A 72,089-nucleotide genomic window follows, 5' to 3' on the forward strand; every position below is an offset into this window, starting at 1 on the left:
GGGTTGCTTGAGTGAGCTAGCTTGATTATTTTCACCATTGGAGCTCTGGTGTCCTGTCCCCAGCTGGCTAGAGCTGTTATCAGGTATATTAGTCTAGGAGTCCATTCAGTTTTCTTGTATGAATTCAGCTCAGGTTTCCAGGTAGCTGATATCAAGTGTGTGGTACAGGCTCTGTCCTACAGTCTTAGAGGGGCAGGGGTGATTGGCGTATATACCCATATCTGATTGCAGTAGGGGGTCATGCTCTGAACAAGGCAGGGGGCTGAGAACTGACCCCCAAGTGTCTCTAAGGAAAATGTATCTCTGTTCCCCAGAGCGTGCTGGTGGGTGGGCTCTGCAGAGGGACCATGGGCATCCAAAGATTTTGTTGTTAGGACTGGGAGGTACCAGTTTTCCTTGGTCCCCTGTTGCGGGTGGCTGGGCGACCCAAGAGAAGCCACCAGTCGTTAGGTCCCTCTTGTGGGTAGGTGAGGACCTTGTTTAATAGGCAAAGCAATGTCAAATGTCAAACACCCACCTCTCCACCACTCCGCTGAAATGGTTAGAGTTTGCCAACAAGGGCCTATTCTCCTGAAATAGGTCCACACAGGTCCATGCAGAAGGGAAAGGTGCTCAAGGTTCATGGATGGTTTATGCCTAGACAGGAGCCGCTTCTGTCCTGAGCTCCCCCAGTTAATGGAGCTAGTAAATTATCTTTCCCCCCAGTTGGAAATTTTTTTCTTCCCCAAGGATGGGAGGATGGCTCCAGGTGCTCACCAGGGTCTATCTCAGGCCTAGGGATTCAGCTGCTGAAGCCAGCTTGGGGGTGGGGGGGGCGCAGTAAAATATACACAAGTACTTAGCTTTTGCCGAAAGCACCCTTCTGCTCAGGTTCCGGAGGTGTGAGTGGGCTGTGTGGCTGGCTGCTTCTCCCTGAGGAAACTGCGGCCAAACACTAGGACCAGCCCGCCGCTGCCGCTGCCGCAGCCACAGCCGCTCTGGGAATGGTGCCTGAGGGCTCCCTGTGATTCAGGTCCGGCAACTCCTCTCCGCTTCTGAACGGTCTTTGTTGTCTAAGCTTGCCTTTGATGCTCAGGGCTCCCAGCTTGTCACAAATATACTTGTTTCACTTGTTTTTTCAGGTCTTTGTTGTAAAGAGGGCTCGACGGAAGCGTCTGTCTATTCTGCCATCTTGGCTCCCTGTGTTATTTATTTTTAGTGAGTTACCTGCTCATATGGCATTTTTCTATTGAGTTTTTTTTTTTTCCACATTGATTCAAAGCAGTTCTTTATACATTAGAAAGATCACATCTTGTTCTGTTATATATAATACATATCCTTTCCCCGTGTTTTGCTTTGTCTTCTAACTTGTTTTATGGTACATATGTCAAGATAAAGTTAAAACTAATCAGGTTGTAAAATATGCCAATCTTTCTTTTATACCTGCTTGAATTTGTTTGTTTTACCATGGCTTTTTCTTAGCTAAGATTCTAAACATATTTACCACATTTTCTATCTGAATTTTTAAGTTTTATATGTAGATTACCCATTCGGTTCTACTGATCCATTTGAAGGGGCTCAGCATCTACCTTTTAACTAGAAGTTAACTGGGACATTGCCTTACTTCTCTCCCTGGCACCAACCCCACACTGGGGATTCCCTAAGGCAAGTCTCACAATTAATTTAGAGCTCTTTAGCTTATGCCTGAGAGCTGTATCCTGACACAGCAGCTCCATAGCCGTTTCATTAAATACCGTGCCAACTACACCATGGGCTGATGTAGCTCTTGGGCTAGTCTTTCTTTGATCCTAGGGAGTGTTTTGGTGTTCTATTTGGAAAACTTTCTTTTTTCAGCAGGTCCTGTTGAGTTTTCAGTTGCACATCTCCCTTGGGTGTCTTTTCCAATTAAACCCCATCTGCTTTATTTCTTTAAGAAATTTTTCAATAACTTCTGCTCTCTGATGGTATCCTTCCTGTTTTTCTAGGGTTGCTTTTTCTGGCACTTAAGGGTTTGAGGGACTGAAGTAAATAAAAGCCTAGGTAGTCAGTCACCTTGACCTAGAAATAAATGATAGATTTTTCAAAAATCTTAATACAAGCATATTAAAGTCTAAAATGAGGGATTAATTTCTAATTGGATTAGAATTCAAAAGAGATTATGCATAACATTTTGATTAGATTAGCAAAATTAATCTTTTGTCACATATTAAAAATGTCCTTCTACATTTTCAAGTATGTGATTAATGGGATAAAAGATATTTAATTCATTTAATATTAGTTTAGCAGTAAAGATTTAATCCTTGTCATGCAGTTCAAATAGATTGATTCCTAACCAAGGTAAAAGCAGCTTAAATTGTTCATGACAATATTTCAAAAGAATGCTAGTTAGTGACATTATTAAATAAGATTATTATTAAAATATAATGCAGCTTCTGAGGGAAAGCATAATTTAATGGAACTTGGAATAGGGTTGCTAGGAGTTGGAATTGACTTGATGGCAACGGGTTCGGTTTGGTTGTTTTTTGAAATGATAATATAGGACCCTCACCTTGAGAAAGAAATCGATTTAGAACTATTAATTTAGGTCTTGGGGCTGTGGTAACACCAGAAAACATCATGGAGGCACAGACAACTGGCAGGAAGTACAGGAAACACATTTTATGGAAGGTACAGTGGGATAATATACAGTGGGATCACTATGCTCTGGGTAACTTCATTGGGCATCAATAACATAGCAGCAATGAGATAATCATGAGTCATTTAGGGTGCAGTGGGAAATATTACTCTTTTTTCAATATCAGTAAGTGCATCAACAGTGGAACTAGCAAAAAATCCAGAACAAGAGCCAAGGAACATTGCAGAAGCATCTCAGCTCCAGAGAAGATTTTTTCATGAACAAATGAGCCACCTCTTTCTTCTCATAAAGAATTTGGCGAGGTTCTCAATTAAATATCCTCTGTTGGGCAACAGCTTACAGTGTTCTTTAGACTTCATTGTACCGATGTCACATAGAGAGTATATATCTGAGTCTGGAATTCCAGGCAGAACAAAGCTATAAAAATTGACATGGATGGTATTTAAGTCACAGGACAAAAAGGAGAATTTACTCAGAGGAAGATGAATATAGATAAGAAAAGCAGAGCCCAGGGACACCACATTTAGAAGAATGCTTTTAAATATGAAATTAACATCGCAGATGAGCAAATTATGTATTAAATAGGTGACTACAAGATTTTATAGACGTTATTGTCATCCAGGTGACAGTTATTTCATTAAAACAAAAACGATATTGACTTCTGGCTTACAACTTTTTCAATGTAATATTTTGAAGCACAACTCAAATTACGTGGAATCAGACACTTCTGCATCAACTTTTCAGCTCACCTGTTCCTGTGGGAAGCATGTTCACAGAGACCTGCACACACAATGAACTGAATTAATTTAATTCAGGGAATACATATTACTTTCCCAGGGGTAATAAGACATCCCGCTTGGTTCTTGTGTTAAGGAATATAACATTAGAAACACAGACCCTACTTTGAATGATCTATAGTCTAGATAGAGACAAAAATATGTACGGAACTAACCATACTAACAAAAGGAATGCAACAATTGCAAAGTAAAAAGTCAAACAGAAAAGGGACAGATTGAAGTTTAAGGATTTTGAAAAGTGTCGCCAATAAGCTGTCACTTTAGTTTTTTTAATGATTTGAGTTCGTGGATATAAAAGGAAAAAAAAAACATTCAAAATGCAGGAAGACCATGAGGCATTCCCATGAGAAAGTGAGTCAGGCCACATTGGAGTACATGATGTATTAGTTGAGTGTATTTGGAAGTGAACTGTGGGTGGGAGGCTGGCTTACGGGAAATGATATTGAAAGTGGGTGAGTTTTAATCTGGCCTAGAATCCACTTGATGGCAATGGGTTTGGTTTTTTGGTTTTAGACAGAAATCTAAGAAATGAAGATAAACTTTCTTTTTTTTTAAGTAAGGAAAGACATGGAAAATTATTTGTTATATCCCCTCACTTGCTGTCAAATCTATTTTGACTCATGGTGACCCCGTATATTTCATAGCAGAACTACACTCCGTAGAGCTTTCAGTGGATGTGATATTTCAGAAGCAGATTGTCAGGGCTTTCTTCCGACAAACAGCCCACCTTTCTGTTAGTAGCTGAGCACTTAACCATTTGCACCACGAGGGACCCGTATTTGTTACATAGACACCAAGTATTCTCTTAAAATGAGGGTAACAAGGAATATTTAAACCTCCAAAATATAAGCAATATTGTACTCTGTAATTTTCCTGCCTATAACTTGAATTTATATTTCAAAGGTTGTTTTAGGGAAGTCATACGAGGGACAACTTTTTTTTTCCCTTTTTCTGCTTTTAAGTATTTTTCTAATTTCCTAGAGTATGTACGAAAAACATATTTTCACATTATGAAACACAATAAATATTTTTTTGCACTTACTTTTCTCACATTTAAATTATTGCTCATGACATTTCTTCGCAGATGGATAACTTAGTCAAAAGTACACAATTTTTTTTTTTGACTCTTGGAATATATCTGTATCTTTTTAAAGGTTAAGATATCAGCTTTCTATCAACTAGTAAATTTTTTTATCAATTTCTTGTCAACCTTTTCAGTATCCAGTATTTTAGAAGTATATATGTGTCTTGTGTGAATTCATATATTTGCAAATATAGCATGTATACAATGGTATGTGACAATTTCAAATGCTTAAATGATAAATTCGAGGATACAATTTATTGAGATCACTAAGGAATCTCCAGACTCTAGCTTAGTTGCTTGGCATACTGTAGCTACTTAGTAAATACATTGAATGAGTGGATAAATATAATAATGATGGCTATTTATTATAGAACACTTAGAATATACAAAATATATTAAAAAAAACCTAAACTACTCATAGTACTACTATCTATACAAAAAAACAAAAAATCTAGATAAAACTATCATTAATAATTTGTTGATTGCACAGTTATATTTCTGTCTATAATTACAAAATGGTCATTTATGACTTGTTTTTAAGCATAGTTACCTACTGTCTGCCTTTTACAAGGTCACTAAATGCTATTTTATGACATGATTTTTAATGGCTTAATAAATATTCTAATGTATGGATATTTTTAAGGTTCATTTTATGACTAAAAATGTTATCTTATTTGATTTTTTAAAATTAGTTTTCAATGGAAACATGGCCAAAGAAGAGCAGAGCATGGCTGTTTATTCTCCAGTGAAGAACTTCAGATAATCATATGTAAACATGTGGATTCTAATTAATGGTTTTGCTCACTCAAGCACCCAGTCATGAATATTTTTGGATGACTTACTATGGGCCAGAAACTATACTAAGTACTCAGTATTTTATGATTAATGTTTTCCCTTGGCAGCAGTAGTCAGTAACTGTACTGATATACATGGGCTGAAGAGTTTTTCTTTTTCTTTTTTTTCCCCATCAGGCACAAACCGTGGCCAAAGTGTGAGGGACAAATAAAGTTCAAATATTTACCTTGGAATTATTTGTTTTTTGCAAAGGAAACCGTTGTATTCACTGAGGGACTTGTTTGTAGAATGTGTTCCTTTCTTTTTATACATTCTAGTGTGACAGCAAAAGTATAATAATAACAAAATGCTTAAAACACTTTCAAAAGACATGTATTTTAGTTCTGTATTGATCATGGTCTCTGCACAAGACTACAAAACCAAATGGAAAAAAAAGAGGTAAGATATTCATTAAATTTTCTTAGAAATCAAAAAGTTCTGGAAGTAGATCTTCTACAAAACTTAAAAATGAAAAAAAATTGCATAAATTAGGGAAGAAAAAGAATTATAATTTAGAACATTCTGTTTTCAATAATTTGGGTGATTTGAAATTATAATTGAAAGAACTGAGAGGGACTAACAGTACAATTTGGAAGTTAAGGAACTTCATAAAATCAAAACAGAATCATACTTACTCATTTGATTCAATATTTAAAGTAAAGGTCCAGGGTTTCTAGGAAAGTACCGTGTTTGTCTGAAGGTATCTTTTCTCAGACTCTTCAGTTAAAACAGAGCTTAAAGTACTACTTTTTCATCTGAAGCCAATTGCCATTTATTAGCTGTGTTTTACTTCATAGGAAGTTTTATGAGATTTCAAAGGGGTAGTAACAATGAAACTCTTAGAAAAATGCCTTCAGAATTTTTTTTTTTTTAATGAAAGGGTAGATGAGTCTGCCATAAAATGGTGGCTCTGTCAAATGTGCTACCTAATTTATTTTTCACAAATTTCTTGTGAAGTAAGTCCAGGAAGAATAATGGACACTTACTCAAAATCACATGACTAGTTAGTGGCAAGAGCTGGGATGGGATCCCAGACCTGTCTGATTTTAGAACCTGGGATTATTTTACCCCAGCAGTTCTTTCTCACTAAACCATGGTTTTCATCATAAATAGTGTGGTGTAATGGGTCGCTTTTGTGTGGTTTTTCTCGCCATAGTTTTGTAACTCCTTGTACAAATAAGTTAATTGTGACCCATCAAGGGAATTGGTCGGTTTTTCCATCCCTTTAGGCTCAAAAGAGAGCCAATTCCAGAGCAGGAGAAGATCTTACCACCATCAAGGAGGAAGAAGGGGCAAGAGCAGAGTGTGTCCTTTGGACCTGGGATCCCTGCACTGAGAAGCTTCTGGAGCCAGGAGACCAACAGAGAGAGCTGTAACACTGAAGATGGTGGAAGCAGTGACAGAGAAACAGCAGCAAGAGAAACTGGCAGGAGATGGTGAAGTGGGTTTCCTGGCCCACAGAGTGAAAAAGCTGAGTGTCTTTGGGCAGGAGGCTTGCTGGCGGAGTAAGGTGCCTCCAGGCACTTGGTGGAGTTAGGTTTGCACACCCAGTGAGCTAGAGCTGTGCACCTTTAGGTCAAGGCTTACAGGAGGAGTGGGGTGTATCAGAGCACTTATTGGCAGAGCTTCGTAATGCTTGCTTGAGCAGGTCAGAGCCCATGCCAAAGGCCAGAGAGAGGCTTGCCTTCGAGCATAGCTGAGAAACTGTACTGATGGGAGAACAATATCTTGAGCATTCCTGAACCTGAATTGTAACATGTTTATAACATGTTACTTCCCTAATAAACCCCATAATCATGAGTATTGTCTGTGAGTTCTGTGTAGCCATTTTAATGAATTATCAAACCCAGCAGAGAAGTAGAGAGAGCCGTGGGAGGGATGGTTTGTGTCAGAATTGATAGAGATGGCAGAGAGAGGAGGATGTCTGACCTCTGCCTCATAGAAATCAGCTTTGGGCTGTTGATCTTGATTCCCTTGACCCCTTGTGAAGTTGGAGGAGGTGAGATGATGCCTCTGCCAAGCTATTTTTACAAATAGTAACATTGAGGTAGACCACAACTGACACATATGTTCGGCTAAGAGGGTGTTTTCAACTGCCTCATATGCGTGTGGAAGCTGGACAATGAAAAAAGAAGACCGAAGAAAAACTGATGCTTTTCAATTATGGTGTTGGCAAAGAATAGTCTTTTTTTTTTTTTTTTTACCAAAAGAACGAACAAAACTATCTTGGAAGAAGTAAAACCAACATGCTCATTAGAAGCAAAGATGGGGGGACTATGTCTCACATTCGTCGGATATTGTCTGGGTTATCCAGTGCTGCTATAACATAAATGCCACAAGTGGATGGCTTTAACAAAGAGAGGTTTCTTCTCTCACAATCCCGTAGGCTAGAAATCCGAATTCAGAGTGCCAGCTCCAGGGGAAGGCTTTCTCTGTTGGCTCTGGAGGAAGGTCCTTGTCATCAGTCTTCCCTTGGCCTGGGAGCATCTCAGCACAGAAGCCTTGGGTCCAAAGGATGCACTTTGCTCCCAGTGCTGCTTTCTTGGTGGTATGAGCGCCCCATGTCTCTCTGCTTGCTTCTCTCTTTTATACCTCAAAGAGAATGGCTTAAGACACTACCTAATCTTGTAGGCCTCATCAGTGTAATTGCTGCTAGCCTGTTTTATTATATCATAGTGATAGGATTCACAATACATAAGGAAATCACATAAAATGGTGGACATTCACACAATCCTGGGAGTCATGGATGAATTAAGTTGATAGATATTTTGGGGGCACACAATTCAATCCGTAACAGTTATGTTGCAGGGGAGATCAGTTCCTGGAGAAGGACATCATGCTTGGTAAAGTACAGCATCATCGAAAGAGAGGACAATCCTCAAAGAGATGGATTGACACAGTGGCTGCAACAATGGGTTCGAGCATAACGATCGTGAGGGTGGTACAGGACCAGGCAGTGTTTTGTTCTGTTGTACATGGGGTCACTATTAGTCAGAAACAACTTGATGGCACATGACAACAACAACAACAACAACAACAAGAGGGATAGGCATTATAAACAGCATAGTGAGGAGAGGCACTGAGATGAGGTTGTAAGTGTTAAGAGGTCTTCTGTACTTTGGTCTCTGCTTCTACTACTTTAACAAAACAGCTCTCTGAGATGAACAATAGTTTGAAAATTTTCAATATCCTTCCTAGATTACACAGCTAGTGCCTTCTAGATCTTCTCTCACCTCTCTGATTTTTATTCTCTGCTTTTTTCTTGTAAAATTTTTAAAGTTATCCTTGATGTTTGCCCCTCTACTACCCTTTCTCATTTAGTCAGTTACTGAGGCTTATTTAATAGTGCCTCAAAACATCTTTTTATTCTGTCCTTTCTTCATCATTGCTGCTGTCACTTAGTCTGAACTCACTTCAGACTATCTCATGTAAGCCTATTTTACCTAGGTGCTTATAACAGCCTCCTAACTTCCCTAGGCTTACTTTCCCATTGCTAGCCATTATCTTTTTAAATCATAGTTCTGATTATACCAGTCTCTTTAAAAGTCACTGCCTGAAAATGAAATCCGACTCTCCAGAGTGGCCTATAAAACCCTTCAGGCATAGACATAACCCACAAGCCTTGCTTCTTGTGTAGTGACTCATGCTAATTCTCCACACAGCTATTCCCTCGATGCTCCTGGTGTTCTTGAACATGTCTCCATCGCTGTTTCTCTTAGTTGCTGTTCATGCTTTCCTCACCTTGGAATGCCTTCTGAATGTTATGCTCCTGATAAATGTTTGCATATCACTCAAGTTCAAGTACAAATGCCTGTATGCTTTTACTTGACCTTTCAGATCTCAATTACAAGTTGAAATACTAGTTTCACAATTTGGGTTAACATATTATTGAATAGTTACCACTCTTACAGCATTTACCACACATCACAGCATTTTTGTTTACTTCTCACTTGACTAAGAGCTTCTTGTGAGCAGTGGCTAAATCTACACACAGTATTATTTAAAAAATTTTTTAGTTTGTAATATAATGCCTTGAATTAAAAAAAAAAAAACCCTTTGCTGTTGATTGATTCTGACTCATAGCGACCCTATAAGACAGAGTAGAACTGCTCTACAGGGCTTCCAAGGCGCAGCTCTTGGTTAGCAGCTGAGCTCGTAACCACTCACCACCAGGGCTCCAGTTTGTACAATATAGACACCCAGTAAATAGCTGCTCTTTAATTTACACAAGACGGTTTTCTTTAAGGCAAAATATAAAACTTATCACAGGGAAATAAGCAGAGAAATATCCTAGGGACATAATGCTCTAGTTTCTGACCTTTAGCATTATTAATGAAGCTAGATTTATCTCTGGATTTCCTTTGGTGTGATGTACCTTACTTTTAAAAAATAACTTTCTTTGCAGAATTTTGAAGCCAAGTTTTCCAAGTTCTAAAGTGTGGCTATTCTTGCTGTCTTGTTATCTAGTGCTGCTGTAACAGAAATACAAGTGGATGGCTTTAACAAAGAGAAGTTTATTCTCTTACAGTCCAGTAGGCTAGGAGTCCAAATTTAGGGCATCAACTCCTGGGGAAGGCTTTCTCTGTCAGCTCTGGAGGAGGGTTCATGTCATCAATCTTCCCTTGGTCTAGGAGCTTCTATGTGCAGGAACCCCAGGTCCAAAGACACGTTGTGTTTCCGGCGCTGCTTTCTTGGTGGTATGAGGTCCCCATGTTTCTCTGCTTACTTCTCTCTTTTATATCTCAAAAAAGATTGGCTTAAGACACTATCTAATCTTGTAGATCTCATCAATATAACTGCTGCTAATCCATCTCATTACATCATAGTGATAGGATTTACAGCACAGGGAAATCACATCAGATGACAAAATGGTAGACAATCATACAATACTGGGAATCATGACCCGGCCAAGTTGAAGATATTTTGGGGGGGACACAATTTAATCCATGACACTTATCCTATCACCTCATTCTTGTCACATCTCTGAGCCAATAGTTGGTCTTGCATGCTTTGCATATTAAAGCCTTAATGTATTTAGAATGTCTTTATTATTTATGAATACAGCTTCTCACACATGCTGTATAATCTTTTCAGCAACACTGTTTTAAGTAAATATTATTTAAAGTTAATCTGATTGAACCAGAAGAGCTTAATGAATGAAATAATTTAAGCCAATCAAAAAAAAAAAAATTAAAGCTTTGTTACCCAAAATGTTGTCATAACAGAATACTATTTTATAAAAATAATATGATGATGATTACAATGATGATGTTAACTAAAATTTTTTTAAAAGAAGTGAAGTCTCCAAGCGTGAATAACAACCACTACCACCACCATCAGCAGTACTATCACCAGTACCATCAGCAACAGAATCATCACAGAGAGACATCAGTAGAGACAAGCATTCCTTTAAAATATATTTTATTATAAAATCCTAAGGCCCTGTGGTAGGATAGCAACAATACACGTTTACAACTGTAAGTATAATTTACCTATATAATATCTGTCACCCTCTTCAACTCATAATGATAAATCATTGCAGTTTATCTTGCTTTATATCTAGGTTGCATTTTAGAGCTTGAATAATTTTAGGAGAAGACAAGAATTTTGAAAACCTTACAATTTTTTTCAGTAATATTAATAAAAGAAATACATTTCATTCTTTTACTGAACATTTATTGTGTGTCAGGCAATATACTAGCAATTAGTTACAACATAGTAAATAACATAAACCATACCAATTGGGGAAAAAATACAAATAATAGACAACTACAACATTGTGTGATAAAAACTACCCTCAGGGTAGATACGGGCCCGTGAGTTTGGTATTATCAAATCATATGACATCTGTCATGAATTGAGCTGTGTCCTCCAAAAATGTGTGTCAACCTGGCTAGTCCACGATTCCCAGTATTGTGTGATTGTCCACCATTTTGTCATCTGATGTGATTGCCCTATGTGTTATAAATTCTGCCTTTATCGTGTTAATGAGGTGGGATTAGCAGCAGTTATGTTAATGACACAGGATTCAATCTATAAGGTTAGGTTGTGTTTTAAGCCAATCTCTTTTGAGATATAAAAGACAAAAGCGAGCAGAGTGACATGGGGACTTCATACTACCAAGAGTAGAGGCAGGAGCATATGTCCTTTCAACCCGGGGTCCCTGCACTAAAAAGCTCATGGGGCAGGGGAAGATTGATGATATGGACACTGCTCCAGAGCCAACAGAGAGAGAAAGCCTTCCCCTGGAGCTGGCATCCTGAATTTAGACTTCTAGCCTCCTAGACTGTGAGAGAATAAATATCTCTTTGTTAAAGCCATCCACTTGTGGTATTTCTGTTATAGCAGCACTAGATAACTAAGACAACAACTAAAGGCAATGAAGGCCATAAGAGAGTTGTAAGAAATGAGTGACATGATCATATTTGTTTGAGCACATATCCTTGGCCCATCTTCAGCTTGCCCCTTACAGTAAGATTTGAAATCGTTTGAAAACATTTCTTCCCAAAGTCTAACTTCTCTAAATATATATAAAATCATTTATCTCACAAAATATTTAGAGTACTACTTCATTAATGATGAGAGGTGTTGAAGACATATATGTTATAATATTCAACAAAACAGGTATGTTATAAAGAACATTAAGATCATCTCAAGGTATGAATTCCCTTCAGGTTCATCTTAGACATTAGGAAACATCTGAGACCATTGGGGGTTTCAAATGTCACTCTTGTGATGGTGTTTTGGAACCAGTTGTACCAGCTTGAAAGAGCTGATACTGTGCAACTTTTACTAATGCCGTTATCAGTGAGGAAACCCTGGTGGTGTAGTGGTTCAGAGCTACAGCCGTTAACCAAAAGGTCGGCAGTTTGAATCTGCCAGGTATTCCTTGGAAGCTTTATGGGCCAGTACTACTCTGTCCTATAGGGTCGCTATGAGTCAGAATCCACTTTACGGCAATGAGTTTTTTTGTTTGTTTTATTATCAATGAATAAGGAGCCCTGGCGGGGCAACTGTTAAGCAGTCAGCTGCTAACTGAAAAGTTGCCAGTTTGAACCCACCCAGCAGTTCTGTGAGTGAAAATCCTCTGGGGAAGTTCTACACATGGGGTGGCTATGAGTCAGAATTGACAATACCCAAAAACAACATGATCAATGGCATCGCATTGATAGCTCAAAATTAACAAATGCTACAAATCTGGTTTTGTTTTGTTTTTAAATCCTTTCAGAGAGCTTGTTTACCTGCCCAGCACTGCTTAGTAATATGCCTAGTAATATGGTGGTTGGAGACTACATTTCCCAGAATGATATGCCACTTCCCTCTGATTAGACAGGTCCACTTTCCATTCATTCTGGGTGTCTTCTTCTCCCATGACTAATATAATGCCAAAGAATCAAAGATTTCTCCAACTCCTTTTTCATTAACTGAAACTCAAACCAAACCTGTTGCTGTCGAGGGCCTGACTTAATCAAAATGAGTTTTAACATTCAAATATTTGCAAATTTCAGTTCATCATCCATATCCTATTTATCATCTATTCGATTTATCCCCAAACTCAGATTATGACAGTGTTTGGTGTCTGATAATTCAATCTACTACTGAATAATTTCTTTCTTGTCATACTTAATAACATTTCAGGAGTTATCCTGGCAACAGAGCACCTCTAATATTCCTGTTGTTATATTGTATTATTTTTACTTTCATTAGTTATCAGTATTATTTTTTTTTAATTACAAACTGGATTGTTTGTGACCGCTGGAAGTATTTCAATAGATATTATGACTGTGTTGATTACATAGAATTAGTGATTGCTAAGCACATCTTTAATAACTCTTATCAAAAGCAGAATTACTTGGCTTTCTTTTTGTAGGTTACAACACTTTAAATAATTCAACCAAATATAAATACCGTGTTACTTCCCTGGATGGTTTATTTCACATTTAGTTACCAAATGATGAATATCAAAGTGACTGTATAATTTGCTGACAGTGTGGAACCCATAAATAACACCATTCCAGCAAACAATGAAGTTTGCGATGGACACACAGAGTACTCTTTTTTTTTTTTTATCAAATGTCATTTAATTTCATAGAAGACAATATGATACATATTGTATAAGGAACCCAAAATAATTGTACAATTTCAAAATATACAAATTGGAATATTGAAGTTAAACACTGGTGTACTGACAGCATTTTTGGACTTTAGATAAACTACATACAAAACTTATAATTCAAATGTTGACCAAGCAGAAAATTTTACTTCCCATAATATAAAAATGATATTTTGAGTTGCAAAATATTTATTTTTTTTATTAAAACAAACCATATAAACATTTAAAATAAATATTCAAACTCAACATTAGAATTTGTAAAGATTAGCTATAAAAATATATTGCCACTTTTCTTACAAATGTTATCATTCACTACCTTACAAAAAAGTCACAGAAAATTGCATTAATATCTGTACTATTTTTAGAATCTGATAAACTCTACATTAAATTGATTATAAAATCCTCTTGGAAAAACTTTGAAAAGCATGTTAAGAGGGTTTTAAAAAAATCCTCTTAATATCATCTTAAGGGCCTGTAAACATTCCATTCTATTGAAGTACAACAGAATAAGTATTGTGTATTCAACTGCATACAGAATATAAAACCCAAACACAATTTGTTATATATTTGTAGAAAATCACCATTCCCAGAGTAACCAAAAACAAACTATTTAAATAGTTCTCTTTCCATTCTAATAAAAACTTATGAAATCACAACTCCATTTAGGTACCTTTTAGGACAAGCCATCAAAAATAATTAACCCAGTCTCAAAAACACTCTCAAGTCCAATAAACCTTTTTTTTTAAATAAAAATAAGAGTGGTTTTATTCAACTATATTAATATATATTATACGCTTTGAGAATTAGAATAAATGATTTTATTTTTACCAAAAATAATGTAGGTTATGGCAGCATGTTCAATGAAAATTGTCTAAGTTCTGCACAGTCATCATGTACTTATTTTTAAGCCAATCAGAAAGTCATCGTTCAAGCTTCGTACCAGGCCACCCGATAGTTACCCGATAAAGACGTTTCATTAAGTAGAAATAAGACACTCTATCATTCCATTTTCAGCAAGTGCTCCCTCTTGGTCACACGAAACTATGCCTTAAATAGCAAACTTACAGTAGAATGCACCACCTTTTACCTTTATATCCACAAAAGCTGTCTCAGGTAACTTCCACCTTGGAAAGTTACAAAGTCGTGACACAGCAAAATGTTAGTCTGGACTTTGCATCTGGGGTTTTCATTTTAGCCTAAAACACCAATTTATAATTACAACAAAATTAATCCCACATTATTACACTCAGGAAAGTCTTCTTGTGTGTGTGTTTTAACACAAAAATGAAACTCATCGAATAGTCTGAGGAAGTACTTGGCAGACCACAGAAATAAGACAGAACTGTAGGGAAAGAAAACACTTTAGTGTTTTAGAGCTGAAGAGACTGGTGACTGTCATTCCAATTTCTCATCTCCTTCTTCCACGTCTTTTTCAAATTGGGCACTTCCAAAGAACCTTTGCCCTTTGTCTCCTTTTTTATCAGCTCATCAATTTCTCCGAAGCAGCGTGGGTCAATCAGACACACAATTTCTAACTGTTGACCATAGTCTCCACTCTCTATAACCCTGATAAATGGTTTGAGCTTTTCTTTCAGCTTCTTGCCTTCATTCACTTGGAGAAGCAATCAAAGTCTCCCGTGCTCAGGCTCTATCTTTGTTTCCTCCTTCAACTGCTTTATTACTTCCAGAGCCCGCTGTTTTGTACTCTTGTTTTTGACTGAATAGTGGATGTCCTTCATGGCTCTCTCCATAAGGATGGCAGTTTCTTTGTTTCAGGATTCACACATTTATCTGCTACAATAGTTGCAATGTCCCGAAACATCTGCTCCAGCTGTGTGTGCTTTTTTTTATCGGATACTTAAACCTCTCCTTTAGTCAAAATCTGCTTACAGATTTCAGTCTGGTCGTTTGTTTCAAGCGGACTGATAAGATCTTCCTTCTTTGCAATCTTACCTTTCGAGACATTCGCAAGCACTGAGTGGGTCTGCAGAATTTCATCAAGGCTTTACCCCACTCCGCTCCGCCAGGGAGGTAATTGTAGCAGGTAATTTTCGAAGATCTTCCCGGCGCGCTTCATCCACACCATGGCCACATTGGCCAGACGGATCTGGTTAGCAGGGGTGAAGGTCGAAATGGTGGATGCTCACAGGTGCTGGGTCCTGCGATCCAAGGTAGACCTGCGCCTGGGCCGGAGGCCACCGTTGCGTGCCAGCGGCAGAGGCGCAGTAATGACTGCAGAGTGCCCGTGGCCCCAACTAGCTCAGCTCCGGCGGCCGCCACAATGCACCCCTCAAGTCCAATGAACTTTTAACAACTCATTTAAAAGGCTTGATAATAGAACAAGTATTCATAATCAGAATGCATGATTTATATATTTAGTTATGTATTAGTTTTTCTTTTACATTTGTAATTTAGAATTTACTGGCAGAAATAAGAACACACGTATTATTGAAAAAGCCAGTTTCAGGAAACAGTAAGAAATGCAGACCTTGAAGGTCAATTCGATTTATTTATTTTTTAATTCAGTTGACCAAATTTTCATTTCATCTGCCATTTTTGTATTATTGGCAACTATTAAAAAAAAATTTTTTTTATTGTTAATTTGGAAAATTCAGATTGATGGAAGTTCACTTCCTGCATCTTGACCATGTTTAATTTTTACAAAGCTTCCAGTAGTGAAATTTTTACAAAGTGCCAGTAGCCTTCTTGAGGTCATTTCCCACTTTATCCTCTGACACCAGATTTCTTCTATATTTATCTTTGACATGTGAAAACCTAAATAAAAAGCTTCTTCTTCTTTTTTTTTTTTTTAACCTTTTAGCTTACAAAACTCCATTAAAAAGAAAAGAAAATCATCTAATTTTTAGGCAAATCCACAAAGATACTTTCTTTCTTAACAAACACTTTGACTGGAATAAAGATCCTTCAAAGTGTTTAACTCTTCTATTAGAGTTTGATTTTGATTTTCCAGAAGGGCAACTCGATTTTCCAGGCATTTCACATACTCTTTCTTCTTTCTGCGACATTCTCGAGCAGCTTCTCTGTTTTTCATCAATCTTATTTCTTTTTTCAATTGCGGATCACCTGCCTCAGTTGTCTGAGTGGTAAGAATCACAGGAGGTGTCATCACCACGGTCTGTGGTAGTGAAGTAGCTGAAGGTGTGCAACGGAGCTGGTATGTCTGCATATCTCCTGATACACTCTGTACAACCACCTGGTTGCTGGGCACAAGCATTTGCTGTCCATCAGAGGTCTGTGCATACTGGAGAGTTGATGGAGCTTGCTGAGTACTGCCTGAATTTGTCATGGTTAATGTCTCAAGCCCCGGTACTGCGTCTGTGCCTGGACTGGCTAGTTGTAAGGCTCCATTTGGGGCAATAGCAATGTACTGTCCAGTGCTAGTCTGATAGATGGGAGATGGAACAGACATAGAAGTGACAGTAGAAACTCCAGGGTTTTCTCCATCTCCTTTTCTGCTCATTGTATCTTCAGAAGATAGTTCTTTCAAAATGTTTCTTTAATATGGGTGCTGTGCTAGGATCCCGTGGGCTTTTTGTGAGGAGCCTATGCTATCAGATGAGTCCTGAGACTCTTCACTTTCTGGTAAGGATGATGCCTGTTGAGAAATGAGAGATATGAGCTGCCTGAACTGTTGAACTGGGTTCCGGGGTTGTTTCTGAAGTGTTATTCTTGTAGGAATTTTCCGTAATTAACTGTGGCTGCCGCCTCATTGCTGTCTGGAGCGGGAACTTCCGCTCTCCCCTCCCAGGATGGATCTGAGTTCACTACCTCCTCATACAGTGGAGGCTGTGCCTTTTGTTCTGGGTCTGGTGGGGCGGGAGAACCAGTGTCACTTAACAGCCAGCTGTCCTAGGCTACTGTTTCCTCAGCACTCAGGGTGGTCACTGGCAGCATGATCTACACCAGCTGGAGTGCTGGGGAGCAAGGAGGGCAAAACTGAAGGTAGCCACTAGAGTCTTCTTGGCAAGAGTTACTGAGCGGTGGAAAACATTAAAGGCCTTTTGAGAATTGTATGCTGGTCTGCATTTAATTTTTTATGCAAATCCCCAAACAAAATCATACAAAATTATCTTTCTGAGAGATAACTGTGCTGTTGTTAAGGAACCAACCACATTTATCATTTTTAGTTTGAGAAATGGTATCTTGCCAAAAGCAAAATTAATTTGCCAAGTAGTAATCTGTCCCAACCCCTGTGAACTCATAAAATACCATCTTTATCATGCGGAGAGGTTCTGGGTGGTCAAGTTGTCACTGTGTCTATGTGTATATGGTGCTGGTGGGAAGGTTGTATTTGCAACAGCCAAGACAAAAATAATTATGAAAATCAATGAGGCTCAGGGAATTGCATTTAAATACTCGGAGCTCTGATGGCATAGTGCTTAAGAGCTTGGCAGTTTGAATCTACCAGCCACTCCTTGGAAACCCTATGGGGGCAGTTCTATGTCCTATAGGGTTGCTATGAGTTGAAACTGACTCTATGGCACATAACAACAAGAAGTTGATATTTAAACATTGCTATGAATTCTTTGAGGACTCTTCTCTGGACTACTGACAATTTAAGAGTAATATAACTTAAGACTACATCTTCTAGGTTTAAGAAAATCTGTGTTACTTATTGGTCATACTTTCCATAACAAAAAATAATCACAATGATTGTCTGTCTTAGGCTCAGCTCTCCAGAGAGGCAAAACCAGTAAAAGGTATAAATATCTATATAAAAAGATTTATATCAAGGAAGTGACTCACGTGCATGTAGAGGCTGGAATGTCCCAAGTCAGTGGGTCAGGATAGAGGTTTCCTCCTGAGTCATATAGCCACAGGGGCTGGTGAGCCCAAGATTGGGTAGGTCAGACAGCAGGGCTTTTGCTTGCAGGCTGTGAAGATGAATGAACCCCAAGATTGGCAGGCAAGATTGCAGGTAAACTGCTAGTTCAAGTCCCAAGAACTGGAGGTCAGATGAACAGGAGCCAGCTGCAGGACCCAGAGCAAGCAAAAGCACAGGAGCCTTGCCAGAATGTCTGCTTATATTCAGTGTAGGCCACACCCCCAAGGAAACTCCCTTTCAGCTGATTGGCTACTCACAGCATATCCCATCATGGAGGTGATCACATAACATCAAATCTCATCATGGAAGTGATAACATTATATGACTGCCAAACCACTGAGAATCATGGCTGAGCCAAGTTGACACACAACTTTAACTACCACACAGTCCTTCTCACATTTATAATAAAAGTGGTTACATGTGCTTAAGAGGATTTACTATTCTGAATTTTATACTGATTCAAGGTGAAATTTCCAAATTATGTTTGTTCATGTCATCTTGTTTTAGGACACCTCCCAACATTGTCACTTAACTCTCCATGTGTAAGGTAAATTGCAACATTATCTAGATCACTATTCCCAAAACTTGCAGAGCATCAGAAACATCTTGGGAACTTTATCAAAAAATTATAGACTACAAAGGTTCTCTAAAAGGCCTGGTGACACGGTGGTTAAGCACTTGCCTGCAAATCGAAAAGTCAGTGGTTTGAACCCACCAGCCACTCCATGGAAAAAAGATGTGGCAGTCTGCTTACATAAAGATTACAGCCTTGGAAACGCTATGGGGCGGTTCTACTTTGTCCAGTAGGGTCTCTATGAGTCTAAATCAACTTGATGGCAATGGGTTTAAGTCTCTCTAATGAGATATTGATTTGATAAGTTTAGCAGGATTTGAGTACAGGGAGTGGACCAGGGCTTAGGAGAGGGGCTGCAAGTGCAATACTTACCAGGTGATTTGGGTAAGTAAGAGTACCACTTGCTCCCTGGGTGCTGAACACGTGGAAACCTGATGATGACGTATTAGCAGGATCTTTTGCCTGCAGGAGATCAGGAAGGATAGCAGAAGAAAGCCTCATTCTTTTTCAGGAAGGAACATTGCAGGTATCCTATAAGAAGAGAAAGATGAAATATTTAAGTAATAAAAACAGCGTAACTAGCTTTTCTGGGGAGATTTTAGGGAAGACAAAGAAAGAGTGAGAAGCCTTTGTATTTTGTACAACAGCAAGGATTTATTTTTCCCAGAGATTTATTTTTATGGTACGCTTTTTTTTCCCCTAACTGAAAGAAACACCTAACTTTAAGAAGCAACAGGATATTTGTGTAACTTCAAATTATTTCACTCAAAATATTTAATAATCAGCGCAGTGTTTTTTTTTTTTTTAACCTTTGAATAGCTTTATTTTCTCCTGTGAACAAGAAACAGAAGAGAAGAAAAAGTTGAAAAATAATAATTACATAGAATTATCTCAATTTTCCAACTCTCTCTTTTGGCTCACTTGATAGATTGTTTTATACTTACAGAAAGTGTTTTAAAGCTATATACTCCATTTTCCAATAAAATCAAAATAAGTATATTTTTAAAATAGGTATTTTGCAAATGATTTTTTAGAGAGAAAATTTGGTAAAGTAGAAAATTTCTTGATATAGCTTTATTGAAGGCACATACAATGTTCCAATTTTTTTTCACTTAATAAATGCTAAGGACATTTGTTCAGATCTAAAGTCTATTCTATTGTGTATGAAAAAATAGCATTTTTAAGGAGTAATAATCCACTCATATATATTGTAATACATTAGTAGTTGTGGTGTGTCTGTGTGTTGCATGCTTCTAAAAATACTCCAGAAAGGAAGACTGGACAGATACATGAATGATCGTCCTAATTCAGTCTGGACTACAGTCCACTACAGTCACTGAATCTTTGCTGGGAAGATAAGAAGAATATCTTACCATCCCTGAAAAAAAAAACAAAAAACCAAAGATGGCTGTTAAGGTAATGCAGGTACCAACCCAGACATTAGGTAGGGTGACATAAAACCAGATAGCCCTTTTCCGGGAGAGGAATATGCCGGCTGAAATGGGCTGATACCTATTCTAGGACTTAAGCTGTAGAGACTTGAATCACCTCTACAAGAAGCAGAAGTAGAGAGAAAGCTGGTTTATTCCCTAGAATTTCAAAACTGATTCCAGCGAGACTAAAGTTAAGAGTGCTCTGAAAGGCTGTATAGGTCCAGATCCTCCTGAGCTTGCTAGCTTCCTGGTGTCTGACTTGTGTTCTTTCTCATTTAAGACCCATTCAATGGTTTGGACTGCATGCCCTCCTAGCCCGCTGCGCCTGTAACTTGGGAAAATCTTGGTAAGGAGATCAAGAGGGTCTCTTGGTCTTGATGAGGCAGGCAGCCCCAGAGCCTGACCCTTCTAAGAGACACCTGCTCTGGCTTATCCCCCTACAGGAGCGTAATAAACTGTTCTTTCTTCTGAAATTGTCCTTGACAAGATAACCACAGAATGGGCCATAGATGGCTTCAACCTGCCTCTGGGTGGAGCCTTAACATGCTAATGAAAGAAAATCAACCTCTTCCTCCATCCTGAGGGCTGGAACCCTTATCTAAAGAAAATGCAGTCATCCCCAAGCTCTGAGCGCCTGTGTGAAGGTTAATCCTGAATATTCATGATGAATTTACATTTCCTTGTCAGGTCTCCGTAAAAGCCCACCTCCCAAAGCTGCCTGCCAGCAGTCTTGGAGGCAGCAACCCTGATTGCTTCTTTCCTTGTACAAGGAAATAAAGGTGTCTTTCTGACCTCCATCTCAGCCTCCTTTTTATTGGCTGTAACAAGTCACTCCACACAAAACCTGGGGTTTTCACCTGGCAACATTTTGGACATTGTGGGAAGGGGAAACCTGGGAGCAGTGAAGTCTTTGGCCCACTCACTTTCTTCTTCTGATTCCAGATCAGAGGATGACAAAGACCTGGCAATCTCTTCACCTCCAGACTACTCCCCAGGGTGAGGACAGGATATTATCCTCCTTGTTGGGGTTTTCTGAACTAGTTGATCTGATGTTTTCCTTTCTAATGATACCATTAGGAGTGGGAGATGATCCCAGGGAAAGCTGATGGGATTTGGAGGCTGGTTCTTCTTGTCCACTCTGGTATACCCACATTTACCTGTGTTTTGTTCTTGTTTTTTTTTTTTTTCTCAGGATAGTCCAGCTGGAAAACCTCAAAAGCGGGGGTCACCAGACCACTGGCCTGCCTCAAGGCCCCCAGTCCCGGGGTCTCCACTGCCCCAGAGACACAGGCAGCATGGGGGTCCTCGGTTCCTCTGCTGACTCGGAATCCTAGATCCCTGGCCGCGGGGGGTCTAGAGTAGAGGAGCCACCGCCGCCCGCGGGCTTCGCTCTCCTCCTGTAACTACTGCCTGCTCAGCGCCACCTGGGCTGCCGTGATGAGCTGGCCCTAGGCGATGAAGACAGACTTGGGAAAAGCGCAGTCCTACTACACCCGATTGAAGCACTTTCCCAACACTGTCTGTGATCTTCATGGCAGTCTGGACTTACTCTTCCGTCTGATTTCCCAATCTCGCCGCTGCCTGAAGACGAGCTGGCGGGGACATTTTCAATGCCCTGCGGTCGCCGCCACTACCTCCAGAGCCACTTGAGCTGCTTATGTCCTTCTGACGACCATTCCAACTGGTGCAGGGGCACCCGGGCTGCAGGTTGGCCGGCAGGCGTCTTCCTCCAACAACAGCTGCGTCTTCTTCTTCCCTTGGTTCCTTTGCTTTAAGATGAATAAGGAAGACCGAAGAGCTGACGCCTTTGAATTCTGTTGAGAACAATATTGAATATACTATGGACTGCCAAAAGAAGAACAAATTTGTCTTGGAAGAAGTACAACCAGAATGCTCCTTAGAAGCAAGGATGGCAAAACTATGTCTCACATACTTTGGACAAGTTATCAGGAGGGATCAGTCCCTGGGGAAGGACATCTTGCATGGTAAAGTAGAGGGTCATCAAAAAGAGGAAGACCCTCAATAAGATGGATTGATATAGTGGCTGCAACAATGGGCTCAAGCATAACAAGGGATTGTGAGGATGGCACAGGACCAGCATTGTTTCATTCTGTTGTACCTAGTGTGGTTGTGAGTAACAACCAACTCAAGGGAACCTAACAGCAACAGCAGTAGGTTTAGCAAATGTCCACTAATTATTTGTGGTGCGAATGGTTAACACACTTGTCTGCCAATCGAAAGGCTTCTCAGCAGAAAGATCTGTTGATATAAGTCCAAATCGTCAGCCACTGAAAACTCTATGGAGCGCAGTTCTACTCTGACATACTAGGGGTTTGTCATGAGCTTGAATAAGCTCCATAGTAGCTGGTAAGAGTGAGCTGGGCTTAGTGATACTCTTCTAACTAATAGAAAATGAAATGGGAAAAATAGCAACTTTACAGCAGAGTAACGCTATATCCAAGTGATCAAAAAGGTGATCCAACTGAATGCAGGAATTATTGAACAATATCATTAATATCATGTGCAAGCAAAATTTTGCTGAAGATCATTCAAAAGTGCCTGCAGCAATATGTTGACAAGGAACTATCAGAAATTCAGGCTGGATTCAGAAACGGACATGGAGCCAGGGATCTCATTGCTAATGTCAGATGGATCCTGGCTGAAAGCAGAGAATACCAGATGGATGTTTACCTATGCTTTATTGTCTATGCAAAGGCATTCGACTGTGTGGATCATAACAAATTGTGGATAACGTTGTGAAGAATGGGAATTCTGAACATTTAATTGTGCTCATGAGGAGCCTGTACATAGATCAAGAGGCAGTTGTTCGGACAGAATAAGGGGATACTGATTGGTTTAAAGTCAGGAAAGGTGTGCATCAGGGTTGTATCCTTTCACCATACCAAATCAATCTGTATGCTGAACAAATAATACGAGAAGCTGGACTATATGAAGAACAATGGGGCATCAGGATTGAAGAAAGACTCATTAACAACCTGAATTATGCAGATAACACAACCTTCCTTGCTGAAAGTGAAGAGGACCTGAAGCACTTACTAATGAATATCAAAGACCACAGCCTTCAGTATGGATTATACCTCAACATAAAGAAAACAAAAATCCTCACAACTGGACCAATGAGCAACATCATGATAAACAGAGAAAAGATTGAAGCTGTCAAGGATTTCATTTTACTCAGATTTACAATCAACGCTCATGGAAACAGCAGTCAAGAAATGAGGAGATGGCTTGAATTGGGCAAATCTGCTGCAAAGGACCTCTTTAAAGTGTTGAAAAGCAAAGATGTCACCTTGAAGACTAAGGGGTGCCTGACCCAAGCCATGGTATTTTCAATTGTATCATATGCCTGTGAAAGCTGGATGATGAATAAGAAAGACTGAAAATGAAATGACGCCTTTGAATTTTGGTGTTGGCGAAGAATATTGAATATACCATGGACTGTCAAAAGAAAGAACAAATCTGTCTTGGAAGAAGTACAACCTAAATGCTCCTTAGAGGCAAGGATGGTGAGACTGCGTCTTACATACTTTGGATATGTTGTAAGGAGGGATCAGTCCCTGGAGAAAGACATCGTGCTTGGTAAAGTACAGGGTCAGCAGAAAAGAGGAAGACCCTCAATGAGGTGGATTGACACAGTGGCTGCAATAATGGGTTCAAGCATAACAATGATTGTAAGGATGGCACAGGACTGGTCAGTGCTTAGTTCTGTGGTATATAGGGTCGCTCAACAGCACCCAACAACAACAACAACAACCTATTCTGAAAGTCTTCATTCATGGAAGCCTCTCATAGCTATTCTCTTTCTTTCTTTTTTTATATTTTTAATTTCTGACTGCATAGCTGAGAGTTACCTTTTCCAGCAAACCTTTGATGGTAGAAGGAAAGCCTACTGATTTTTCACTATTGATCTTCAGGAAAAAATGTCAAAATTGCTACTGCTTCTCTCTCCCCTGTAGAGATTCAATGAGTGCCTGTTTCAAGATCTGATACATGAGAAAGAAAGGTCCCCAATAATCCTCATGGTTTATGTATTATTTAACTAATTCATTCATTCTTTGTTTTTAATTTATCCAAAAGATTCTTCCTGTGTGTCTAATTTTACCAAATATGTACAATGTTCTCTTTGCTGACAAGGAGAGTACAGTACAACTGACTCCACGCATTGCCATTGAGTTGATTCCAGCTCATAGTAGCACTGCGTCATGGAGATTTCAAGGAGGAGCTGGTGGATTGAAACTGCCGACGTTTTGGTTAACAGCCGAATTCTTAACCACTTTTACACAACCAGGGCTCCATGCAGTACAGCAGAAGCAAAAAAAAAAAAACAACAAAAAAAAAAACTCCAAATCGTTGCTAGTTTTTTTAGATTTCAATACCCTCTCTTCCTGACTGATGTGCTATTTAGTTACATAGTATGTGCAGCCGTAAAATGTTGCAATGAAATCCTTTAACAGAATCCTGAATTTGTTATTTGCAATGCTCTTAAAAAAAAAAAAAAAAAATCAGGCATAGAAAAAAACTAAAATATGGATTTTTTTTTAGTCGTTTCATCATTTGAATTTTCATACTATTTTCCTCTATATGCACAAACACTGCTCCTTTAAATTATCAAGATTTTATAAGAAAATTAAGAAGGAAATAATGCCAAAAAAAGACAAAAAACTTATCCACACAGGTGTTAGGCTGGCTTGAACTAAATTTTTAATACCATCTGGGAAAATGAGATCAGGGTCTCCAAAAAAGGTGCCTACCCCTCCTTCCCCGCCCCCCTTCTGAACAGCATGTGAGAGGAATTTGGTTATTATGTAAATACTTGTATATGTGAAGAGGAAGCCCTGAGATGGTTCAGAAAGCCAAGGCACATCATAGACAATGAGGAAATAATCATTCATAGTACGAAATTGTTGTATGGAAAAGGAAAGGTTTGAAGATATCAAGTATTATTTATTCCTCTAAACAACTTAGTAATACCCTTGCAGTTATATTGTCAAGAAAATAAGTAATTTTCTTCACTTAGAAATTTGTTTCAAGATTTTTCCTTTTATTCAGTCAAATGCTAAATAGGACCATAAATTGATTCCCTGTCTCCAAACTTCCCTTTCCTTTATCTGCTGGTATATACTGTGTCATGGATTGGACTGTAACCTCAAAAAATATCTGTCAACTTGGCTAGACCATGATTCCCAGTATTGTGTGATTATCGACCATTTTGTCATCTGATGTGATTTTCCTGTTTGTTGTAAATCCTATCTCTATGATGTTAAAAAAGGTGGTATAAGTGGTAGTTAACGAAGAAGGGATCAATCTACAAGATTAACTTTTGTCTTAAGCCAATCTCATTTGAGATACAAAAGAGACAAGTGAGCAGAGACATGGGGACCTCATCCCACCAAGAAACAAGAGCCAGGAGCAGAGTGCGTCCCTTGGACCCGGGCTCAGCGTGCTGAGAATGCTGTTGACAAGGCCTTCCCCCAGAGGTGACAGAGAAAGAAAGCCTTCCCCTGGAGCTGGCACCCTGATTTCAGACTTCTAGCCTCCTAAACTGTGAGGGAATGTATTTCTCTTTATTAAAGCCATCCACTGGTGGTACTTCTGCTATATGAGCACTAAAAATTTAAGACATACAATGATGGGTTAGCACTGACTACCTCCAAGTAGCACACTGTATTCTTTTAGTATTAAAAAATGAAATCAGTGCCTATGACTCCTAATTTTTCTCCTGGTGTAATGGATAGTAGTTTGTATAACAAAAAATATTTCTGTACTGTTTGGCACAAGCACTAAAAAGGTAAGTCCTTGATTCTCGCCTTGGGTACTGGCTCCAGGAATCTTTAATAAGAAGGGAAGCATATAAATTTTGTATCAGTCTGGGAATTCCTCTCTCCAGCAGGCATTCACCTGACACAGTCTTGAAACACACTCCTATCAAAATAGAACAAAATTAATGACTGTATACAAAGCCTGTTCATAGAACCGTACTTAGTGCTCAATGCTCAGGGGAGAGTACTCGAAGGAGCCATCAATCTTTCTTGGTAGATAAAGTATTGCTAGAAGCTGCTGGTATGACTATGACTTCTCTTATTCGGGGTGTGGCTCAGGCAAAGACAAGAAGTGTATTTCAGGTGATTCCTAAAATAAAGACTAACTCAAAAATTTCTTCTCCCCAGCCCACTGTGACTGAGTAAGGCCTAAGGAAATTATTCTGTTTGAGACCTATAATTACCACATCCTCAATCTCTCTCCTATTTTTAAAAAGATTATTAGTGGAAAAAAAATCATTCATGTTTATGTTTTGCTTACTATCTTCCAAGAATTTCTCGAAGTGCTTTAACTTGTACTAATCCAGACAACTCTCAACATTTTTTTTTTTTTAATTGTGCTTTAGGTGAAAGTTTACAGCTCAAGCTAATTTCTCATACAAAAATTTATACACACATCATTACGTCACCCTAGTTGCTATCCTCACAATGCGACAGCATACCCCCCTCTTTCCACCTCAGGCTTCCCGTTTCCATTCAACCAGCCTCTGTCCCTTTCTGCCCTCCCATCCCACCTCCAGACAGGAGATTCCCATTTAATCTCCTGTATCTTCTTGAACTAAGAAGCACACTCCTCGTTAGTACCATTTTATGTCTTGTAGTCCTGTCTAATCTTTGTCTGAAGAGTTGGTTTGGGAATAGTCCCAGTTCTGGGTTAACAGAGAGTCCAGGGCCATGTCTTCAGGGGTTCCTCTAGTCTCAGACCTTTAAGTCTGGTCTTTTTACTAGAATTCGATTTCTGCACCACACTTTTCCCCTGCTCCATCAGGGACTCTCTGTTGTGTTCTGTCAGGGTAGTCATTGGTGGTAGCCAGGCATCATCTAGTTCTTCTGTTATCAGGCTGATGGAGTCTCTGTGGCCCTTTTGTCTCTTGGGCTAATATTTTCCTTGTGTCTTTGGTGTTCTTCATTCTCTTTTGCTCTAGGTGGGTTGGGACAAATTGATGCATCTTAGATGGCTGCTTGCAAGCTTTTAAGACCCCAGATGCCACTTGCCAAAGTGGGATGTAGAACATTTTCCTAATAAGCTTTGTTATGCCAATTGACCTAGATGTCCCCCAAAGCCATGGCCCCCAGACCCCAATCCCTGCTACTCTGTCCCTCAAAGTGTTTGGTTGCATTCAGGAAACTTCTTAGCTTTTGGTTTAGTCGAGATGTGCTGACTTCCCCTTTAATGTGTGTTGTCCTTTCCTTCAGCAAGATAATTCTTGTCTACTATTTTGGTGAATTCCCCTCTGCCTCCCTCCCTACCTTTGTAACCATCAGAGAATGTTTTCTTCTCTGTTTAAACCTTTCCTTGAGTTCTTATAATAGTGGTCTCATACAATATTTGTCCTTTCGTGACTAATTTCACTCAGTATAATGTCTTTCAGATTCATACACGTTGTGAGATGTTTTGAGGATTCATCATTATTCTTTATTGTTGCATAGTATTGTGTGAATATACAACAATTTGTTTATCCATTTGTCCATTGATAGACTGTTTCCATCTTTTTACTATTGTGAACAGTGCTGCAATGAACATGCGTGTGCATATAACTATTTGTGAGATGGCTCTTATTTCTCTAGGATATATTCCAAGGAGTAGGATTGCTGGATCGTATAGTACTTCTACTTCTAACTTTTTAAGGAAGTGCCAAATCAATTTCCAAAGTGGTTGTAACAGTCCCACCAGCAGCGTATAAGTGTTCCAGACTGCTCCACAAGCTCTCCAACAGTTACTATTTTGTTTTTTGGATTCATGCTAGCCTTGTTCAGATGAGATGGTATCTCGTAGTTTTGACTTGCATTTCTCTAATGGCTAATGATCACGAGCATTTCCTCAAATATCTGTTAGCTGCCTGAATGTCTTCTTTGGTGAAGTGCCTGTTGATATCCTTTGCCCATTTTTTAATTGGGTTATTTGTCTTTTTGTTATTAAGGTTTTGCAGTATCTTGTAGATTTTAGAGATTAGACCCTGATAGCATATGTTGTAGCTAAAAATTTTTTCCCAGTCTGTAGGTTGTCTTTTTACTCTTTTGGTGAAGTCTTTTGTTAAGCGTAAGTGTTTGATTTTTAGGAACTCCCAGTTATCTAGTTTTTCCTCTGGTGTTTGTGCATTTTTAGTTATGTTTTGTATTCTGTTTATGCCATGTATTAGGGCTCCTAGCGTAGTCCCTATTTTTTCTTCCATGATCTTTATCATTTTGGAGAGATGTTTATGTTTTGGACCCATTTTTAGTTAATTTTTGCACATGGTGTGAGGTATGGGTCTTGTTTTTTTTTTTTTTTTTGCAGATGGATATCCAGTTATGCCAACACCATTTGTTAAAGACATTGTCTTTTTCCCATTTAATGGAATTTGGGCTTTGTCAAGTATCAGCTGCTCACAGGTGGATGCATTTATGTCTGGATTCTCAATTACGTTTCATTGGTCTAGTATCTGTTGTTGTTCCAGTGTCAGGCTGTTTTGACTGCCCTGGCACTATAACAGGTTCTAAAATCAGGTAGTGTGTGGCCTCTCACTTGATTCTTCTTCAGTAATGCTTTACTCATTCGGGGCCTCTTTCCTTTCCATATGAAGCTGGTGATTTGTTTCTCCATCTCATTAAAACATGCCCTTAGAATTTGGATTGGGATTGCATTGTATCTGTAGATCTCTTTGGGTAGAATTGACATTTTCACAATATTGAGTCTTCTATCCAGGAGCAAGTTATGTTTTTCCACTTATATAGGTCTCTTTTGGTTTCTTGCACTAGTGTCTTGTAGTTTTCTTTGTATAGGTCTTTTATGTCTCCGGTTAGATTTATTCCTAAGTATTTTATCTTCTTGGGGGCTATTGTAAATGGTATTGATTTGGTGATTCCCTCTTCGATATTCTCTTTGTAGGTGTAGAGGAATCCAACTGATTATTGTATGTTTATCTTGTGTCCTGATACTTTGCTGAACTCTTTTATTAGTTTCAGTAATTTTCTTGTGGATTCTTTGGGGTTTTCTGTGTATAAGATCATATCATCTGCAAATAGAGATACTTTGATTTCTTTTTCTAGGCTAATTGCTCTGGCTAGGACCTCCAGCACAATGTTGAATAAGAGTGGTGATAAAGGGCATCCTTGTCTGGTTCTCGTTGTCAAGGGGAATGTTTTCAGACTTTCTCCATTAAGGATTATGTTGGCTGTTGGCTTTGTATAAATGCCCTTTATTATGGTGAAAAATTTTCCTGTTATTCCTATTTTGCTGAGAGTTTTTATCCTGACTGGGTGTTGAACTTTGTCAAATGCCTTTTCTGCATCGATTGATAAAATCATGTGATTCTTGTCTTCTGTTTTATTTATGTGATGGATTACATTAATTGTTTTTCTAATGTTGAACCATCCCTGCATACCTGGTATGAATCCTACTTGGTCATGGTGAATTATTTTTTTGATATGCTGTTGAATTCTATTGGCTAGAATTTTGTTGAAGATTTTTACATCTAAGCTTATGAGGGATATAGGTCTGTAATTTTCTTTTTTTGTGGTCTCTTTACGTGGTTTTGGTATCAGGGATATGCTGGCTTCATAGACTGAGTTTGGGAGTATCCCATCCTTTTCTTTGCTCTGAAATACCTTTAGTAGTAGTGGTGTTAACTCTTCTCTGAAAGCTCGGTAGAACTCTGTAGTGAAGCCATCCAGACCAGGGTTTTTTTTGTTGGGAGTTTTTTGATTACCTTTTCAAGCTCTTCTTTTGTTATGGGTCTATTTAGTTGTTCTACCTCTATTTGTGTTAGTTTAGGTAGGTAGTGTGTTTCTAGGAATTCATCCATTTCTTCTAGGTTTTCAAATTTGTTTGAGTATAGTTTTTCATAGTAATCTGATATGATTCTTTTAGTTTCAGCCGGGTCTGTTGTAATATTGCCCATCTCATTTCTTATTTGGGTTATTTGCTTCCTCTCCTGTTTTTCTTTTGTCAGTTTGGCCAATGGTTTATCAATTTTGTTGATTTTTTTCAAAGAACCAGCTTTTGGTCTTGTTAATTCTTTCAGTTGTTTTTCTGTTTTCTATTTCATTTAGTTCTGCTCTAATTTTTATTATTTCCTTTTTTCTGGTGCCCGTGGACTTCTTTTGCTGTTCTCTATCTATCTATCTGTTCTAGTTGTAGGGTTAATGTTTTAATTTTGGCCCTTTCTTCTTTTTTGCATATGTGAATTTATTGCTATAAATTGACTTCTGAGCACTGCTTTTGCTATGTCTCAAAGGTTCTGGTAGGATGTATTTTCATTCTTATTTGATTCTCTAAATTTCTTTATTGATTTCTTCTATAACCTAGAAGTTGTTGAGCAAGGTGTTGTTCAGTTTACACATGTTAGATTTTTTCCTTGCTTTTTCTTTTATTTATTTCTACTTTTATGGCTTTATGGTCAGAAAAGATGCTTTTGTAATATTACAATGTTTTGGATTCTGTTAAGGTTTACTTTGTGGCCTAATATGTACTCTCTTCTGGAGAATGGTCAATGTGCCTTGGAAAAGAGAGTACACTTGGCTGCTGTTGGGTGGAGTGTTCCGTATATGGCTATGAGATCAAGTTGGTTGATTGTGGCATTTAGATCTTCCATGTCTTTATTGAGCTTCTTTCTGGATGTTCTGTCCTTCACTGAAAGTGGCGTGTTGAAGTCTCCTACTATTACTGTGGAGCCTTCTGTTTCTCTTTTCAATGCTGTTAGACTTTGTTTTATGTATTTCGGAGCCCTGTCGTTGGTTGCGTGATGTTTATTATGGTATGTCCTTCTGGGGTATAGACCCTTTAATCATTACATAGTGTCCTTCCTCATCCTTTGTGGTGGATTTTGCTTTAAACCCTGTTTTGTCAGAGATTAATATTGCCATTCCTGCTCTTTTTTGATTGTTGTTTCCTTGATATTTTTTTCCCATCCTTTGAGCTTTAGTTTGTTTGTGTCTTTGCGTCTGAGTTGTGTCTCCTGTAGGCAGCATATAGATGGATTTTTTTTTTTTTAAATCCGTTCTGCCACTCTCTATCTCTTTATTGGTGTGTTTTGTCCGTTTACATTCACTGTAATTGTTGATAGGTATTAGTTTAATGCTGTCATTTTGATGTATTTTTTTTGGTGTGTTGTTGACAGTTTCTTTGTCGAACTAAATTTTCTGTGCTGAGTAATTTTTCTTTATGTGTTTTCTTTTCATCGTTGTTGATTTTGTATTTGCTGAGTCTTTGTCTTATTTTTTATTTTGGTGAGTAGGATTGTTAGTTTCCTGTGGTTACCCTAATATTTACCTCTGTTTCTCTAAGTTTAAATCAATCTTTTATTTCTTGATATCACCTTGATTTCCTCTTCATATGAAAGTTCTATGCCTACATAATTTAGTCCCTCTATTTCGTTTTAATGTTGTCATCTTTTACATATTGACATCCCTGTTTCTGTATTTTCAGTGTTTAGTTTTGATTTATTTTTGTGTCCCTATCTGGATTGATATCTGCTTGTTCTGTTCTGTGTTCTAGTCTTGGGTTTTTATCTGATGTTATTGATTTTCTAACCAGAGGACTCCCCTTAGTACTTCTTGTCATTTTGATTTGGTTTTCACAAATTCTCTTAACTTCTGTTTGTCTGGAAATGCCCTAATCTCACCATCATATTTGAGAGACAGTTTTGCTGGATGTACAATTCTTGGTTAGCAATTTTTTTTTCTTTCAAGGCTTTTTACATATCATCCCATTACCTTCTTGCCTGCATGGTTTCTGCTGAGTAGTCCGAGCTTAGTCTTATTGACTCTCTTTTGTAGATGACTTTTTGTTTATCCCTAGCGACTCTTAAAATTCTCTCTTTATCTTTGGTTTTAGTAAGTTGATGATATTATGTCTTGGTGACTTTCTTTTGGGATCTACTCTGTGTGGGGTTGGATGAGCTTCTTGGACATATATCATGTTGTCTTTCATGGTATCAGGGAAGTTTTCTGCCAAGAAATCTTCAAAAATTCTTTCTGTATTTTCTGTTATTCCCCCCACTCCCTTCTAGTACTCCAATCACTTGCAGGTTATTCTTCTTGATAGAGTCCTACATAGTTCTTAGGGTTTCTTCATTTTTTAATTTTTTTTATCTGCTTATTCCTCAGGTAAATTGGTGTCAAGTGCTTTGTCTCCAATCTCACTAATTTTGAGTTATGTTGTCTCAGTTCTGCTCCTGTGACTTTCTATTGAGTTGTCTAACTCTGAAATTTTATTGTTAACTTTTGAATTTCTGTTTATTGGCTCTCTATGGAATCTTTCAGCCTGTTAAATTTATTATGCTCTTGTATAACCTTCTTAAGTTCCTCCTTTGCTTTGTCTTTGTGTTCCTTGCCTTGCTGTGCTTTTTGCCTGATCTCCTACCTGACCTCTTGAAGAGCTCTGTATATTAATATTTTGAATTCTACCTCCAGTAATTTGAAGACTTTCTCTTCCCCTGGGAGGTTTGTTGATTCTTTGTTTTCGTTGCTTGCTGAAGCCATCATGGTCTGCCTCTTTATGTGATTTGATATTGAATGTTGTCTCTGAGCCATCAATAAGGTATTATATTTATTGATTTTATGTTTCCTTACTGTGCCCAGCTTCTTGTTTTGTTTTGTTTTGATATGGCCAAATAGGCTGATCATGTGAGCTACTTTGATTATTAGCATCTTTGAAGCTCTCATATCCCATCACCAGGTGGTTAGACCTGTTATTAGATATATAAGTCTAGAAGTCCATTCACTTTTCCTGGGTGGATTCTGCTCAGGTGTCTTGGTTGTTGGCCACTGAGTGATTGGTGCAGGCTTTCACCTACAATACTAGACAAGCAGGGCTACGTAGGGGTGATTGGAGTAGGCACAGGCATCTGGCTGCAGTAGGGGTTCATGTGCTGAGCAAGGTAGGGGGCTGATAGCTGCCCCTCAGTGCCTGGGTAGAAAGCGTGTTCTCGTTCCCTAAAACTTGTAGCTGGGTGGGTTTTGCAGCTGGACTTTGGGCACCCAACACTGTTGGTTGTAAGGACTAGGAGGCACCACTTATTCTGAAACCCCTGTTACAGGTAGCTGGATGCAGTGGGTAGACCCACCAGTCACTAGGCCCCTTATGTGCTTAGGTGAGGGCCCCGCTTAATGGGCAGGGTGGTGTCAAATGTCGTGAATCTGCCACTCCCTCTTAGCGGTTGCAGTTGAAAATAGGATTCAGGTACATACCCTGTTGTACTGTATGCTGTTGAAATGGGCTTACACAGGTCTAGGCAGGGGTGAAAGGCATTCAAAGTCCATGGACACGTTATACCTGTACCTAGGCAGAGGGGCTGTGCCTGCCCTGAGTTCCCAGCTTAGGGGAGCTGGCAGATTACTTTTTCTTATTTGTTAGTTCGTTCCCTTTCCAAAGCTGGGAGAATGGCTCTGGGTGCATGAAGGTCCCACTGTCCAGCCCAGGGCATGGGTCAATTTCTGAAGCTGGTCTGGGCCAGGGTAGAGTGGGGACGGGTGGGTAAACACAAGAGAGGTACTTCTCAGAGAGGGGATGGGTTCTTTTGATCCCGTGTGGCATGTTAGTTGCTTGCACTTAACTTTTGCAGACTCAGAGTCTTTTCTCCCTTGTTTTGGAGGCTTGTGTAGACTCTCTGCCGCTCGGTTTCTCCAGGCATAGAAAACATTCTGAGTGTTACTGCTTGCCTTAGCCCGCACATGTTGGCCGATCCAGCCTGCAGGGTACTGGCCAGGTCAGGTCAGGTCTGACAAAACCTTGTGGTTCTGAACTGTCTCTCCCTTCCCCTACTGCTCAGCTTTGTCTCTGATGTTCAGGGTTCCTTAATTGTCATATATAATTGATTCACTTTTTTTTTTTAAGTCTTTGTTGTAAGAGGAACCATAGGAAGCATCTGAATGCTCCACCATTTTGGCCCCACCTCCTCTCCCAACATTCTTATGAGAGAGTTAATATTATGATCCACATTATAAGGGAAAATGAGGCACCAAGGACTAATTTCTTCTTCTGAGTTCATACATCTAGAAAATAATTTTAGCTTGGATTTGGACCCATAGGCTGTTACTCTTATTCTAGAGTCAGTGGTGTCAGGGCCACACAGTGACACATTTCTCTGGGTTGAGCAGTACAAAACCTGCACAGCTATACATGGTAGTCCGGAGGTTTTTGACCACTCTACTACCTTACCTCTCAGACAAAATGGGTTGGCATATATTTTTCTAGCAGAAAATTAAGACTTATCTGTTTATTTATAGCTATATAAATATATTAAATTATACAATTTGTATGTAATCTTTAAAAAAAAAAACCTCAACTCTAACTTTACTGAAATAAAAAGTAATTAGCTCAATAACGCCTTTCAATAACTGCATTCAAGGTTAATTTTTAGGAAACAAGGGGCTTTTTGTTGCCTATGGGATAGTGGGTAATCTTTCAATGATAATGCTGTCAAAGCATGAAATGTGATACAGCTGGAGATGACTGAGTTAAAATAGAAAATAGAATCCTCTTCTTCAAATGATTCTATCCAATTACTTTAAAATAGAAAATGCACACAGAACCGTACCTTCTGGAAAATGACTTCCAGGCTTTTGTGACCAGGTGCAGGGCCAGGTGCTAGTCTTGTCCTGGCAACAAGCAGGCCACATTATTCGCCAGCACCAAACTGCTGAGGGATGCATTGCAGCACACCCTCAGAACAATATGGAGTGCTCCTGCTACAGCAAATGACTTGGCAAAATTGACCACCAGGAAACATTCACTAAAATGTTCATCGCCATGATAAAATATTCTCCAAATGTATGATTTGGCATAATTTGAGCTAATAATCTATGATAACTAAGAGAAAACTTATTTTTAATAAATTAAAAAAAATCTTATTATTTCTTAATGAATCTGAAATGTTTTTTTCCTTCCCACCTATTTGAAACTGTGTGGAAAAAGATCATGGTTTTATTCCTGATTAATTCTGCTGAGCCAAGGAAATCAGAGAAGATTAATTTTACATTTTAAATGCTCTTTAAAATGTATTTACGAGGGCTTTTTGTGCTCAATATCATTAATAGAAAGCCTTTTAATTTTATTATCTAGGCATTTCTCTCAGGCTTGCCTACATTTCCGAAGTACCTGAGATTAGTACCACTATGCAGAACAAGTTAGATTTTTATTTTTGTTTTGTGCACACATTCATTTTATTGCAGTTTATCAAAATAGAATAAAGAATAGCTGTTAATTACCTCAACCTCTCAAACACTTGTCTTAAAAAAAAAAAGTTTTATTTGGGTTCATTATGGAAAATATGAAAAAAAATCACCCACGAAACTGCAGATTACCTCAAAAAAAGTCTGAGTATATCAGTCCTCACTTTTGCACTTGTTTTTCTCTTTACTTGGATTCTTTTGTACTGTTTGTCTCTCAGCTGGTGAACTCTTTCCTCTGATATCTTCCTGCCTCACTCCTGTCTTCACCTCCTTCAAGTCTGTTCAAATGTCAATATTTCCATAAGGTTTTCTCTGACCACCCAAGTGAAAATTTTAGCACCATGCAACCCTCTGCCTCCACAATTCCATGCTGTCCCAATTTATTTTTATCCATAACACTTATCACTACTGGTCAGTCAGTGTTTGTGTGTAGGTGACAGAGAGGTTTTTTGGTTTGGATCTAATGTAAACTCCTTGAGGGAGGCCTGTGTGTCTGTATGGTTTACTGTTCTAGCCTCAGCAATTAGAACAGTGTTTGTGGCACATCCTAAAATTCTCAACAAATATCTGTAGAATAAGTTCAGATCTTTTTTAAATTATTAACTTAATGCTATACCTTGAGTATTTTTCTCAAATCTCTAAATATCCTTAGTAAACATGATTTTTAATATCTGAATCCATATCTCTACTCATTCAAATCATAATTTTTTTTAATTAACTTTTATTGAGCTTCAAGTGAACGTTTACAAATCCAATCAGTCTGTCACATATAAGTTTACATACATCTTACTCTGTACTCCCACTTGCTCTCCCCCTAATGAGTCAGCCCTTTCAGTCTCTCCTTTCGTGACAATCAAATCATAATTTTTGACACAGCTCCACATTGTTGGACATTTAGTTTATTCTGAGATTTCTGCTGATATAAATTCTCTGACAGTAAAAATCCTTGTTCAATAATGTATGTTTTTTAAATGATTGCCTTAAAATAAAAAAAAGTGACATTGCTGGTTCAAGGTATATGGAGATTTTTAATATGTTATCTGTTGCACCCAAAAACGTTTTACCAGTTTTAACACCCATCAGAGACATATCTGTTCTCACTTCCCAACATCCTCAGTAAGGTTTAGTATTAGGAATTTTAAAAATATTTTCTAATGTGATAAATAAAACTACATTTCACTGATGTTTGAGTAAGTACTTCATCATTATTGTTTAATTTCAAAATGTCAACGGAAATTGCTGGAGAGGCTGAGAAGATCCATGGGTTTATTATCTTACCTGAGGTCCCAAATTTTTATTTATGATGCTCCTAACAGGCCTGAATACACTGAAAAGGCCTACACTATGCAGAATTGGCCATTGGTAAAAGAAAAAATAGCTATAGCAACTAAAGAACATCTTCTCCGTTGAAGGGTGGGATCTAGAGACATTTTAATAATTATTATCGTCTGCCTTATTTTTTATTTCCAAAAGGAAAACCGTAAGATATACTATTTTAGATGATAGGTTGATACTCAAGTACTTTATATGCCCAGAAATTTACTAATTTCTTTAAAAAAAAAAAAAAAAACTCGAAGTAAGGACTTGGTGAGCAAGATTTGTTTTGGCCTACATTTGTTGCTTTATAACTAAATATTTTGAAAAATAATTCTTCTAGTAATACCTTATGTGTTGCAATAAGTAAAATATGATAATTATTATAAAATGTATTTTCATAAACAGTGCAATTTTGCTAATTGCCTTGTCTTGCATATTTGTTGTCTCTTTGGCAGCCCCTTCTCTGTGTTGAAGTAATTCCCTTCTTGATGAGCCTTGGCAGGGGGCAAGGCCCTGTTTCCATTATAGAAGCCCAGAAATCCAGATGCTTACTGTTTCTACCCACACTGATATTAGGGAACAAGTATGTGTTCTAGGAAGTCAATCTTGACCTGATTTCAACCCAAGACCTGACCTAAGATGGGTGATGTGTTATAGTAAAGAATTCCTCTTTGCTGCAGTGATGTTGTCAGCAGAAGTACCTCAGTTGTGTGGTGGCAATGGGGAAGAGGTCACCATAATGTTACTAAGGCATACTGTAATTATGGCTGTGGTCTGCCTGCCTAGTTCACAGCCTGATTCTTTCTGAGTTTTCCAGGCTGTTTTACAAGCTACATCAGAGTCTGCAAGTAACTTGAAATTGCATATGAAAAATTGACTAGTTGTGGAATGACATCAAAGACATCATATATGAAGAAAGCAAGAGGCCATTAAAAAGATAGGAAAGAAAGAAAAGAACAAAATGGATGTCAGAAGAGACTCTGAAACTTGCTCTAGAACATAGAATAGCTAAAGTGAAAGGAAAAAATGATGAAGTAAAAGAGCTGAACAGAAGATTTCAAAGTGTGGTTAGAGAAAACAAAGTAAAGTATTATAAGGACATATGCAAAGACCTGAAGTTAGAAAAGCAAAAGGGAAGAACAGGCTCACCATTTCTCAGGTTGAAAGAACTGAAGGAAAAATTCAAGCCTCAAGTTGCAATATTGAAGGATTCTATGGGGAAAATATTAAATGACATAGGAAGTATCCAAAAAAAAAAAAAGAAGGAAGGAAGGAATACACAGAGTCACTATACCAAAAAGAATTGTTTGACATTCAACCATTTCAGGAGGCAGCATATGATCACATACTAACAGTACCGAAGGAAGAGGTTCAAGCTACACTGAAGGCATTGGTGAAAAGCAAGGCTCCAGGAACTGAAGGAATACCTATTGATATGTTTCAACAAATGGATGCAGCACTGGAAGTGCTCACTCATCTATGCCAAGAAATTTGGAAGACAGCTACCTGGCCAACAGACTGGAAGAGATCCATATTTATGCCTATTCCTAAGAAGGTGATCCAACCAAATGTGGAAATTATCAAACAATATCATTAATATCATGTGCAAGCAAAATTTTGCTAAAGGTAATTCCAAAGCAGCTGCAGCAGTACGTGGACAGAGAACTGCCAGAAATTCAAGCTGAATTCAGAAGAGGGTGTGGAACTAGGCATATCATCGCTGCTGTCAGACGGATCTTGGCTGAAAGCAGGGAATACCAGAAAGATGTTTACTTGTGGTTTATTGACTATGCAAAAGCATTCAACCATGTGGATCATAACAAATTATGGATAACATTGCAGAGAATGGGAATTCCAGAATATTTAATTGTGCTCAGAAGGGACCTGTACATAGATTAAGAGGTAGTCATTTGAACAGAACAAGGGGATACCGTGTGGCTTAAAGTCAGCAAAGGTATGCATCAGGGTTGCGTCTTTTCACCATATTTATTCAATCTGTATGCTGAGAAAATAATCTGAAAAGCTGGACTATCTGAAGAAGAATGGGGCATCAGGATTAGAGAGAGTCTCATTAACAACCTGCCTTATGCAGATGATACAATTTTGCTTGCCCGAAGTGAAGAGAACTTGAAGCATTTACTAAGGAAGATCAAAGACTATAGCCTTCAGTATGGATTACACCTCAACATAAAGAAAACAAAAATCCTCACAACTGGACCAATAAGTAACGTCATGATAAATGGAAGAAAAGATTGAAGTGGTCAAGGGTTTCATTTTACTTGGATCCACAGTCAATACTCATGGAAGCAGCAGTCAAGAAATCAAATGACGCATTGGGCAAATCTGCTGCAAAAGACCTCTTTAAGGTGTTAAAAAGGAAAGATGTCACTTTGAGGACTAAGGTATACCTGACCCAAGCCATGATGTTTTCAATCATCTCATATGCATGTGAAAGCTGGACACAGAATAAGGAAGACTGGAGAAGAATTGACACCTTTGAATTGTGGTGTTGATGAAGAATATTGAATATACCGTGGACTGTCCAGAAAAGAAAAAATCTGTCTTGGAAGACGTACAACCAGAATGCTTCTTAGAAGCAAGGATGACGGGACTTTCACATACTTTGGACATGTTATCAGGAGGTATCAGTCCCTGGAGAAGGCCATCATGCTTGGTAGAATAGAGGGTCAGCTATAAAGAAGAAGACCTTCATGAGATGGACTGATACAGTGGCTGCAACAGTGGACTCAAGCATAACAATTGTAAGGATGGCACAGGACTGGGCAGTATTCTTCCCTTCTGTTGTACATAGGGTTGCTATGAGTTGGAACTGACTTGACAACACCTAACGACAACAGTCTTCAAATAATTTTCTTTTTAACCTTAATTAGCTAAAATCCATTTTTGTTGCCACAGTGAATAACTAACTGAAACAGAGTTTTATCCTAAAATTAAAATAATTTATCACTGCAAATATAATAGACAATGGAAGCTGTGTGTCTCTGATGAGCACTTTCATCTAATACAAGGTTAATTGCCTAAAGAGAACTCTGGTAAGTAGGGTAGTGAAAATAGGGTATCTATTTTTTCACATTAAAAAGATTAATTACAATGATAATTGAAGGTCACGACTAAAATGACTAAAAGAATTCGTTTGAATACTAGGTGCCATTTTGAAGTCTTGACAGGCATTCTATCCACATTTATGTGTTTACATGTGGGAAGCTGGACATGGGAGATACCACATACCTTATTTCTACAAAACATGCTTCTACTTTATTGTGTCATCAAGAGCGTACTGCTGTATCGGTTGGGTCAGAATCATTTATACTGAGGATATATTGGTATATGGGTATGTTGAAACTGTATTCTAGAGTGTTTAGTATTTCTACCTTTATCTAAAATGTAAACTTTAGTAATTTTATCTTCTTTTGCCTATATTTTATGTATGTATCTTTCCTTGCAGTCTTAAAATACAACCAAATTTACCCCTGCTTCAGATAAGTTATAACCCTTAATAGTGCTTTGGTGAGATGACACCCATCTTCATGTATTTCTCCTCCGCAGTGAAGAAATTAACATGGAGTCACCTACAGAGAGTTCCTAAATGAAGACTTCTAAAACAGGGTTCTGGAAAGCAAAGATTTTCCTGGAGATTCTTTTGTATCCTGTGCCAAATCTGCATTGCTGGAGACGTTTTATTTATAGCAGCCTTTTAGAAGATAAGAAAAATGTTCTCTCGACTTTTGTGACTGATAACATCTTCAATTTGTCAAAGCATTCACTTGCCACTGCAACAGAGCAATTCTTTATTGATAGGCATTAAGGTCTCATTAGAATAGATCTTATGATCTCTGTTAGAAATTACTTTTTTGTATGTGTCTGATTTACTGTTTTGAAATAGAAAGTTTCCAGCAGAATATATCCTATTAAATACTATCTTTGGTCTTCTACTTGTAATGATAATAGCCAATTTTTTTGTATGCTTATTCTCTATTAGGCACTGTATTGTGTGTATCATACGCATAAAATTATTTAATTCTTGAAATATCTGTGAGGTACATAATATCATGGACATTTAGAGATAAGAAAGTTGAAATTTAAGGAAATTGTCTAAGGTCCAAAATTTGTATCTTAAAATTTTATAGTGTATTGCCTTCTCAAAGTAATCAGTGAAATTAGCCTGAAAATGTTAGGAAGCTCTAGAGAAAATCATGGTCTGTTCATTGGTAAATGTCAGGAATTGCAATGGATATGTAGCAGGAGGCACATATATTATGAATGGAGAGTTAGCATTATGGCTATAATCTGGCAACCACTCTATTAACTACATTTTAAGTATCACCAGGCTTCATTACCTGCTGAAATAGAGTTCATTCTCCTAAGCCTTGTATCTTAAGTTCTTCATCATTTAATTCCAAACTACTTTTATTTAGCTGTCTACTATTATCCCAATATACACCCTATAATCCAGCTCAAAATGGACTACTTTTTCTTTCTCAAAATGGCTTCCATACCTTGGCTTGGGTGAAATTTCCGTTCTCCATTTAACCTCTTCTACAATGTAGAATTAAATCTTTTGTGACCTTTCCAAATCCAATTGAGTTCTTCCTCCCTGAAACTCCACGTTATATTCTGTGGGCTTCCCTTGTGGTCGGAAATCCTGGTGGCCTAGTGGTTAAGAGCTACTGTTGCTAAACAAAAGTTTGGCAGTTAGAATCTACCAGGTGCTCCTTGGAAACTCTATGGGCAGTTCTACTCTGACCTATAGGGTCACTACGGGTCAGAATCCACTTGACAGCAACAGGTTTACGGTCAGTACTAAACTTAGCTATCTGTGTATTTTCTTCTTTCTCCTTCTATGCTTTTAAGCTCATTCTTTAAACTCATTTTCCCTGGACAATAGCTTGCATAGCATTTGAGGGTATTTTCAAACTGATGACTCAGGTCTGAATTTAGCATTTGAACACAGAAATGTAACTCCATTGAAGCCAAGGCCACAGGAACTAGTTTCAGAGCAACCTTATACATAATTGTGCAATACTACTACCCATTGCGGTCCAGTCAATTCTGACTCATAGTGACCCTATAGGACAGAGTAGAACTGCCCCATAGAGTTTCCAAGGAGTCTTTGGTGGATTTGAACTACCAACCTTTTGGTTAGCAGGCATAGCTCTTAACCACCAGCCACCAGGGTTTCCAATATTGTGCAATAATCACATCAAATTGTAATTTTCAAGATTTTTACATGTTTTTGCATATGTTTGGTAACATATCTTCTTTCTGAAAAGTCTTTTTCCTCTGGTATTTGTTGCATTCCACAGTTTATTCTCCTCCTACAAGCTCTTTGGAAACTTTTTCAAGCCCTAGGCCACACACCTCTTGCTTTCATCTTCTTTCCTTGTCTTTCTGGTTCTGCATTCCAAAGCCCAAAGCTATCTGCAGTGGCACCAACCTCATCAAAGAATGGGGAGAAAGAGAAATGGACTGTACCAAATCAAAATCTTCTCTATGAGATAAAGGAAGAGAATAGCCTAGGAACAGTCTTATATTAATAAATATGCTTCTTACCAGGAAATATCAAGAGAATCTAAAGTCTTAATTGTCGTTAGTTGCCATTGCGTCGGTTCCGACTCAGGGACCCTATGTACCACAGAACGAAACACTGCCCAGTCCTGGGCCATGCTCACAATTGTTGTTATGCTTGAGCGCATTGCTGCAGCCACTGTGTCAATCCATCTCATTGAGGGTCTTCTTTTTTTCGCTGACCCTCTACTTTGCCAAGCATGATGTTCTCCTTCTCGAGGGATTGATCCTTCCAGACAACATGTCCAAAGTACATAAGATGCAGTCTCACCATCCTTGATTCTAAGGAACATTCTGGTGTTACTTCTAAGACAGATTTGTTTGTCCTTTTTGCAGTCAATATTCTTCACCAACTTCACAATTCAAAAGGGCCAATTCTTTGGTCTTCATTATTCATTTTCCAGCTTTCATATGCATATGATGCGATTGAAAATACTATGGCCTGGGTCAGGTGCAACTTAGTTTTCGAAGTGACATCTTGGCTTTTTAACACTTTAAAGAGGTCTTTTGCAGCAGATTTGACCAATGCAACGCATCTTTTGATTTCTTAACTGCTGCTTTCATGGCTGTTGATTGTGGATCCAAGTAAAATGAAACCTTTGACAACTTCAATCTTTTCTCCATTTATCATGATGTTTCTTACTGGTGCAGTTGTGAGGATTTTTGTTTTGTTAGGTTGAGGTGTAATCCATACTGAAAGCTGTGATCTTTAATCTTCATCAGTAAGCGCTTCAAGTCCTCTTTACCTTCAGCAAGCAAGGTTGCATTATCTGCATAACACAGGTTGTTAATGAGACTTCCACCAATCCTGATGCCCCATTCTTCTTTATATAGTCCAACTTCTTGGATTATTTGCTCAGCATACAGGTTGAATAAGTATGATGAAAGGATACAACCCTGATGCACACCTTTCCTGACTTTAAACCAAACAGCATCTCCTTGTTCTGTCTGAACAACTGTCTCTTGATCTATGTACAGGTTTCTCATGATCACAATTAAGTGTTCTGGAATTCCCATTCTTCACAATGTTATACATAATTGGTTATGATCCACTGGTCAAATGATTTTGCATAGTCAATAAAACACAGGTAAACATCTTTCTGATATTCTCTGCTTTCAGCCAGGATCCATCTGACATCAGCAATGATATCCCTGCTTCCATGTCCTCTTTGAATTCGGCCTGAATTTCTGCCAGTTCCCTATGGATATACTGCTGCAGCTGCTTTTGAGTGATCCTCAGCAAAAATGTACTTTCATGTGATATTAATGATATTGTTTGATAGTTTCCACATTCAGTTGGATCACCTTCTTTGAAAATAGACATAAATGTAGATCTCTTCCTGTCGGTTGGTCAGGTAACTGTCTTCCAAATTTCCTGATATAGACAAGTGAGCACTTCCAGTGCTGCATCCATTTGTTGAAACATCTCAATTGATATTCCATCAGTTCCTGGACCCTTGTTTTTCACCAATGCCTTCAGTGCGACTTGGACTTCTTCCTTCAGTACCATCGGTTCCTGATCATACCTCTTGAAATAGCTGAATGTCTACCAATTCATTTTGGTATAATGATTCTCTGTATTCCTTCTTCTTTTCATACTTCCTGCACCGTTTAATGTTTTCCCCATAGAATACTTCACTACTGCAACTCGAGGCTTAAATTTTTTCTTCATTTTTTTTTCAGCTTGAGAAATGTCAAGCATGTTCTTTCTTTTTGGTTTTCTATCTCCAGCTCTTTGCACATGTCATTATAATACTTCACTTTGTCTTCATGAGCCGCCATTTGAAACCTTCTGTTTAGTTCTTTTACTTCATTTTTTTCTTTTGCTTTAGCTGCTCGACGTTCAAGAGCAAGTTTCAGAGTCTCTTCTAATATCCATTTAGAGCTTTTCTTTCTTTCCTGTCTTTTTAATGACCTTTTGCTTTCTTCACGTGTGATGTCCTTGATGTCATTCCACAACTCTACATTAGTGTTCAACGCATCAACTGTATTCTTGAGATGGTCTCTAAATTCGGGTGGGATATACTTAACATCATACTTTGGCTCCTGTGGACTTGTTTTAATTTTCTTCAGCTTCACCTTGAGCTTGCATATGAGCAACTGATGGTCTGTTCTGCAGCTGGCCCCTGGCCTTGTTCTAGCTGATGATATTGAGCTTTACCGTTGTCTCTTTCCGCAAATGTAGTTGAATTGATTCCTGCGTATTCCATCTGGTGGGGTCCATGTGTATAGACACCATTTATGTTGATGAAAAAAGGTATTTGCAATGAAGTCATTGGTTTTGCAAAATTGTATCATGCAATCTCCAGTGTAGTTCCTATCACCAAGGCCTTATTTTTCAACTACTGATCCTTCTTCGTTTCCAACTTTCACATTCCAATCACCAGTAATTATCAGTGAATCTGGATTGCATGTTCTTTCAATTTCAGACTGCAGAAGTTGGTGAAAATCTTCAGTTTCTTCATCTTTGACCTTAATGGTTGATGGATAAATTTGAATAATAGTCGTATTAACTGGTCTTCCTTGTAGGCCTATGGATATTATCCTATCACTGACAGTGTTATACTTCAGGATAGATCTTGAAATGTTCTTTTTGATGATGAATGCAACGCCACTTCTCTTCAAGCTGTCATTCGGGGCATAGAAGACAATATGATAGTCTGATCCAAAATGGCCAATACCAGTCTATTTCAGCTCACTGATCCCTAGGATATCAATGTTTATACATTCCATTTCATTTTTGATGGTTTCCAATTTTCCTATATTAATGCTTCTTACTTTCTACGTTCCAATTATTAATGAATGTTTGTAGTTGTTTCTTCTCATTTTGAGTCCTGCCACATCAGCAAATGAAGGTCCCGAAAGCTTGACTCCATCCACGTCGTCACTAAGGTCGACTCTACTTTGAGGAGGTAGCTCTTCCCCAGCCATCCTTTGAGTGCCTTCCAACCTGGGTGGTCATCTTCCAGCACTTCCAGCAGAATGTTCGGCTGCTATTCATAGAGTTTTTGCTGGCTAATTCTTTTCAGAAGTAGACTGCGGGTCCTTCTTCCTAGTCTGTCTTAGTCTGGAAGCTCAGCTGAAACCTGTCTTCCAGGGGTGACCCTGCTGGTGTCTGAATACCAGTGACATAGCTTCCAACATCACAGCAACACACAAGCCCCACAGTATGACAAGCTGACAGACTCATGGAGGAAAGTCCTAATTAGGGAATAAAAAGGCTTCAGAATAAAATGTCACACTTGGTGAGTTGTTATTGCTAAATGCCATATGAGATTTTCACTCATAGATACTCCCTGTGATGGACTAGAGTTGCTCCACAGGGTTTTCTAGGCTGTGATCTTTACAGGAACAATGGCCAGGTCTTTCTTCCATGGAGTGGCTGGATGGGTTCAAACTGCCAGTCTTTCAGTTAGCACCTGAGTGCTTGCCCATGGTGCCACCAGAGTATAGATAAAACAATAAAATACGTCAACACTGTGGTAAAATAACATCTCATATTAGAACTAATGGCCTTATGTTCTTTTTAAATAGACTTAAACATTCTGAACGTAAGATCAGTGTTCACATGTTCAAAAAATTGCTAACTAGTATCATCAGAAGATATTAGTGGTTGTCACTGAACAATTAGAGTCTGTATCCTATTCTTTTGGACTCATAGACTTTCTCCAGGAACTACAAAGAAATCAAGGTATTTGTGGAGAGTATTCACATTTACAAGGCTCAAACAAAAATGAATGCAAGTCCCATACTGAGGCCTACCCCCTTTCTCATCCTATTCCATTTCTTTAGGGCATCCAGACAAGGGCCTCAGGGGTGTGCATCTCTAAACTGCCCTTCTATCATTTGCTAATGGCTTGGTCACACCTAAGTCTGGAGATGTGCACACTGGCAGCAAAACTTGCCTCCTAAGGATAGACCCAAAAAAGATTTATATAGAACCTGGAAATGGGCAAAGGGTCACTGGAGAGTCCTGTGTACCTGTAGCATGATCTAAAGGAGGAAGGGCCTCTGGTTAGTTATGACCTCTTGGACCAATATGCTTTTCACCCTGGGGTGCGGCTTGTCAGTTCAAGAGTAATCCAATGTACAACCAGTGAGTGCTTTATAAAGGAAAAACGTAAACTAGATTTAAATAATTAAATTAGTTGTAAAGTAAAAATTGCATTTGAATTAGAACTTTCATATTAGTCATTTCCATTGAATATCTAAGTAGATTCTGAAAATTAGCTTAAGTAACATTTATTTTACAATGTTCTTGGACTCCCCACATCCTCTACAATTACATAGAGATGAAATAGAGCTTCATACTTTATAGCTGGGTTTTTAGAACTAAAAACAACTACTAGCTTTTGTGACAGTGGCCACGTTACTCAACATACCTGTGCCCCAGTTTCCTCATCTAAGAACTAGAGCGTTTTTTTCTTTTTTCTAACGATAAACACAGTCTTTTTAAGGAAATGGGCCAGGTAATATAAGACCTCTTAAAATGTATTCAGCATCAAAAAAAAAGCTTATTACTTGAGTAACCTTTAAATCTCAAGTTGAAAAAAGAAAATACAGAATCAATTTTAATTTTGGAAGCATTCTCGTTGAAGACAATGAGACTGTTCTTGTTAAAGTAATACTGGGCATGTTTACTTTATGGAAAGATTTTCCCTCAAAAAACACCAGTAGTTAGCATGTAAGTACCCAAAGTCCCTAAATAGCTAGAATCATTTTATTAACTATTATATTTCATATATTCTTTATGTGTGTAATTCAGTGAACAGCTGAGACTGATTTGTAAAGTAGAAATCCATTTTTATCTTCTGTGAACAACAAATATTTGTCCAACACTCTCTGACCCAGGAGAAGTCATTGACCTTCTCTGTCTCAGCTACCTATCTCTAAAGCAGGAAAAATGATGGTTAATCTGTACCCAGTGTTAAAACTGCCATTAAGATAAATTATATGAAGCCCATGACAAAAGAACATTTTTGAAGAAAAACAAATCTACCAATTTATTTTTTTGTTTTATAGTTGTGTCTTTTTATCCTCTCTCTTTTTCTGTTTTTTTTTTTGGGGGGGGAGGGGAAGATTGTTTAAATAATATTTTAGAATTTTACTTTGATCTTCCTGTTAACTTCATAGCTGTTCTTTTTTGTACTTATTTATAGTGGTTTTCCTATAAAGTATAGTATGCATAATTAACACAGTGCAATCCACTTGGAGTTACTAATACGGTATTTCAAATAAAACATACAAATATTGCAACCTTATTAGACACATACCTCCCACCTCTGTCCTTATGTTATGGTTGTTATATTGTAGTACACCTGTATTACTTTATAAAACCTACAATACAATATTGTACTTTGAGTTTTAAAGTTTATATGGTTTATAACAAAATTAAGGTGAAAAATAAAAAATTTTAAAAATTTATCTAATATTTACCCTTTTGCTATGCTCTTCATTGTTTTCTGAGGATCTGAGTTTGTATCAATTATTAGTTCCCTTAAGCCAGACGAACTTCCTTTAGCATTTTTTATAGTACAAGTCATCTGGCAATATACCTCTTAGTTTTCTTTCATCTGAAAATCTCCTTATTTTGTTTTCATTCCTGAATGATTTGTTTTTCTGGATAAAACATTTTAGATCAGCAGTTTTCTTCTTTCAGTAATTAAAGATGTTGTTTTACCATCTTCTGACCCCCAAGCTTTCTGGTGAGAAATTAGGCATTAATCCCTTCAATTAGGTGCGCCTTCTTATGTTTTCCTTGCTGCCTTCAAGATTTCTTCTTTACCTTTGATCTTCATTTGACCATCATGTACCTTTGCATTAGTTTTGTTGTGTTTCTTCTGTTTGGTATTTGTTCCATAACTTATACCTGAAAATTACTGCCTTTTATCAAAATTGGGAAATTTCAGATATTATTTCTTCGAATCTATTTTCTGTACCATTTTTTCTCTCTCTCTACTTTCATGTACATTTGAATTCTTAGTATCATCCAACATGTGCTCGATGTTATGTTCATTTTTAAAAATAATTTTTCACTGTACCTCACGTTGGATCATTTCTATTTGTAAATTTACTTCCTCTTTGCTCTACCGTGTCAATTTGGCTGTCATCCAGGTTATTTTTCATTTCAAAGTTATATTTTTCAGTTCTAAAATTCCCGTTCAGCTCTTTTGTATTATTTCTGTTTTTCTGCTGAGACTTCCCATTCATCTGCTAAGATTTTCATGCATTCAAAAAGTGTTTTATTTTACTTTATTGGTGATAGTTTAAAATCTACTTTTAAATACCTGTAACATTCAATATCTGTTTCATCTCAAGGTCTGAGTTGGTTGATACATTTTTACTCAGAAATATTTTCCATTTTCTTGGTAATTTGTATGTCAGATGATTTTGAAGTGTATCTGTTAAATTGTAGGGATTCTGGATTTCAATGTTTTTCTCTGATGAGTACTGCTTTTGTTGTTTTATCAGGTAGTTTTCTTGACTAGGTTGAAATGTAAATTCTATTTCTTATGCAACGTCACTGCCAGCTCATACTTTTGTCGTCAGCTAGGTTCCTTAGAGTCTGTTTCGTCTGTGTGTGGTTCAGGTTCAGTCAGAGATGTGGACACACTGAGTTTAGGCATGATGCTCTGATTCAGTCCCTTTCATGGTCCTCCCACTCTCTTTGATGTTCATGTTTTCTTGGCTTCTCTTTTATAGTCCCTCAGGATACAGACTGCTGTTTTCTCAAACATATCCCCTCTTCCTGCTCCAGAATGAATCTGCCAAATGGACTGTGCTTAGCCTCAGGCTAAAAGCCAAAAAGACAGGTCTAAGTTCTCTGTCTGCCCTCCTCCAAGTGAGTGTGCATTTCATCATGCTTTACCTGCTTCGGTGGTGACAGTGGTTAAGAGCTCAACCAAAAGGTTGGCAGTTTGAATCCACCAGCTGCTCCTTGGAAACCCTATAGGGCAGCTCTACTCTGTCCTATAGGGTTGCTATGAGTCAGAATCGAACAGCAATGTTTTTTTTTCTTTCTTTCTTTTTGTTCACTCCCCAGATTGTAAAGGCATCAACTTCCATCTAAGTTGCAATGTTTTTTCTTTGGCTGAGTTGTTTTGAGTCTGGTTCATGCACACCTGGTTTAAGGATCAGTCAGAAATGTAGAAAATGTTTGGAATTTTCCCTCCCTCTTAGCATTCATGGTTTCCTTACTTCACTTTTCTTTTTCAGAAGGCCAGAGAAATTGTGAAATGAACTCCTTGTCAAAATTGGTGTTCTTTTGCTCACTTCTAAGTATCTACAGGTAGTTACTTTATGTATTATGTCCAGATGATGTCATTCGCTAGGGTCTTAGTCATCAAATCCAGAAGTGGAAAACAAATTTGATTTTTTTTTTTATAATTTCATTGAGATATGATTGACATACAACAAATTTCACATAATTAAAATGTACTATTTTAAGCATGTGTGTGCACCCATGGAACCATCACCATAATCAAGATACTGAACATTTCCCTCACCCTCCCCAAATTTCCTCCTGCCACTTCGAAATTTCTCCCTCCCATCGCTCCCTTCTCCAGCCTCCCCAGTCAACTGCCTTTTCTCCAGCCTCCAGAGCCAACAATGTGATCTTCTATCACTATAAAGTAGTTTTAATTTCCGAGAATTTCATGTAACTGTAATCATGAAGTATGTCCTGATTTTTGTTTGACTTCTTTCACTCAGCATAATTAACTGTGAAATTCATCCATGTTGTTGTCAATTCATTGTATTTCTAAGTCATATTCCACTGTATGGCTGTACCACAGTTGGTTCCTCCAGTCACCTTTTGATGAATATTTAGGCTGTTCCAAGTTTTTAAACATTACAAATAAAGCTTTAATAAGCATTCCTGTACAATTCTTTGTATGGATATATACTTTCATTTCTCTTGGGTGAAAAACTAAGAGTGCAATGCTTGAGTCATATGGTGGAGTATGTATAACTTTATAAGAAATTGCCAACCTATTTTGAAAGTGATAGTACCATTTTATATCACCACCAGCAGTGTATAAACGTTCCAGTTCCTTCATATCCTCACCAAAACTCGGTAAGTTGTCTTTAATTATAGAAATTCTAATAGGTGTGTTGTAGTATCCCACAAAGATTTTCATTTGTATTTCCCTAATTAATAATAATGTTGAACATCTCTTCCTGCAGCTTATTTGTTATCTGTATATCTTCTTTGGAAAAATGTCTGCTGGAATATTTTGGTCAATTTTTGCTGTTGTTTTGTTTGCTTTCTGTTTTCTTATTATTGAGTTTTGAGAGTTCTTTAAATATTTTAGATAAAAGTCCTTTAAGCAATATATGATCTTGAAATAGATTTCCCCTAGGCTGTGGCTTGTCCTTTGATTTTTTAAACAGGGCCTTTCAAAAAGTGGACTATATATTTTTTTTATTTTGATGAAGTTCAATGTATTCAATTTTTCATTTGTATATCATTCTTTAGGTTTTATAGTTACAAAGGTGTTCATAAACTAAGGTCACAGATATTTTCTCTATGTTTTCTTCTAGAAGTTACAGAATTTTGTATTTTATATTTAGGTCTAGGATCCATTTTTAGTTATTGTTTGTATATGGCACAAAAAAAAATTATGGCACAAGGTAGTATTATATGTACTGAAGTTCTTTTTTTTCTAACATGTGTACATTCAACTGTTCCACACTGTTTGTTGAAAAGATTATACTGTCTTGATGAAATTTCTTATGTTACTTTGTAAAAATCAGTTGTTCAAATATTTATGACTATATGTTTGTACTCTCTATTCTACTCCTCTTATATATTTCTCTATCTTTATGCCAATACAACATTCTCATGACTACCAAAGTTTTATAATGTTTGACATCACATCAGATAGTTATTCCTCCAACTTTATTCTTCTTTTGCAAAATTTATTTGGTTAATCTAGGTCTTTTGAAATTTCATAGTAATTTTGGAATCATATTGCCAATTTCTACCAAAAAGGCTAGTAGAATTTTGATAGGAAATGTAATGAAGCTGTTTATCAGTTTGGATTCAAAAGCTTTAGTCATTTTGTTGTGATAGTAAATTCTTTGTTGACATGTTAGTTCTTAATCTCTTTCCTTACTTCTTTTCTTTTCTTTCTTCCTTCTATTGTTTCTTATATATTATTTTGTGGAAATATTATAGAGCATTTTACTTGAGCCCCTAAACAGAAATCTGGTGTAATCTTTCAGTTAGATCAGCCAGTAACCGTCACTTTCAAGGCATTTAAATTGTTCCAGAAATCATTATACATGTTTTCAGAATTAGAAGTGTCAAAATTAAATTATTAGCTTCATTTTTGTTATTATACTTCATTTTCTCTTCAGTAATACTAGCATTTAATGGGATCCTATTAAATTACTGGAGCCCTTTGTGGTGACACAGTGGTTAAGAGTTTGGCTGCTAACCAAAAGATGGGCAGTTTGAATGCACCAGCCGCTCCTTGGAAACCCTATGAGGCAGTCTACTCTGTCCTATAGGGTTGCTATGAGTCAGAATCGACATGACGATACTTGTTCATCTGGAGCCATAATTGAGAAAGAATGCCAAAGCATTGTATCTCTTTCTATCTTTTTTCTCTCCCTTTTTCTTCTGTAGTACACTTCTTGGGATTTGTTCCATCAGCCATATTTAAAATGATAAAAACATTATTCTAACTATAATTAGAAGCCATGACCTGTTGGTTTACAAAAATTTAAAAAATTAAATATTTACTTTAGTCATTCACAATTAGTTTGCTAAAACTAATAAATACCATTAAACCAACCACTGCCATCTAGTCATGTGAAAAATGGATGATCATCTAAATTAAATTACACCTCCAAATCTCCTGAGGGAGTGGTGATGAAACAGACACACACACATTAAAAATAATCTTGATTTCTAGAGGTGGTTTATTAAATGTTAAAAACAGGGTAAATGCAACTGTGATTACTATAATTGCTGTCTAAATATATGTTCTCGTTTCTAAACTCAAAAAATTTCTTTCACGTTGTACTTTTGCTCATGTATTAAAATGAGCAGTCTATTAGCAGTTTAAAGTAGAGTTAGCTTTTTAGGCCTGGAACTTAAATATGACAAGTCCTCTACAGGTCTTTCTTCTGACTCTGAAGACCTCTTTGGTCCCCTCAGAGAAAGAGAATTTCATTTGTTCATCTCCTTATAAAAATTAACTGTAAGCTGTTTCTACCTTCCTCCACCCTCTTCTCACCCTCACCCTTTCCTTTTAGAAAGTGCCTTGAAGTCTTCCTACAGGATAAGCTGAGGAGATTATAATTATTTGGTTGAAATAATATGTTGTATTATCTGTCCCCTGCCAAGTTGGGTTATACTTTATTTTTGGTTCCAAATCCCAAGAGAACATTCCCTCTCTTAAGCCAAAAACCAAACCCACTACCGTCGAGTCGATTCCAACTCATAGCGACCCTATAGGACAGAGTAGAACTGCCCCATAGAGTGTCCAAGGCGTGCCTGGTGGATTTGAACTGCTGACCTCTTGGTTAGCAGCCGTAACACTTAACCACTATGCCGCCAGGGTTTCCATTTCCTCTCCTATATATACACATATCCCCATCTCTTTCCTACAGGCTGCACAGGTGCTACTTCCACGTGACCATGAAAGTCACAACTTTCTCTGATTCAGGGTATGGTAGGCAGTCTACTTAAAGGTAGAACATTTCTATTCTGAATGAATTCTACTGTTTTCATTTGAAAAATCAGGCTCCTTTTGAACAGAACTTTTTATTCCATGTTTCCCAAACACCTGAGACAGATTGGCAGTTAAAAAAAAAAAGGATATATTTGAGTAGGCCAATCTTTTAATGATTTAAATATTTTTTTAAACAAGTAGTTGATAGCACCAGAGGGAGTCTTACAACATCATTGGAAATTGAGATATCTGCTTCTACTCGAGAAAGATTAAGCTAAATTTTCAATCAAAAAGATCATCTGAACAAACTCTAAAGACAGTTTTCTCACTCCAAGCATGTTTGATAATATATGGCCTTTACTGACAATTATTTAAATAGAAACTCAAAGGAATAAAATTAAAATTTTCAGTTGCTAGAATGAAGGCAGGACTCAAAGCCACATCACTGATTAAAGCTGAGTAGTTTACAGGTATTAAAACTGTGCTGGGGAGCTATAAAAACAAAATCTTCTCCCAACCCAGAAACCATCTCCACAAAATACAGAGGAGAAATAAAAGTTTTATTATTGAATAAGTATTAAACCAGATTGTAATGCATCACAGGCAATCCACTAAAGAGACTGCAAAGACAGAATATTTCCCTTTGTATAGCTGAGTGCATACAGCCCATTACATTCAGGTTTTCAAGGTAAATTTGCTAATTTCCTAGTATTTTTAATTAAGGCCAAAAGTAGATTTGCAGTTTGGAGCCCAAGGCCACATGAAGTTACGCTGATCTCCTTCCAGGACATAGGAGGATAGGTGAGGATTACCGGAAGCTATATTTTAAAGAGGTGGCTGCAGGTTCTTGAGTTGAAACCTTAGATTTACATACTTTCCAAAGAGACAAAAAAATTACAAGTTATTTAACCTGAATTCTGAAAGAACAAGGGAAATGTGGAGCCTCTTCTCTTATTTGCAATAGGGAGAATTAAAACCTCTGATTTTCAATATGTATTTGTCCTTACATCTGAATTTGTGTAGAATGAATTCAGGGGCATAGGCTCCTTGCCTGGTTGGGAAGTAGAGCTAACATATTTGTATAAAGCCTGAAATCAAGAAAAGGTTTTTTTCTTTGCCAATTGGAAAAACCTACCTTTCCTAGACCCTATGTAGAAAAAGCACCACCCAAGAAAAACCCCAAATCTAGAAACTGATGTAAAAACTGGTCCAATACAGGATCAGAAGAGGGTTGAGCATGGGACTGCAAAGAGAGGCAAATGAAAATTGACCACATAGGAATGCCTCTAAACTCTAGGACAAGCTTACAACTCTCTGGAATGACAATTCTCAGTGAGCACCTGGATTTTAATTACAAAACTCGTGGAGAAATGTCCCATCGTAAGAGGAAGTAGCATCAACAAATGAAAAAATTTCTTACCTGAGGAATTACGGGTATGTACTATATAACATTCATTTAGGCAAAGTCTAACCGCATATACATTTGTGGTCCTACAAGGTTATAGTTGTTGTTCTTGTTGTTAGTTGCCATCCAGTCAGTTCCAACTCATAGTGCTCCTGTGTACCACAGAACGAAACACTGCCCAGTCCCACACCATGCCCACAATTCTTACGCTTGAGCCCATTGTTGCAGTCACTGTGTCAATCCATTTCATTGAATGTCTTCCTCTTTTGGCTGACGTCCTTCTTCAGGGACTGATCTCTCCTGAAAATTTGTCCAAAGTACATGAGACATACATAGTCTCACCATCCTTGCTTCTAAGGAGTATTCTGGTTGTACTTCCTCCTAGACAGATTTGTTCATTCTTTTGGCAGTCCATGATATATTCAATATTCTTCGCCAACACCACAATTCAAAGGTTCCAATTCTTCCTTACTCATTGTCGAACTTTCACATGCATATGATGTGATTGCAAATACCAGGCTTGGGTCAGGCACACCTTAGCCCTCAAGGTAACGTCTTTGTATTTCAATACTTCAAAGAGGTCTTTTGCAGAAGATTTGTCCAATGCAATGCGTCTTTTGATTTCTTAACTATTGCTTCCAAGGGTGTTGATTGTGGATCCAAGTAAAACGAAATCCTTGACAACTTCAACCTTTTATCCATTTACCATGATGTTTCTTATTGGTCCAGTTATAAAGATTTTTGTTTTGCTTAGGTTGAGGTGTAACCCATACTGAAGGCTGTGGTCTTTGATCTTCATCAGCAAGTGCTTCAAAAATCCTTTTCACTTTCAGCAAGCAAGGTTGTGTCATCTGCATAACACAGGTTGTTAATGATTCTTGCACCAATCCTGATGGCCTATTGTTCTTCATATAGTTCAATTTCTCGAATTATTTGCTCAGCATGTGGATTGAATAGGTATGATGAAAGGATATAACCCTGATGCACACCTTTCCTGACATTAAACCATGCAGTATCTCCTGTTCTATTCAAACAACTGCCTATTGATCTATGTACAGGTTCCTCATGAACACAATTAAGTGTTCTGGAATTTCCATTCTTTACAATGTTATCTATAACTGGTTATAATCCACACAGTTGAATGCGTTTGCACAGTCAATAAAACATAGGTAAACATCTTCATGGTATTCTCTGCTTTCAGCCAAGATCTCCCTGACGTCCACAATGATATCCTCAGTTCCACGTCTTCTTCTGAATCTGGCTTGAATTTCTGGTAGTTCCCTGTCAATATACTGCTGTAATCGCTTTTGAATTACCTTCAGCAAAATTTTGCTTGCGTGTAACGTTAATGATATTGTTTGATAATTTCTGCATTTGGTTAGATCACCTTTCTTGGAAATAGGCATAAATATGGATCTCTTCCAGTTGGTTGGCCAGGTAGCTGTCTTCCATATTTCTTGGCATAGATGAGTGAGCACAGTGCTGCATCTGTTTGTTGAAACATCTCAATTGATGTTCCATCAATTCCTGGAGCCTTGTTTTTCAATGCTTTCAGGGAAGCTTGGGCTTCTTCCTTTAGTACCATTAGTTTCTGATCATACGCTACCTCTTGAAATGGCTGAATGTCAACCAACTCTTTTTGGTATAATAACTCTGTATATTCCTTCCATCTTTTGATGTTTCCTGTGTTGTTTAATATTTTCCCTATAAAATCTTTCTCTACTGCAACTTGATGCTTGAATTTTTTCTTCAGCTCTTTCAGCTTGAGAAATGCAGAATGTGTTCTTCCCTTTTGGTTTTCTATCTCCAGCTCTTTGCACATGTCTGTCAGTTTGTTGTACTGTGGGGGCTTGCGTGTTGCTGGGATGCTGGAAGCTTGCCAACAGTATTCAGATACCAGCAGGGTCACCTATGGAGGACAGGTTTCAGCTGAGCTTTCAGAGTAAGACAGACTAGAAAGAAGGACCCAGCAGTCTACTGAAAAGAATTAGTGAGTGAAAACCTTATGAATAGTAGCAGAACATTGTCTGATATAGTGCTGGAAGATGAGCCCTCTAAGTTGGAAGGCACTCAAAAAAGGACTGGGAGGAGCTGCCTTCTCAAGGTAGAGTTGACCTTAATGATGTGGATGGAGTCAAGCTTTCAGGACTTTCATTTGCTTATGGGGCACACCTCAAAATGAGAAGAAACAGCTGAAACATCCATTAATAATCAGAGCCTGGTATGTACAAAGTATGAATCTAGGAAAATTGGAAATCATGAAAAATGAATTAGAATGCATAAAGATCAATATCCTAGGCATCAGTGAGCTCAAATGGACTGGTGTTGACCATTTTGAATCAGGCAATCACATAGTCTACTATGCTGAGAATGACAGCTTGAAGATTAATGGAGGTGCATTTACTGTAGAAAAGAACATTTCAAGATCTATCCTGAAGTATAACGCTGTCAGTAATAAGATAATATCCATACACCTACAAGGAAGATCAGTTAATATGACTGTTTTTCCAAATTTATGCACCAGTTACTAAGGGCAAAGATTAAAAAACTGAAGTTTTTACCTACTTCTGCAGTCTGAAATTGATCAAACATGTAATCAGGATGCATTGATAATTAGTGATGATTCAACTGCAAAAGTTGGAGACAAAGAAGAATCGGTAGTTGGAAAATATGGCCTTGGTGATAGAAATGATGCCGTAGATTGCATGACTGAATTTTGCAAGACCAATGACTTTTTCATTGCAAATACCTTTTTTCACTAGCATAAACGGAGATTATACACATAGATCTTGCCAGAGGGAATACACTGGAATCGAACTGGCTACATCTGTGGAAAGAGACAATGGAAAAGCTCAATATCATCAGTCAGAACAAGGTCAGGGACTGATTGCCGAATAGGTCATCAATTGCTTATATGCAAGTTGAAGTTGAAACTGAAGAAAATTAGAACAAGTCCATGAAAGCCAAAGTATGACCTTGAGTATATCCCACCTGATTTTAGAGACCATCTTTAGAATAGATTTTGTACATCAAACACTAATGACTGAAGACCAGATGAACTGTGGAATGATCTCATACCTGAAGAAAGCAAGACGTCGCTAAAAAGACAGGAAAGTAAAAAAAGACCAAAATGGATGTCAGAAGAGACTCTGAAATTTGCTTTTGAATGTCATGTAGCTAAAGCAAAAGGAAGAAATGATGGAGTAAAATATCTGAACAGGAGATTTCAAAGGGTGGCTCAAGAAGACAAAGTATAGTATTATAAAGTTTATAGCAGAGTTCAGAAATCTCAGTCGGAGAATGGGAAGTAGTTTATGTATTTTGCCAGGTACGGTAGATCTTACCTGTCTCTCACCAGCTCACTAGGTACCATGTCAGCACCAGACATGGAGTGGCAGGGGTAGGGAGTCCCAGCACCCATCTGTGGCTGCCTGTCCCACCATGTTCACTCGGGCACGGACCACACTGATGTAGCCAGAGCTGCTGAGGGGGATATCCTGCAAGGCTGCTGCTCAGCTTGGCTGGGGTGACCTGTACTTGATGCCCGGGTCAGAGACTATGGCTTCTCCTGTGGTGGTGGTCCCTGAGCGGTCTTGTCTGCAGCAGTGGTGGGAAGAGGAGAAAGAAAGGTGAACTGGGGAGGAAGCTAAGGTGAAGGGAGGTAGAGGAGGGTTGGGCTGGGCTAGAAGAGTTTAAATTCCACTGAGGGGGAAGGAAGGCAGGTAGGGAGGAAGGAAGGGAAGGGAGCTGGTGGGGTTCCTAGAGGCGAATGGCTGGACAGCGAGTGGGTACTGCAGCAGAAGCCGGGGGTGCTCTTGGAGAGTGGGCAACAACCACACAGGACTGATGGCAGTGGGCCCAAAGTTCTCACAAGTTCCTTGGTGCAAAGCTGGCAGCACATGTCCCAGACGCCCCCAGGGACTGTCCTCTGTACCTCTGTCCTGTATATAATACGGTTTTCACGCAACATCCAAATCACATAATGTCCTATTTCACAGAAAGTATCATGAATGTTAAGCAACCCATACCTGTACAGAAAATAGAGTAATCTGAGACACTCAACTCTAAAGGTTCTATACTCTTTGACTTTTAAGGAATTAAAGGAAAGAGATGATGGAAAAGCTCAATATCATCAGTCAGAACAAGGGCAGGGGCCAACTGTGGAACAGACCATCAGTTGCTCATATGAAGTTGAAGCTGAAACTGAAGAAAATCAGAGCAACTCTGCGAGATCCAAAATATGACCTTGAGTATATCTCACCTGAATTTATAGACCATCTGAAGAATAGATTTGACGCATTGAACACTAGTGACCAAAGACTAGAGAGTTGTGGAATGACATCAAGGACATCATACATGAAGAAAGCAAGAGGTCACTGAAAAGACAGGAAATAAAGAAAAGGCCAAGAAGGATGTCAGAGGAGACTCTGAAACTTGCTCTTGAATGTCGAGCAGCTAAAGCAAAAGGAACAACTGATGAAGTAAAAGAACTGAACGGAAGATTTCAAAGGGCTTCTCGAGAAGACAAAGTAAAGTATTATAATGGCATGTGCAAAGAGCTAAAGATGGAAAACCAAAGGGAAGGACACGCTTGGCGTTTCTCAAGCTGAAAGAACTGAAGAAAAAATTCAAGCCTCGAGTTGCAATGGTGAAGGATTCCATACCTATCTAATCTGTATAAAATGAACGAATAATCTGAGAAGCTGGAATGTATGAAGAAGAATGGGGCATCAAGATTGAGGAAGACTCATTAACAACTTGCGTTATGCACACAACACAACCTCGATTGTTGAAAGTGAAAAAGGCTTGAAACACTTACTAATGAAGATCAAAGATCACAGCCTTCAGTATGGATTACACCTCAACAGAAAGAAAACAAAAATCCTCACAACTGGACCAATGAGCAACATCATGATAAATGGAGAAAAGATTGAAGTTGTCAAGGATTTCATTTTACTTGGATCCAAAATCAACAGCAATGGAAGCAGCAGTCACAAAATCAAAAGACGCATTGCATTGGGCAAATCTGCTGCAAAGGACCTCTTCAAAGTGTTGAAGAGCAAAGATGTCACCTTGAAGACTAAGCTGCGCCTGACCCAAGCCAGGGTGTTTTCAATCACTTCATATGCATGTGAAAGCTGGACAATGAATAAGGAAGACCAAAGAAGAGTTGACGCCTTTGAATTGTGATGTTGGCGAAGAATATTGAATACACCACGGACTGCCAAAAGAACAAACAAATCTGCCTTGGAAGAAGTGCGGCCAGAATGCTCCTTAGAGGCAAGGATGGCAAGACTGCGTCTTACATACTTTGGACATGTTGTCGGGAGGGACCAGCCCCTGGAGAAGGACATCATGCTTGGCAGAGTACAGGGTCAGCCAAAAAGAGGAAGACCCTCAAAGAGGTGGATTGACACAGTGGCTGCAACAAGGAGCTCAAGTATAGCAATGATTGTAAGGATGGCTCAGGACCAGGCAGTGTTTTGTTCTGTTGTGTATTGGGTCGCTATGAGTCGGATCCGACTCAAGGGCACCTAACAACAACAAAGGAGAGGCTAGTTTACCAGTAGAATTGAGAAAAAATTATGTTGGAGTTTTATTACACTATCTTTTAGATCAGTTTAAGAAAAGGGGAATACATGAGTTAAATGCCTCATAAGATTGTGTTTATCTATGTACCTACCTTGAGTAGGTCAACAAATTTGATGCAACTTTACGCACATACGGACACACACACAGAGATCTAAATATACACATTTATGTGTGGCGTTAAAAATAAAATTTTTACAATATTAAATTTGTGTATCAACTCGTTAGCTTTATTACTCAGGTGATGAACTGGGAAACATTTGGTCTGAAAGTCAGACAAGAGTTCTGAAGCTCAGTACAAACAGAAAGGCTTTTTGAAAAGGCAGACAAACAAGAAATGAGGAAGATAGAATGGACAATTTTTGGATTGGCGGGAGGGTGTTTTCTCTCCTTTTTTGGGTCAAAGGGAAATATTGAACCATTCTAAACTGATTAGTCAGGTCTTGACTGGCTAATTTAGATCTCCGTTTCTGGGAGAGTCAATTAATTGACTTGAGTTTATGTTCCTGGAAAAGTTAGGTATTTATATGAAATAGAAACTTGGGTTTGGGTTTGCTGACCTGGGGTTCAGCACAAGTGACTCCACTTGGGCCTAGTTAAGTCAGGTTATCAGTAGTTAACTACATAGTTACATGTTAGCTTTCTCTATTTCTGAGCTTTCACAAATATGGCCCCAGGGCTTTGTCTGAACCAAATGCATGTATAATTAAAATATATTTATTCTTTTGAATGTTAAACTCCTTTATGACTGCGCTTTCACAAGTGTGGACCCAGGCTTTGTATAAACCAAATGGATAAATATATTTAATATACATTTATTCTTTTGAAAGTTAATCTCCTTTGTGAGTGCACTTTCACAAACCTTAAAGTCATCCTTTGGGAGATTTCCAAGAACATAGTCAGAAATCAAAATCAGAATGGGCTTAGTGTTTCTGTTATAATTACATGTCAGATAGAGCATTTAAACTGTCTCCTTCTAGTTAACCACATTTATTATTGTTTTTAAACTTTCTCTTAATCTTCTCTATACTTAATAGCGACCTACTGTCTGAGAAGAAATAATGTTAATTTTTCTTCAATAAGGTAACAATTAAAGTACTAGAAAAATATAATCTGCAACTTCTCCTTGGAAACTTGAAGGTTATTACTGTGTTCCCTCTTGAATAGAAAGCTGCATCAATACCCTCTCACGTAAGTTCTATAGTCTCTTTGATAGTCTCTACTGCTTCAGTCAGGCTGAGTCATTTTGAGGTATGTTAGTCAAAGTACTGTCTTTCGAAGAGAATGTAACTAACCCAATTTACCTGAAACAGTGAGTGGAGTCTTGCAAGAAGCACATAGTCCTGTGGCTTTGTTCAGGGCCCTTACATACTTGTAACTCCCTGTTTCATGAAGTAATTGCAATACTTTATATTCATTTACTACTTTTATATACTTTACATTAATACTTCGTATTAATATAACCCAAAAACAAACCAAATCCACTGCTGTCAAGTTGATTCTGACTCATAGTGACCCTATAGGACAGAGTAGAACTGCCCCATAGAGTTTCCAAGGAGTGCCTGGCGGATTCGAACTGCTGACCTCTTGGTTAGCAGCCATAGCACTTAGCCACTACGCCACCAGGGTTTTCTATGTTAATATAAAAATAATTCACTGCCACATGAATATCTTAATGCCAAGGAAAAGGTATCATTGCTTTCCTTATTAATATGATTAAATTCAAATGTGAGGATGACATTTGACTTTCTTGAGGTCAAGTGTGTAGATAGTGCGTGGCCACGCAGGACCTGGATGCATATGTGCTCATTTGATTTTCTGTAGGACTTCCTAGCTTTGCTGTGGTTATAAGAACATACTTTGGGGGGACTATGTCTCCTCTATAACCACATTGACTTGACATTTTCCTTTTTTTGCAAAGCTGGCAGGATGAATGCAAAAGAAGTCAATAATCAGTGCTATATTCAAATTATGGTCATAATCATGATCAGCTTAAAACATATGCAATCGATTTATAAAGGAGTTACAGATCTTTACAGAGAGCCATAATAGTAGGAAATAGATTATCATTTTTATAAAATATTTGAAGAAGATATAAGGCATCTCATCCCAAACTGACAGTAGACACCAAGACACCACATAATTTAACTTATTTTCTCCAAGCCAGCCTGTCAAATTATCAGAAATATATCAATGTCTTCAACTTCAATACGTGTAAAAATTTGCTTAATAATTTGTAAGAAGGGGAAAAGAAAGAAAACAGGTAAGTAAAAGGGTAAGTCAAAGTTGTCGCTCTAATATATGACCTTAATATTTATACCTTAAATTTCAATAATACCTGAAACCAAATATTTGCTATTGACTTAAGTGGTTATGATTTAAAAATTGAACATGTAGGTATGAGAAAATATTATTTAATATAAATATAAAGAGCATTACACATCCACAAACAAGAATCTGAAATTGCCCACAGAGAATTTTACCTTTTTTTTGCCCCGTGTAATGCTAACATTTCCTGAATCATTTGTGTTGGCCTCCACCTAAATGACCTTATATTAAGACACTTGTTGATGAATCAGAAAAATAGTCTTGAAAAAAGATGTCTGTGTTTCTGCATGTGGCAAGGTACATAACAGCTTTTTTTTTTTTTTTAATATATATAAAACAATAAAGAGATGATTGAGAATATTAGCTTAAAGAATTGTTTTGGGAGTTACATTATGCTCCAGTTATAATCTTTAGACATTTTTACCCTCCTTTAATCCTTTTTCTTATGTTGTCACAGTAAAACAAATTATTTAGCATGTGTCTTAGTCGTCTAGCACTGCTGTAACAGAAATACCACAAGCGGATGGCTTTAACAAAGAGAAATTTATTTCTTCACAGTAAAGCAGGCTAAAAGTCCAAATTCAGGGAATCAGCTCCAAGAGAAGGCTTTCTGTCTCTGTCGGCCTTCTCATCAGTCTTCTCCTGGACTAGGAGCTTCTCCGCACAGGGTCCCAGGGTCCAAAGGACGTGGTCTGCTTCCCGCACTGCTTTCTTGGTGGTTTGAGGTCCCCCAGTCTCTGCTTGCTTCCCTTTCCTTTCAACTCTTGTAAGATTAAAGATGGTACAGGCCACACCTCAGGGAAACTCCCTTTACTCTGGATCAGGGATGTGGCCTTAGTGAGGGTGTTACGATCCCACCCTAACCCTCTTTAACATAAAATTACTATCACGAAAGGGAGGACAACCATACAATACTGGGAATCATGGCCCAGCCAAATTAATACACACATTTTTGGGGGACATAATTCAATCCATGACAGCATGGAATCACAAGGATGAGTGTTTCAGTAGGTCAAATCTATACTTATACTGTGACTTTAATATGTTTAATAAATAATACTTAAATTAGGCAATGTTTCCTAAACGAAACTGTCAACATACCTAACACGCACACACATACACTCACACACACGCTCATACACACAATGGAAAGGAGAAGCTGGAAGGGCAAGAGTCAAGTATCTTGAGAAAAAGTTCCAGGATGTAACGCAAAGGCACCAAGCACTTGGGAGTTTGGGTTGTGTGGCACGTGGAAAAACTGTTCTGTTTGAGGAAACAAAACAAGTTGTATTTAGTTTATGTCTACTTGAAGTGAATATCAAGCTCTCTGGAGGAAGTTAGAATTTGAAACCAAAAAGTAGTGGAAATTAGACCAGCAGCCTATGGCTTGTAGTAACTTTAAGAGAGAATATATTCTACCTCACTTCCTTACGCATAAGGAGATTTAGCAAGGCGAGAAAGGAATATATGCTTCATGGCCTTTTCAACAAGTCAAGAATATGAGATACTTAATAGTAACCCACACTGAATTACAATGCCTGTATTGCATTGCCTTATCTCTTTAAGGAATACTAGCTTAGCACAGAGCTGTTATTAGTTCTTTCTCAGTAACATCCATCTCTCTCACCACTATATTTTCCCACAGATACTGCTGGAAGAGAGTGGCTGCTCCAGTTCTTAGATGTCGTGAGCAACATATGCAATCTTACTAATGACAAATAATTCCTGGATATCTGGAAGAGGCTGTAGGGGAAAACAGAAGATTTTTTATTTATTCATTTAGTTATTTTTGGTTCCTAACAGCAGGTGCCATTCAGCCCTGGTAGCATGGTGGCTAAGACCTTGGCTGCTAACCCAAAGGTTGGTACTTTGAATCTACCAGCCATTCCTTGTAAACTCTTTGGGGGCAGTTCTACACTGTCCTATAGGGTTGCTGTGTATTGGAATCAATGCGATGGCGACATGTTTTGGCTTCTTAGTAGCAGGTGCCATAGCAGATGATAGCATGGGGAGCCAAAATACATGTAGAACTGTACTGACACCTGGTGGAAGAAGGAAACAAAAACTGAAAGACAGTTTGAAGGAAGTATATGTCCTAAAGTCAGAGCCCTGATGGCACAGTTGTTAAGAGCTATGGCTGTTAAGCAAAATGCTGGTAGTTCACATCTGTCAGCCACTCCTTGGAACCCCCATGGGGTAGTTCTACTCTGTCTTATAGGGTTGTCATGAGGAGGAATCCACTCGATGGCAATAGGTTAATTTCTTTTTTTTGGTTTTATGTATTCTAAAAGGAGCTCTGGTTGTGCCGTGGTTAAGCGTTTGGCTGTTAACTGCAAGCAGTGGTTTGGACCCGTCAGCCACTCCATGGAAGAAAGATGTGGCAGTCTGCTTCCCTAAAGATTACAGCCTTGGAAACCCTATAGGGCAGTTTTGCTCTGTCCCGTATGGTTGTGGCAATCTGTTTCCATAAAGATTAGAATATAACCCATTGCCACAAGTTCATTCCAACTCATAGCAACCCTATAGGACAGGGTAGTACTGCTCCGTAGAGTTTCAAGGAGCACCTGGTGGATTTAAGCTGCTAGCCTTTTGGTTAGCAGCCAAGCTCTTAACCAGTTACCATTAGGGCTTCTCCATAAAGATTACTGCCTTGGAAACCCTATGAGGCAGTTCTACTCTGTCCTATAGAGTTGCCGTCAGAATCCACTCAAAAGTAATGGGATTTGGTTTTTGGCTATGTATTCTAAAATTTGTTTAGTGTACTTTGTATGCTTTGTGTTATGGATTGAATTGTGTCACCCAAAAAATGTATATAAACTTGGCTAGGCCACGACTACCAGTTTTGTGTGATTGTCCACCATTTTGTCATCTGATGTGATTTCCCTACATGTTTAATCCTACTTCTAAGATGTTAATGAGGCAGGATTTGTGACAGTTATGTTAATGAGGCAGGATTCAATCTACAAGATTAGGTTTTTTCTTAAGTCAATCTCTTTTGAGATACAAAAGAGAGAAGCAAGCAGAGAGACAGGGGGACCTCATACCGCCAAGAAAGCGGTGCCAGCAAAACAGCATGTCCTTTGGACCTGGGGTCCCTGCTGAGAAGCTCCTAGTCTAGGGGAAGATTGATGACATGAGCTGACAGAGAAATCCTTCCTTTGGAAGTGACGCCCTGAATTTGGACTTCTAGCCTACTAGACTGTGAGAGAATAAACTTTTGTTTGTTGAAGCCATTTACTTGTGGTATTTCTGTTATAGCAGCACTAGATAACTGGGTAACTAAGACAGTTTGAAACCAAGCAAAGTTTTGTAGCAAATAAAAAGTAGACCAGATAAATACAGACCTGCCAGTATCCAATCAACTCGCTGTTTTACAACTATTTAGTCTGTCTTCATCCTAACAGTTTTCAATTGTACAGTAAATCTCTATCTTCTGATTTATAAAATTAATGTTTCCAACCAAGATATGGTATTGTGAATATTAAAGTCAAAGCATGTCAAATAGAAGTCTTCAGCCAAAAACCACTTCCACTTCCTGCCTAACAACTTTAAAAGTATTTACTTTTTCTCCCTTTCTTTCAGTCACAATGAAAGACCCATTATTCATCCTCTCATCTCACCGTTTGGCTGGCTCTCCAGTCCATTCATCTCCTCCACTCTCACCTTTATTATGAATCTCTTCTGTTTTTTGACTCCTTCTCAGAATTTAAACATGCTGAAGTCACAATCTTTAATTGTCAAGTCCCACCTCCAATTATAACTCCATCTCTTCTCACCTCCTCCTTTCCTTTTTATTGGTACCCGTTGCTGTCAATTCCGACTCATAGGAGAACTACATTACTTTCTCTTTTTCCTCTATTCACATGGACTTAACTCACGTAATTGTACTTTTTGCACATGTCTTTCACAGAAATTGCTTCTTTTTTTCTCTAAGATCACCATTGATTTCAATCAATGAACATGTTTTAAAATCGATTTGCTTAACTACTTGGCAATACTGAAAGTCATTCCTTCATTCTCCAGAAATTTGCTTTAATTTCCCAGAAGCTACATTTTTCTGATTTTACTCCTGCTTCACAAGATACTCAGGCACAGTCTTCTTCTATTGGTTGTATTCCTCTGTCCAACACATAAATGTTTTTTGTTCCTCAAGGTTCTCATTCTATCCAGTCTCTCTTGGTGAGTTCATATATCTGATGACTTCAATTAGTATCAGTTAGATTACCTCAAATTTTCATTTTTAGTCCAGATTCCTATTTTTATATTCTTAGCTTCAACTTTTTTATTAATCTAATTATCCAATGACAGTGTCACTTGTCACAGATGTCATTTTCCTGAACTCACAGTAGATGAATGCATCCCTTGTTTGGGCTCCAATAGCATCTGTTACATGCCATTATCATAGTAATTCTCTAACCATATTTTTCTGTATTTAATTTGATTTATTCTTCCTTTTACTATTACATTGGTATGTTATTACAATCTTTTATTTATGATTCAAACATTGCAGAGGCATGTAGAGTAAAATGGAGATCTCTTCTCTTCTTCTTATCACAGACCCACAAACACACTCACATACATATACACACACATATACACAGCCTTTCCATTTCTCAGAAGTAAAAGTTTGCTGTTTCCTTATGTTAAGTTTCTACACGTTTCAAAATACATAATACGTGTCACATTTTTTCCTCTTTCCTCAAAAAAGTTTTATTGTGGTAAAATATGTGTAACAAAACATTTCTACCATTTGTATGTGTACAATTCATGTCGTTACATTTTAACACAATTTGTTTCAACTATGAGCATCTGTAATTTTCTATGTTCATTAAAAAATAAAATTTTAGGTATCTTTCCAGAAAGAGAGAACTGCCCATGTCTTTTGATGCATATTTTGATTATTTTCCTCTTTTCTGCAATGAGTGCCCTTGTTCATAAGTCTGTGCACTTGTTGAAATCATCATGGGTACTATCCTAGACGCTGTTCTAAGAGCACATGGGTATTAAATTTGGTGGATGCTGCCAATGTACATTCCTCAAAGCCAGGAATATTATTAATATTTCTACAACATCCCAAGCAATATATAAAGTATCACAGATCTAATTTGTATTTCTCTTATTATTAATAAGACCAAGAATATTTTCATATAATTAAAGATTATTGGTATTTCAAACTTATGATTTGCTTTCTAATTTTACCACAAAGATGTTTGCTTTTTCTCATTTCTTTTAAATTATACGAGATCTTTATATAATATTTACTACCTTAGTCATTTATTCACTGATGTGAGCTTACTACTTACTAGACACTGTTGTGGGTACTTGAAATTTGCTGGTAAACAGTACAAATGAGGTTCTTTCATTCATGCTTACCAAGTTCACAGTCTAGAAGGAGGGGAAAGACAACAAATTTATAAAAGTCTGATACTGATAACTGATACAAAGAAAACTAAAGAAGACTACATGAGAGTTATTGCATGGCTAGGTATGGCTTCTTTGAAAATGAGTAAATTTAGCTGGTAATTAAGTCCTAAGAAGGAGCCAACCAGGTAAAATCCAGAGAAAAGCTTTCCAGGCAGAGGAAATAGGGTAGAAAGAGAAAGCAGGCAAGGGCCAAGCTCTGGATACTTTCATATTTAGAGGTTTGACCACGAGAAGAAATTCGGAAAGAGACAAAGAAGGAATGGCTGGGAGTACGTACAGTAACCAGGAAAGTTACTCTACAGATGCTACTCACAGACCATAGTGAGGGGAAAAGCCACTTTAATTATTTCAGGGAAATGAAAAAAAAAGAAAAAGCTGTTTCTGGGGTGGGCGGAAATGGAGGCTTAATTGCAGGGAGAGGTAAAGAAAAAGAGAAGTGAAGGAAGGATAGAGTGACTACAGACAACTTATGCTGTAAAGGGAAACAGGAAAAAAGGGGATAGTACAGAGGATTGTGAGGTTTTAGAGCATATTCAAGTAGATCAATCCAGTAGAAAGGGAGAGACTGACACTGCAAAAGAGGAAGGAATATTGACAAAATTTAAGGCCTTGAGATAACTAGAGGAATAAGTGTATGAAGCATAGGAGAAGGGCATGCAGCCTCTGAGGAAGCAGGGATATTGAGTCTATTTTAAGAAGAGGTCACATATGTAGGAAAGATGGTATACTGAGCTGTAGTAGGATTGGAAATTTCATTTGGTTGCTTCTGTTTCCTCAATGAGATTTGTGAAGCAAACATAATAGAAAGGGTAAAATAAAGGGATAGGTACAGTGTTTAAGAAGAAATGAAAACTGACATTTTGTAAGGAAAGGGAAATACAAATAGTTCGCTGGGAAGTATTTGCTATTAGTTGTTGTTAGATGCTGTTGAGGAGGTTCTGACTCATAGAGCCCCTACGTACAACAGAACGAAACATTGCCCGGTCCTGCGCCATCCTCGCAATCTTTGCTGTGATTAAGCCCATTGTTTTAGCCACTGTGTCAATCCATCCTTTTGAGTATCTTCCTCTTTTTTGTTGACCCTCATTCTACCAAGTGTGATGTCCTTCTCCAGGGACTGATGCCTCCTGATAACATGTCCTAAGTATGTGAGATGTAGTCTCGCCACCCTTCAAAGTACCATTCAGGTTGTACTTCTTCCAAGACAGATTTGCTTGTTCTTTTGGTAGTCCGTGGTATATTCAACATTCTTTGCTAACATTACAATTCAGAGGCGTCAATTCCTCTTCCATCTTCCTTATTCATTGTCCAGCTTTTGCATGCCTGTGAGGCAATTGAAAACACCGTGACCTGGGTCAGGTGCACCTTAGTCTTCAAGGTATCATCTTTGCTTTTTAACACTTTAAAGAGGTCTTTTGCATCCGATTTGCCCAATGCAATGTGTCTTTCGATTTCTTAACTGCTGCTTCCATGGGTGTTGATTGTGGATCCAAGTAAAATGAAATCTTTGACAACTTGAATCTTTTCTCCATTTATCACAACGTTGCTTATTGGTGTAGTTGTGAGGATTTTTGTTGTCATTATGTTGAGGTGTAATCCATAATGAAGGCTGTGGTCTTTGATCTTCACTTTCAGCGCTCAAGGTTGTGTTATCACAACCTGTGTCTTCCTCCAAATTCTGATGCCCTGTTCTTCTTCATAGAGTCTAGCTTCTTGGATTATTTGCTCAGCTCACAGGTTGAATAGGTGTGGTGAAATGATACAACCCTGACACATACCTTACCTGACTTTAAACCACACAGTATCCTCTTGTTCTGTTTGAACAACTACCTCTTGATCTCTGTACAGGTTCCTCATGAGCACAATTAAATGTTCTGGAATTCCCATTCTTCAGAATGTTGTCTATAATTCGTTATGATCCCCACACAGTTGAATGGCTTTGCATAGTGAATAAAACATCTTTCTGGTATTCTCTGCTTTCAGCCAGGATCCATCTGACATCAGCAATGATATCTCTGGTTCCATGTCTTCTTCTGGATGCACATTGAATTTTTGGCAGTTCCCTGTTGATATACTGCTTCAGCTGCTTTTGAATGATCTTCAGCAAAATTTTACTTGTGTGTGGTTTTAATGATATTGTTCAATACTTTTTGCATTTGGTTGTATCACCTTTCTTTGTAATAGGCATCAATATGAATCTCTTCCAGTCAGTTGGCCAGGTAGCTGTCTTCTGAATTTCTTGGCATAGTGAGTGAGCACTTCCACCTTTGAGGATTTTCAGGGTGTGCTCACATTTCTATAGTTCTCTGATTCGGGGCTTGTTATTTTTGAAAGTTGTCTGTCTACAAACTGTTATTGGTATCAAGCTCTCAGTTAACATCCCACTGACTTTTCTCTTGGTGGCTCTGCCTTCCAGCCTTGATTTGCTGAGTGTGGAAACAGTTCCGACAGGGCACAGACTTCATCTCAGGGGTCCACAGATCATTCCAATGACTTTCCTCAGTGAGGAATTAGCCTACCATTCCATCACAAGGAGACCTGAGCCATCTGCCACTTCAAAGGCTACTTCTCCTTTTTAAAATGAAAGGACATTTGTCATTTTCATTAATAATTAATGTATTAATATGCAAATATTTTTAACATTCCAATATTTTGTGATGGCTCAGTTATTAAAGCCCCAAATAATAATGGTTTATTCTATTTAAAATATACTTATAAGGAATATTTGGATGAAACTAAAAAAAAAGTCTAAGTATTGAATACTCTGGGCCTAAATTCCTTCTCATTCTCTTGAAATACATTTATATTCATCAGGAAACAAAGCAATGACAGCAACAACAAATACCTCGAATGGAACCTGGAAAACATAAAGCTTTCCAAGCTGAGACTTAATTCCAGGTAATATTTGAGCCAGAAAGTGCATTGGAATTATGTCATCTTTCTTGTCCAGATATGTAAAACGAGGCCTAGAGTGGTTAAGTCACTTGCTCCATGTCACATAGCTTTTTTTTTTTTTAGCTCAGTTAGACCCCAAATCTCAAGTTTTAATCAAGAGTTCTTTTCATGTTTACCTCTACTTCTTTTTTCTGTATGTTTTTACTCCGTGCTTCTGAAGATCCCTCACTTTCTAAAAAAGTGTAATTATTCAAAGAGGAGAAAAAATATAAATAAAGGTAGCTATCATAAAGAAAACAGTCACTGCACACGTCTCCCAGTGTACTCTTGCTCTGGTAACATATTGCTTCAAGTAAGAAAGCATGAGTACAATATTGCCACTGGGAGGATTTTTATCAGTAAATCTTAGCTGTTATTATTTCTATGATCATATTTTTCTAAATTTAAAAAATTGGGCAAATGAATGATCTGAAAACAGAAAAAAAAAAAAAATCAATCTTTGTGTAACACTGATTTTTGCATAATGACCTGGTCTTTGGAACCTAATCATGTCAATAAGCGAGGAGTGGGTATATATGGTTTGCAAGTACTTTCTCCCAGACAGTAATTAGTCTGTTTATCTTCTCAACAGGATTTTTCACAGAGCAAAGATTTCTTACAATGTTGATGAGGTTCAGCTTATCAAATTTTTCTTTTATGAATTGTGCTTTTGATGTTGAGTCCAAGACCTTTTCATTTAACACTAGTTACCAAAGATAATCTCCTTTGTTTTTTCTAAAAGTTTTAGTTTTCTGTTTCACATTTAAGTTCATAATCTATTTTTAGTTGTTGTTTTGTGAAGTGTGAGGTTTAGGTCAATGTTTACTTTTATGCATATGAATATCTGTCCAATTTTTTCAATGCCATTTGTTGGAAAGTCTACCCTTCCTCCACTGAATTGCTTTTGCACCTTTGTTAAAAATATACACAAGTAAATATGTTTAGATTATTTGAATTGTCCTAACATAGGAACTGGAAACACTGGTGGCATAATGGTTAAGAGCTACAGCTGCTATCCAAAAGGCTGGCAGTTTGAATCCACCAGGTGCCCTTTAGAAACCCTATGGGGAAGGTTTACTGTGTTCTTTAGGGTCACTATGAGTTGGAATCCACTCGGCAGCTGGTTTGGTGTGTTTTTCTTTTTTTTTTTTGAACATACGAACTAAGTTTACTTGTAACTTTTAAAATCAGATTTCTCCAATGCAACCACTAGATGGCAAGATTGGCTTTTATAAATTTATAAATTATTAGCAACATGTCCCTGAAATATTCACTATTCCTTCAGTGAAATTTACTTTATATCCAGAGCCTCTAACT

At 37.9% G+C, this 72,089-nt stretch overlaps 3 pseudogenes; all 3 read right to left on the minus strand.

The window, feature by feature from the left end:
* Positions 1 to 14,176: 14,176 nt before the first annotated feature.
* Positions 14,177 to 16,158, minus strand: LOC100660373 (ribosome maturation protein SBDS-like; annotated as a pseudogene).
* LOC100660084 (cyclic AMP-dependent transcription factor ATF-1-like) lies at positions 16,098 to 17,205 on the minus strand (annotated as a pseudogene).
* Positions 17,206 to 20,169: 2,964 nt separating this feature from the next.
* LOC100659516 (doublesex- and mab-3-related transcription factor A1-like) lies at positions 20,170 to 25,208 on the minus strand (annotated as a pseudogene).
* Positions 25,209 to 72,089: the final 46,881 nt, after the last annotated feature.

Source organism: Loxodonta africana, chromosome 8 (assembly GCF_030014295.1).
Source record: "Loxodonta africana isolate mLoxAfr1 chromosome 8, mLoxAfr1.hap2, whole genome shotgun sequence".
Taxonomy (NCBI): domain Eukaryota; kingdom Metazoa; phylum Chordata; class Mammalia; order Proboscidea; family Elephantidae; genus Loxodonta; species Loxodonta africana.